We start from the raw sequence: 72,089 nt of genomic DNA, 5'->3' as shown, positions 1-72,089 counted from the left end.
ATAACAACAGGGCAACTGACTTTCAGGTTTGGTGGGTGTGCATCAGTAAATGAGGGGAATTAAGACTAAGAGAGCTGAGTGGGGGGTGCTCGTGTAATCTCACGGTATACAAGCTGTACAAGAGACAATAAAGTATTTCAATTATTCACATTTTATAGAAATTTGAAGAGTTATTGCTTTGCAATAAGGACCAGTGCAATAAAGACCATCTCACATCTTCCTTAGATTTTTATTTTTTGAAGCTGAAAAGCCAAGTGATGGTACCACTGGGCTTCATCACATGATGGGAGGCAACAGGCAGTTGACAGCCATCCTAGATATAGGGTGTGGTGCTTTCCATCTCTACCTCATAGCTCCTGGTGATCTGAATCTACTCCTTATTGGCCCCGGAATGAATTAAACTGTACAAGATGTGTGGTCTGTCTCCCAGTCTGTTTCAAAAATTGAAATGCAGCTGCAGGGGGATGAAAACTCTCACAGAGCCTAATGCACATTGCATTTTATGTATATATGCACACCATTGTTACACCCACACATGGATGTCCAGAGGCAGGATAAATACAGCTGGAGGGCCAAACAAGAAGATACAATGTCATTTCCCTACTTCATATAAGGAATTGAGAGGAAAGATAACCCCAACCAAGACAAAGGAATTAATACCAAAAAAAGCCCTCCTAAAATAATAAGCAATTGTACAGGATGGAAGGGAAGTCCTGCATGCATTGTTACTTGTGTAAGGGAACAAAACCAGAAGTTGTTTTAAGTTAACAAATGTTTTATTTAGTACAAGATACTTCAATCTTTTTACACAGGCTTTCCCCGACCTGAAAGATCAGACCCTGGTTCTGTTTCCTCCAAATTTCTGATTTTATTTGTTCTTATGCTTTCGTGTGCTTCTTGACTGTGTATTTTACTTTTCTATGCCATAGGTATTGCTTTTATGTTGCTTACAGTGCTGCTTTTCTTGAAAAAGAGGTGCCGGAAGTCATCACAAACGCCTCCCTTGCTCTCTTAGAATGGCAACGGTACCCATCTGAGAGGTGCTGGAACTGAGTTCCGGCGAGTTCCGGCTGAAAAAACCCTACTTGCACGCACACACGCACACACACACTCATACCTCTGCTTATGTATCCCTCTGGATACGTAATCTTTGGGATGTGAACATGGCAAACCCAGAAGTACAGTATTTTCCCAGGTTTTGCTGCGTGCGCATGCGCAGAAGTGCTAAACTGCGCTGTGCGCATGCGCAGAAGCGGTCCTCTGGTTGCGAATGCCTCAGGATGCAGCCGGACCTCCGGAATGGATCCTGTTCGCAACACTGTGTGTTTGTCTCTGTGTGTGTGACATTACAATATTAAGCCATTTGTAAATGCTTTAAAATAAATGAATTTCCACAGCTTTGCCATTGTCAGTCAGACTTACTGCTGCTGAAATGAGGTTTAACATGTCCTCTCCATTTTCCCTGTCAACAATGGATCCTAGAGCCAACTTTGGATCCTTCCGTATGGTGTAATCTTTTGACACTTCCTGACTGATAAAGTATATTTTGCCACTCTTCTGCACTCAGATCACGTTACCTGTGCCACTACTGATGGTTTTGATGGAAGTGGGAATATGCTGCCCTTAAAAAGCCACATAAACTTAGTGAACTACATGATGTGGAACTTTAGACATCGTTGATGCTGTATGGCAGGCTAATATAGGGTGGCAGGAACCACATCCAAAAGGTTTGAACTGGGTTGACATGTAAAGTGTTGATTCGCTCATATTTATAGATCACTTTCCCACTCAAGGCCTTCAAAGTGGTTTATAAAGTAAAGAAAGGGTCAGGCCCAAAAACAGCAATAAAATGTCCCAATAAGACTCTGCAAATATAAATAAGCACAAACAGCAGCAGCAGGAGATTATTTCAAAGCAAAGCAACAGCAAATAAAAACAGTCAAGCTCTTTGGGGTAAAAAAATAAATAAATCGCACAAGATTGTAATGCATTTGCACATTTCCAAATCTTATACACACGGCAGTGGCTACAAAAACAATACAGACCGCTGCGACCAAACAGCAGTTTAAATATATTTTAAACTAGTTTACAAAGAGAGCTGTGCTATGAATAAAGTGTCGTGCACACTTTTTTTTTTTTTTAAAAGATAATAAAACCCAGTCTAGTCAGGACGGGAATGTGATTAAGGAGAATAACAACCCTTGGCTTGGATTCAAAGAACCACGCAACTGTGGTTCTGTGTACTCAGTGGGCCTTTGGATTTATATTTCTCAAACAACACACATAGCAAACTTGAAACCAGGAATGGAAGCGAAATTGCATTCGGCTCACATTTAAAGGCAAACTTACCTAATGTGCACTTTTCGAAACAAGATGCGAACTGAAACACAGCGATCTTTTAAGAACCTAAAGTTCATAAGAGAAGCCAACTGTGGAGACAGAAGCATAACCACCATGGTTAATAGTCACTGATAACTTTATCCTCCATCTAAACTGGTGGGTATCATCAGCTCTGAGAGTGAATCCCATAGTTTAATTACATGCTGTGTGCAGAAGTACATTGATAGATGCAAAAGAGAAAGGAGGTTTCTCCCTGCCGGATATGAGATTATATTATGAAGCATCTTGTCTTTGTTAGTTGAAGGAATGGGTGATACTGGAGAATCCACATATCTTAGATTTAGAAGGTCATGATAATGTTGATGGTTGGCATGTCTATTTATGGTATGAAAAGTACACAAAGGATTCACAAATCACATAATTAGAAAAAAAAATGTATAGAGTATGGGATAAATACAAAAAATTATTACAGACAAAAGCACCACTTTGGCTCTCAATGTTGGAAGCCATAGCAGTAAAAAAAAAAAAGAAGAATATGATAGAAGGTTGGACAACTTATAGAAATTTATTAAAACAAGAGGGAGGAGAGTTTAAATTTAAAAAATTAAGGATTTATCATGAAAGTTAACAACATCAATACAATATCATCATTTGAATGAAGTACCGGTATTTAAGAAAGATAGGAAATGAAGGTTTTGGGGAACAAATATCACAACTGGCGAGAGATCTCTTGAAATGTAATGTTAAAGTGCTGTCTAAAATGTATAAGATATTACTGGAATAGGAGACAAAGGATGAGCAAGTAGAATCTTCAGTGATACATTGGGCAATAGATATTGGTTGTAATATAGATATGGAAGTGTGGGAATGACTGTGGAATGTGGATATATAATGTTAAAAATAAATTTAAGGAACCACAGAAAGAGGAGGAAGGAAGTCCAGTTTTGAAATGTTAAAATGACTGCAAAACTATTGAAAAGCATATAACTGAAAAGCATAAAAAATAAATTGTGATGCCGTTCTCCAGCCTAGTAATGTATACTACTGTGAAGTGTGCATATAAATACATATGTTAACTGAAAATAAAAGAGAAAAAAATGCATTATTTGGGGGGGGGGGTTGCTTTGCAAAAATGTATATATTGGGCAAAATTGCACACAAGCATGTCTGTATCCAGAGAAATTCACACTAAAATGCTGATGCATTTGCATGGAGTGTTGTTGGGGTTTTTTTTTTGGGGGGGGGGAGGGAGAATACACAGAAATGTGGAGAATTGAAGCTGAGATTGGAAAAATAAGAAAATTGGAGAAACTGAAATTGACATAGTTGTCCCCCCTTGCTTGAAACATAGGTGAGTTTCAAATTCAGTTTAGTGCAAAGGCATGATGACCTGCCATTCAAAGGGAGGAAAGGCAAAAGCTCATTGGGCATATTTAAGCCAAAGTAGCTCCCACCCCCACCCTTAACCAGCAGTCAAATCAGAGGGCTGGAAACCACCAAAAGCCATCTAGTTCAGCTTCCTGCCAATAGGCAAGACCACACCAGCAATGCAAACTGGACCATCGTGTGCTAAAAACAGGTAGCAGGTACACCACGGAAAGCTACCAGGGGAGAAAACAGTTCCAGATAACTCATGGGCCAAGCCACATGTTGCAAGGCAAAATAAAACAGGGTTGCCAGATGGGGAGAAAGCAGCCTCTTCGCTTCAGATATGTAAAATCGGGCAGGGTGCATTTGAGTTCAAGATTTCACAGAGGAAACGCTTCTGAGAAGTGATTCCAAGCTGTCCCTTGTTAGCTGTGGCATTCCTTGGCAACCAGAGAAGAAGAAGAAGAAGAAGAAGAGTTTGGATTTGATATCCCACTTTATCACTACCCGAAGGAGTCTCAAAGCGGCTAACAATCTTCTTTCCCTTCCTCCCCCACAACAAACACTCTGTGAGGTGAGTGAGGCTGAGAGACTTCAAAGAAGTGTGACTGGCCCAAGGTCACCCAGCAGCTGCATGTGGAGGAAAGGAACGGTTTTCACTGATGGCTCCTTTTATTATTTTTATTATTTATTGCTATTTTGTTAGTCTCTCTCTCTCTCTCTCTCTCTCTCTCTCTCTCTCTCTCTCTCACACACACACACACACACACACACACAGAGAGAGAGAGAGAGAGAGAGAGACTCAAAGTGACTTACTAAAATAAACAGTAAAAGCAGGGATAAGAGCAAGGATAAAAGAACTTTAAACACACATAGATATATACTATAGGGAGTCTAATTCAAGAAAAATTGCCAATACCACCTGCCTGGTTTTGGATCAGGCTGGTCAGTCCGTCCCGCCCCCCTCGCATTCTCTCATGCTAAAGCCCTCTTTACTCTCAATGGACTATTCCATTGAGCCATTGATTTAAAATACTGACATTTGTAATCTCAGCCTGAAAATTTATATAAAGCAAAACGAGATTGTGGTGAAAACGTTTTCTGTGGCGCAAAATGCCAGGTATGTTTTAGCAAAGGAATACTATTTTTAAAAAGGAGCCAAGAAAGGGGTAACATTTACTCACATGGCTGCAGTTAAAGCAAACCTTTTTGACCACTCTGCTTCTCCACCCAACCCTGCATCTTAGTGGAAAGCAAAGGGAACAGTGCATTCAGAAAATATCAGGATTCACCCCACATAAAGGTTTTTAACATTGAAACACAACTAAGCAGTGTAGTTCCTGTTCAGATTAGAAATGCCCGTGCTTTGTTGCAGTTACTTTTACTACAAGAGCAAGATGGATTTGCAGCCTGAAAAGGAAGATTAGCCTTTAGAACGGCAAGATAAAATTCAAATTTGTAACACTTCATTTAACAGAGTATGAGCCCCAGGAGAGAAGACTAGGAAGACCAAAGGGAACAATACACCTTGCCCTGCCGCTTCAGGTAAAAATATATTTGCTGGTTTTGCCTCTGTAAGATACAATTGTGTTAAGAGTGGCTGGGTGGGTTTGTTTAACTCATTTGAAATTAATCGGGGGGCTCTGTGGAATAACATTGATTCAATCAGCCATCTTTTAGAGTGAATTAGAGGAGTGAATTCCATGAATATGTAAATCTGAAGTGATTAAGGGATCGAATTCCGCTTCTAAAAATGGAATAAAAACAGCCTGCAAATCTTTACCTAGGCAAGCCATGGCTGGGAGTTGCAGCGCCCGAGGCCTGTCGGGGCTGTGATAATTTCACTTCATTAAGTTCTAGGTATAAATAGAAGAGTATTTTCTCTGTGCGCCACCTTTGCTAGGCATAGTCAGAAAACACAGGGGTTATTGATTCCCTTGCATGGCTTCTGTGGGGAATACAACAGACGTCAAAGCGAGGCAAGCCCCACACCTTGTACCTGTTTGCTCAGACAGCAGCCAAAGACAATTAATTTCTGTCAAATAAATGCCAGTTTTTCCGCTCTCAGCCCCCCAGTATTTTAAAAGGGGGGAAGGAGCTAGAAGCAAGAATTAAGGCAGTCAGTTAACTAAGGTGCATTGTGTACATACTTTAATTCATCATTTGCCTCAGAATATTTGTCTGAATAAAGGGACGCGGGTGGCGCTGTGGGTTAAACCACAGAGCCTAGCATTTGCCGTTCAGAAGGTTGCCGGTTTGAATCCCCACGATGGGGTGAGCTCCCGTTGCTCAGTCCCTGCTCCTGCCAACCTAGCAGTTCGAAAGCACGTCAAAGTGCAAGTAGATAAATAGGTATCGCTCCAGTGGGAAGGTAAACGGTATTTCCGTGTGCTGCTCTGATTCGCCAGAAGCGGCTTAGTCATGCTGGCCACATGACCCGGAAGCTGTATGCCGGCTCCCTCGGCCAATAAAGCGAGATGAGCACTGTAACCCCAGAGTCAGACACGACTGGACCTAATGGTCATGGGTCCCTTTACCTTTACCTATTTGTCTGAATAAAAATGCTTTCCATCACTTCTGGAAAAGACACAGGCCTAGATGCCCTTAATTCTGGATACAACTAATGAATGTGGTGGGGAAGAGTGAGGACACATTTTGTCTCCCACCTGACTTCCATGCATTGATTGGGTCTTCTTTTTTACATAAAACTCATCATATAACTTAATCATCTCTAGAACCTCCAGCAAATTCTCACCGGCCCCCAAATTGGGGGATACAGTTGTTGTTTTTAAGGCTAATTCGTACATCCATCTCATGACTTCATCATCAAGTGCATGGGTAGGCAAACTAAGGCCCGGGGGCCAGATCCAGCCCAAACTCCTTCTAAATCTGGCCCATGGACGGTCAGGGAATCAGCGTGTTTTTATATGAGTAGAATGTGTCCTTTTATTTAAAATGCATCTCTGGGTTATTTGTGGGGTGTAGGAATGCGTTCATCCCCCCCCCCCCAAAAAAAATATAGTCCGGGCCCCCCACAAGTTCTGAGGGACAGTGGTCTGGCCCCCTGCTGAAAAAGTTTGCTGACCCCTGATCAAGTGTTTATTTGCATGTCTGAAACAGCTGTCACAGACCAGTCACAAGGTTTCATATCACAGACACTTCAGACAGCATGCTTTTCAGTTGCAGCTACTAAGAACACTCATTTAACATTTAGACAAGGAATAAATCAACATTTTTCTTCAGAACTAGTCATTCAGTGGACAGGATCAGACACCAGCCAACAGATATTAACTAAGAAATATCTGAAGAAGTGTGCATGCACACGAAAGCTCATACCAAGAACTAACTTAGTTGGTCTTTAAGGTGCTACTGGAAGGATTTTTTTTGTTTTAAGAAATATGAAACAGAGAAACAAAACTCAATTTATTTATTTTTTGCATTGTTTGGAATCAATATTATCAGCTCTTAAAGATACCCTCAAAATATTTGTCAAGCATAATGCTCAAATATTTATGTATTGGCCAGTAAAGAAAGCTTCCATCACTTATGGGATTCACAAAGCAGCTCACAATCTCTGTTATTATAAAATCTGTAAGATAAACTATCTAACTGTAAGATAAACTATCTAACTATCCGGGGACTCTGGAAGAGGAGAGCAAAGGGTACTAACCCTTCTTATTTATGTATCACCTTTTGCATATGTCTTGAGGTGATTTACACACATACCATACAAACAGTTACAAACAGTTTGAAAAACAGGACAAAAAGCAACTGAAGCAACTAAATAAATAAATAAAATACAAAATAAACCTTTTCATCCAGTTGGAAGAGCTTGACAAAACAAGCATGCCTCCAATTATTTCTGGAAAGTACGGATTTTGGGTGTCTGTTGTACCTTGGCGAGAATGCTGTTCCACAGAAAAGAGGCAGACACACTCAAAGCCCCACTGCATGTTACTGTGACGTAGGGCCATTTCTTCCCATCACTGTAGTACTAGAATGGGAGAGTTCTTTCCTGCTGCATTTCTTCCTGCTGCCATGCTGCTGTTAAAGGTGTAGAAGCCTTCTCTGATAATGACTTGGCAACAGTCATATGATGATGTCACAAATTGTCAGGGACTGGGCCGAGGAGGAATGGTGGAGACTGCCTCCCCAGCCTGACCCTTCCAGAGGAGAAGAAGACAGTTCAGAATTACAACGGGGGTTTGAGGGAGATCACAGCTCAGAGGCAGATGAGGAGGAAAGCTGGGAAATAATGGGAGAGGAGAAAGAAGAAGCACCGGAGGGGGGACAGCTGGTGGACACAGTGTCTTTAGAAAGCATTCCAGACCTCCCCCTTCTCCCAGAACCCGGCAGGCAGTGAAAGTAGGAGAGCAGAGAGCTCAGAGGCAGAGGTCACATCTCAGCACCCATAGTGATGGCGCATAATGGGAGAGAGGGAGGGGGTGGAGACTCACTCGGAGCAACGCCATTGTGACGTTAACATATGAGAGTGCTGGAGGTGAAATAGTTAAACAGGTTACCCATTCAGAACCCAGGGGGTGGAGTCAGAGGGACTATAAAACCAGCTCTGGGAGGGGTGAAGGGAGGAGTTCATTGGGAGTTGGGTGGTTGGTTGGAGTGGGAGTGAATTGGGATAGAGTCTGTGGGTAGGTTGAGTTAGTGTAGCGAAATAAGCTGTCAGGAACAGTTAGGAACTAGGAAGACAAGTAAATATCTGAGAGGTGGTTTAATGAATGAGAGCAGGTAGCGGAAGTTATAGGTCTGGATAGGCAACCCATGATTGTAATGGACCGATACCGTTTATAAAACCATATGCTTGTTAAACTGCAATAAATAAACAGAAGTTTATGTTCCAATTTAACCCTGACTAGACTCAGTATTGTACCAGGTAGGGTCTGGGTGGTGGCAGCGAGAAATAAAGTGGTGGCACAGGGATCAATAGATGGTGAAATGTCCGGGGACCCTGTGTGATCGCCACAGCCATTACTCCAAGGGGCTGCATTTCTAAGCCTCTCTCTGTGAATATTGAATAAAAAGCATTGGTAAGAACTTTCCTTGTCTTATATGTTCCTGGCAACCTACCATGGGGGTTGGATCCTCTGACACCTGCCAGAAATACCAGAGAGGGTATAAATGGCGCTAACTGTGGCCGTAGGGCAACATAACTCCCGTTCTTCCCTATTTTATCTGTTCTTCATTCATTCTGACAACTACCGTCTCACATTGCTTCATGCATCACCTCTTCATCACCCTCCATAAACACCCCTTCAATAAATTATAAAGGCATGACTAACCTGACCAACCCAAATCAACACAGGGCCTACATGTAAGCGAGACTCAGTGTGCTACCATCAGCAATACTACAGGAGAGAGTCTAGAAAACACCACTCACAGAGAGACTATGTCCCTGTGGACAGTGTTATAGCACTCAGTTATATTAGTAAAGAAAAAGTGTTTTAAATGTGTTATAACACTGTGACACCGGATGGCGGTGTGGAGGTCCGTCTTTCGGCAACGTGATTTCCAATTGCGTGTTGAGTTCCGCAGTGCCACCCCCCAAAAATTCACACAGCACACGTTCATTTTTGTTTAAGGTTTTTGGCATAATTTTTGGCCACAACTTTATTAAAATACAGAAAATGTGAGTGGTTGCTTAGGCATTGGTTATGACTATCTGTCCTTGCCCCCGAGGACAGAGCTGAAACTTCCGGGCACCACCGGAAGCCAGCGTGGGAAACAAGTATTGGGGAGAAATGAGGCTGGGTAAATGCAGTCCAACACCTCTCACCCTCATGTTCCGGTGGGGCTTGCACGGCCCAAGCCCGGCACCACGGACAAGGACGAAAGAATGGCAAGCCCCTGGATTCCTTTAACGGAATTCCCATTCGCATCATTTGGAGGGATAGGCACCTTACCCCTCCAAGCACCAATTTAACCAATGCCTAACCGCCAACCTTACAAGTTGTGACGATTTGCTACGCAGTAGGCAAAAACCAAATGGCAACAGCCAATCAGCCAAATGGCAAAATTCCTACCAGGCCCCCGCTCAAAGGCGAACGACCCCATGACAGGCATAGCAAGGTCAAATGAACCCCAGAACCACCCTATAAAAGGGAGGGGGGGCGGGTGATCCGATGCAAAACGGCCAAGAGGACATCCCCTAGTCCTACTCCTCAATTTATAGACTCTGACTCCTCCTCCAAATTAGCAACACCGAAAAATCCCCAGCAACCCAATTTAACCCCCTACTAGCTTGGGATCTCCAATTTTGCCTAATCATGATGGTGGCCTGCTCCCCAACCGCAACACGTGCTCTCTGCTAGTGAGAACACGCTTTGCGTGTTGAGTTCCGCAGTGCCACCCCCCAAAAATTCACACAGCACACGTTCATTTTTGTTTAAGGTTTTTGGCATAATTTTTGGCCACAACTTTATTAAAATACAGAAAATGTGAGTGGTTGCTTAGGCATTGGTTATGACTATCTGTCCTTGCCCCCGAGGACAGAGCTGAAACTTCCGGGCACCACCGGAAGCCAGCGTGGGAAACAAGTATTGGGGAGAAATGAGGCTGGGTAAATGCAGTCCAACACCTCTCACCCTCATGTTCCGGTGGGGCTTGCACGGCCCAAGCCCGGCACCACGGACAAGGACGAAAGAATGGCAAGCCCCTGGATTCCTTTAACGGAATTCCCATTCGCATCATTTGGAGGGATAGGCACCTTACCCCTCCAAGCACCAATTTAACCAATGCCTAACCGCCATGGAGCCCACAGCTCACCGCCAAACCACTCACAGCCCCAGCCAAGACCTCAGCTTGACCACCACCGCACCTAACCAAGCCTCATTACCCGAAGCCGAAAGGTGCACGCCATCATCTCGGAAGAAGGATGGCTTCTGAGCAGAAATCTCAGGATGAAAAATCACATCTCCGCCCAACTCCAAGACCTTTCTCACTACTGCGGAGTTGATGCGGCTCCTGGCTCTCTCAATGGCGGCTGGGCAACGACTGCCCCTCCAAGCGCGCCGTTGTAGCAGCCTTGACCAAAATATTTTAGCTGTTGGCACCATTGCCCGCAGCGCCTCCAAGTCCGACAAAATTGCAGCACGCAGGGAAAAACAGTCCATAGAAACCAGGTCGTTCTCACCCAGCTGCACCACAATGGCCGATGGGGGTCCTTCCCATAGCAACTGCCTCCGAATCTGAGGCAGGAGCTCCGACCAGCGCATTCCCCGTCTGGACAGCCAAGACAACTGAATATGCGGAGGAAGGCCGAGACCTGGAACCATTCCCTACTGCCGTGCTGCGACACCAGCCCAGTGGATGATGCTGTGTAAGATAAAACAAGCAAAAATTGTCAGACACCAATAATGTTAACGAACATAACCTTTGAATGCATTTGATTTACAATGACCTGTATTTTATTTCCACTGCCTTATTAACATGCTTTCCGGCCTTCTCGGTGGTAGTTTGTCCAGGCATTGGTTCCCAACTAGCTGCACCTGACCTCAGCAGGGCAGCCCTGACAACTGGGCCCCACCATATCGTCAGTACCAGCAACCATTGTGGGGGAGCAATGCATCCCAAGGCAATCGCATCCCGCCAGGTGTCGTTCCCCATAGGGGAAAGATGCACCCCATCTGCCCTAAAGAGGGGAACAGCCTTGAATTAAAATAGCAGGGTGCAATATTACAGAACCACGTAAAGCAACGACCTATTTTATTTGTTATTTATTTACTTTATTTATTTTATTCTATTGTCCACCGCCTTATTAACATGCTTTCTGGCCTGCTCGGTGGTAGTTTGTCTAGGCATTGGTTCCCGACTAGCTGCGCCTGACCTCAGCAGGGCAGCACTGACGACTGGGCCCCACCATATCGTCAATACAATTAAACAGCGTGGGGGAGCAATGAACCAGGATCAGACTCAAGCTCACCCCCACATGCTCCAGGGAACTCCTGCGTGGCCGTACCCCTTGAAAGGGGTTGACAAAAGCATGGCAAATCCTTGGATTCCCTTAATGGAATATCTTTGCACATTGGAGGGGACAGGTGCTCCAACCCCCCCCCCCCCAGACCACCTTGAACCAATGCCTTGAATTATTTTGAGTCCAGGGAGAGCTGCCATCAACTCAATCCAAGCCCTCTTGCATGCGGGAATGCAAACTTATGCTGGAGGAAGACAGCAAACATTCTTGCCCAGCTGTACCACCAGCACTGCGGGAGGACCTGCACAGGTCACACTCGACCGCACCAAAGGAAGGATCTCCTCCCAAAGCATTCCCCATCTAGACATCCAGTATAGGTTCACATGGGCAGGAAGACTGAGATGGCGCCCCAGTCCAGACTCGTCAGAGCGCTTGCCAGCCCAGTGTACAATGCTGTGGCCCAAATGTGCACAGCTGCTCCTATGAAAAAAGGAAATAACAGACAAGCATCAGCACAGACATCATTGTGACACTTCCTGATATAACCCTTGTCAGCGTCAGACTTCCAATGACCCGTATTCACAATCCTGTCTACTGACAGGCCCCCAGTGTGCAGCCTTTGCAGCAGCACCTAATCGTAAGGAATGAGGCGTTCAGCGGTAAGCAAGCCGCAGGCCGTAATAACTGGTGCACGACGTAAGCACATTGATGCCTGGCTAACGGGAACCCATTTTCATGCACTAGGAGCGGGCCAACCCCCAGGGAATAAAAGCCAAATATTCTGTTATCCATAACTGGGCAAGGGCCCTCCTCACCTGTGGCGGGAAGCCTGACTGTGGCACTCCTGCCCACTAGGTCTGTTTTAGAGTTCCCAACTCTAATGACAAGCTCCAAAAGATAAGGAAAAGTCCTGAAGCAATAAGCCTCCAGACTCTCAGCCCCGTGCTGGCTCCAACAACCATTTTCCCAACCCTCAGTGCGAAAATGCAATGGACTACTGAAAGGAGTCTCGCCTTGATCTTTAACCAGCAGACAAGTTTTAACTTGTTGCAGATACTGCATAGGTAAAAATTGACCGACTTCCTGCCCACTGTCCTATGAGGTTGGAGCCTATTCCAACCTTCCAAGGCCCTGCGCCCTACAAACTTTATACAAGGGTCTCTAAAAAATAAAGCTTCAGTGTAACAGACATTGCAGCGGACTGAATTCTGATAGTTATAACCGCATGCCCAATCTGCAGCAGGTGGACCAAATACTGCTGGATCTGCTCAGAGGATGGGAGCTAATTCATCTGAATGGCCGAGAACTGCCAGCTTAAGGCTAAGAAATCCATCCAGGCCTTCCCATAAGGGGTAACAGCAGAAGGGGAAATGGAAGCTGCTGCTCTCTGTAATCACTAATTGTTGTCAATCAATCAATCAACCTTTATTGCATTAGCATACAGCCATAGCAAGGATAAGACAAAAAATGCTTGAGACAAGCAACCAATCAAAATTCAAAGCGATATTACCGGCGTTATGACATTTAAATACCCTAAGACAATAATGTAAAGATTTAGTTGCCAGCGCCGAGAATCTAAAATGCGGGTGTGTATAAAGCATATAATGGCCCAAAATAGGCTTGGTACATTAGGTTAAAAGGTAGGAAGAGAATTAAAACAGGTCCAGGTCAAAATGTTGTTGTCAAAATGCCACAGGTGGTCTGGAAAAGTCTGGCAATAGCTGAGTCTGGCGCCCAGGATCTGAAGCGCTTCATCTGAAAATCGGATAGAGTGTCAGCGACAATATTAGAGGATCCCGTAATTTGGAGAGTAGAAAGCACAATATTAAACCTTAAGTGGCGCAGCTCGAAAGCATGAGTGGAGGGGTGGAGACTGTGCTAGAGCGTGAGGACTGTTTTGCCAAGACGCTCACCACTACCTGGTTATCAGACCAAAAGCAGATCCGATGGTCACTGAACTCTTCAGGCCACATGTGAACTGCTACAATGGGGAAAACTCAAGAAAAGTAATGTCACATGATTGCCTCACCACACCAGGCTTGAGGCCATAGCTTTGCACACCAGCAGCCCTTGAAATAAAACCAAAGGGCAAAGGTCCAGCATCACCAGCATGAACCTGAAAATCCCTGTGCGGGTTCAAGGTATCCTGCCATGGCGAACTACTATTGCATACATTCAGGAATTGCTACCATCGCCTAATATCTGCCTTCACCACACTTGGTAGACATACACAAAGGTAAGGGGACCTCAGGCCGCAGGCAGCCTGGCCTAGTGGGAAAATTAATTAAGTGACCCAGCAAGATCGGATCTGAGGAAGCATCACTTGCTACAGAGGAAGTATTACAAAATAACTTCCTTCAAGGCAGACAGCTTCTCCATAGGCAAGTGGTATGTTTTAGCAACAATATCCAACTGGATCCCTAAATAAAATGGGAATATGGGCAAAAGGTATTGAGCTATTGCTTGCCAGCTTCCAGCCCCCGCTTGGGCAGGGGGCATCTTGTGCTGCCATCATGATAAGTAAACTTACAGGGCCGACGCTGGCCAGAACCCCTAAAGAAGACCCGACAAAGCTGCCGCCGAGCCAGCTTCCTTTTCAGACACACACTCAGTGCAATGCAAAAAACCCACTCCGTGCAGTGCACACACACTCCGTGCAATGCAACTACACACTCCGTGCAATGCAAAAAACACGCTCTGTGCAATGCAACTACACACTCCGTGCAATGCAAAACACACTCCCTGGAATGCACACACCCTCCATGCAATGCAACTAAACTCCATGCAATGCAACTACACTCCATGCAATGCAACTACACACGCTGTGCACTGCACACACCCTCCGTTCAATTCAATTACATACTCTGTGCAATGCACACACACTCTGTGCAATGCAAAAACACACTCTGTGCAATGCAACTACACCCTCCATGCAATGCACACACCCTCCGTGCAATGCAACCACACACTCTGTGCAATGCACACACACACACACACACACTCCGTGCAATGGAACAAGCCACTTTGTGCAATGCAACAAGCCACTACGTACAATGCAACAACACACTTTGTGCAATACAACACACTTTGTGCAATGCAACAACACACTCCGTGCACACACACCCTCCAGCAATACACATACCCTCCGTGCAATGCAACTGCAAATCTCTCACGCAATGCAATGCAATTGCAGCCCATGCAGCGCCATGCTCTGCAACGCACAGAGCAAACTGCAATGCGGGCACGCAAAGGTGCTTTCTCCCACTTGCATATTGCAATTTGGTGCCCGTTACATCCCTCGCAGTGAGGTAACCACCAAAAGGACCTAAGTGTCCAGGTAGAGCAATGGGGGAGCATGCAGCTGTCCCATACAGGGACCAATCCTGCAACCTAAACATTACCGGCACTATGCACTGACCCAGTGAAACCAATGCTTCATGGACCACATGGGGACACTATTCAGGCTGGAAACGCTTCCAGGCCATCGAATTCTAGGGCAAAGCCCTATGCTCACCTGCTAGGCCAGGCATAAATGTTTTCAGTGAAATAGCAGAGTTGAGCTAGCCCACAGCTTGTCCAGGTACCCCTGCTTGCCCTTTTAGAGGGAAGCACCCCTTCAAGAAACCCAAAGTTCTTTTATCACAAATGGGCCGAACTACCCAGCAACAGAATAGCCCAAAAGAAGCAGTTTATTTTGTTTTGTTATAACAATGGCTAAGAGGGGGATATGAACCCTGTCTCCCAGGTCCTAGTCCTACACTTTAGCCACTAAGCCACAGTGGCTCATCTCTAAAATGGCAGTCGCCACTATCAGGGCAAAACAAACTTAAAAGAAAATAACTTGTTCGGAAACAGCATAGTTCAAGAGCATATACAGAGTGCTCATAGTCCTTGGAGGCACAGGGAGCCTCTGGGGCCCTCTGTCTGCCTCAGATAAACATTAGCAGCAACTGGGCCTGCAAGCAGATACATTCCTATAGCGAGAATGTCATAGCAATATTAAAAGAACTCAAATTAGTGCTCCCACCCAAGGCTAGCTTAAAATTTGGCCAACAGTGCTGCACACACTCAAAATAAGCCAACCTTTGGGGATACTATAAACGAAAATGATTCCAGCTAAGCTGGGAACAGCCCTGACTAGCACAATTTCAACAAGAGAAGTGGGGAAAACCTTTTTTGCGAAAGAAAGCCCCTAACGGGGGCTCTCTCCCTATTGGGAAAGGCAAGCCACAGATACAGGGAGAATCTTCCCACTGGGCAGGGTAAGGGGTGGGGTGGGAAATCGAACAGGAAAAGGGGGAAATTAAATTATTTAAGGGACTAGAGAGGATTAAAAAGAAAGGGGAAATCAAGAAATAAAGAAATGTAACCAGACAATGAGAAGATTGTCCAAGCGCTCCATGTGATCCGATGCAAAACGGCCAAGAGGACATCCCCTAGTCCTACTCCTCAATTTATAGACTCTGACTCCTCCTCCAAATTAGCAACACCGAAAAATCCCCAGCAACCCAATTTAACCCCCTACTAGCTTGGGATCTCCAATTTTGCCTAATCATGATGGTGGCCTGCTCCCCAACCGCAACACGTGCTCTCTGCTAGTGAGAACACGCTTTATGAGGTTTACAATGCATTTTCCTGCAATATTTTGGGGGGATGCGTCTAGATCCAGTCATATTAAAGCAGTTGTGCATGTTATTTTGCATTGCCCCTTGTACCAGACAATTTGATCCAAGTTCATTAATCAGTGGCTTGTTAGCAGGGAGTGGCAGTCAGACAAATGCAAGGTAGCCTTCCTAATGTTTACCCAGGATGGGGATGAGATGAGGGAAGCGGCCAGGTTTATCCAATGCACAATCAGGATCCATGAATGTTATAGAACAGTATTTTAATTGTTAGATGCGGATTTTGCTGAGTGATTTTATTGTACAGAACCTTTTGGAAGTTTGTCTACATGCCAATAAAGGTTTGAAATTGAGATGAAGGCACGAGATAAAGGCATGATGTCTGCTCTACCTATTAATCAACAAATTCCATGTTCCTCCTATGGTTTATGGGAGATAGATTTTTATAACTTCAGTTTACTGGGTCCACTCTAAACCAGGATGGTGTAATGACTGGGGTGTTGGGAGACAGGGGTTTGAATCCCCATTTACCCTGAAGCTCACTTGGGTCTCTCAGCTTTACCTACCTCACAGGGTTATCGTGAGGATAAAATAAGGAGGGGAGAACCATGCATACCACCTATGAGGGTAGAGCTGTGGTCTAAACCACTGAGCCTCTTGAGCTTGCCGATCAGAAGGTCAGCAGTTCGAGTCCATGCAGCAGGGTGAGACTCCCATTGCTCTGTCCCAGCTCATGCCAACCTAGCAGTTTGAAAGCACGCCAGGGCAAGTAGATAAATAGGTACCACTCCGGCGGGAAGGTAAACAGCATTTCCGTGCACTCCAGCTTCCATCAGTGTATTCCGTTGTGCAATAAGCGGTTTAGTCATGCTGGCCACATGACCCAGAAAGTGTTTGAGGACAAATGCTGGCTTTCTCAGCCTGAAAGTGAGATGAGCGCTGCAACTCCAGAGTCGCCTTTGACTGGACTTAACTGTCCAGGCATCCTTAACCTTTACCTTGGAGAAAAAGATGGGACATAAATGTAATAACAAAACAAAACAAAAAACATAGCCAGCAAAGTAGAGAGAGAGAGATTACAAGCATTGGGTGCTTGCACATTATGACTTTTGAATGAAGAACCTGCATCACACGTCACAAACATAGTGGAAGTGAACCTAGTGGGCACATTGTTAAAGAGTCAGCTAAGACTAAATTCTAGCTCTTGAATCTGCTCTCATCTACAGGAGTTCTCAAGGAGCACAACCAGCACAACATAACCTTCTTGGCACAAAAATGGTAGGAGAATTCTTTCTTTCTGGATGGTTCCTTTCCAAACTGCTTTCTGGATGGTGTAATGGAGAACCAAAACTGCTGTGTATGTTTGGGAACAGATTTGCTTCAGACTATTTAATTCCCCCTCCACCCGCCCCTCCCCACCCTCCTCTGCACAACAATCTGGCTTAGAAATACTATATGTACAACCTTTCTCCTTGATGGCTGATAAATGGTTTCACCATTCTTTAAAGGTTGGGGAAAAGCAGCTACAGAAATAACAACTTAATATATTCCAGATTAGGCAGCATGCTATATTTGTAATAAAGACTCGTGTCCAGCATGGGTTGGCAGATTGCTCTTATGAACAATTATCCAAATAGCTATTAGGATATGATTGCACTCATTTCCAGGCAGTGCAGAATTGCCAGAGCTGAGCTTGGCTGGTGGCTGGATTTTGGTTTGACTTTTGGAGAAAACCACAAGAATTTGTCAGTCATCTTGGCTGTCAGGGAGGCTCCTTGTCTTGAGGCTGTGCTCTTTTTCCTCTTTCAGTTGAAAAGGCAAAGATGTTTCTGATTTGGTTTCAATTTGTGTGCAATTCCAATTACACCGGGAGGGAAGAGAGAAGCCTCCCCTCCCCGCGAGCTGCCTTCTTGATAAGGCTTATCCCCCATAATAAGAAGCAAAATGCATAAGGAAACTAATATAACTAACAGTAGTTGTAAATGAATGCAGACAGACAACAAGAATTGTATAAACATAAGAACTTATTTGTTTATGGATATACTATGGACAAATATGGAAAACGAATAACAATATACAAAATGGAAGAAAATAATGCGATGAAATTACAGTGGTGCCTTGCAAGACGAAATTAATTCGTTCTGCGAGTTTTTTCGTCTTGTGAATTTTTCGTCTTGCGAAGCACGGTTTCGGAAAAGCTTCAAAAATCACCAAAGTCTTCAAAAACCTCAAAAAAGGCTACCACACCGCGTGCTATGAGTTGCTCCTCGAAGTCAAGTCGCAACTGTATTAACCGTTTTAAGAAAAAGGAAACAAACTTGCAAGACGTTTCTGTCTTGCGAAGCAAGCCCATAGGGAAAATCGTCTTGCGAAGCAACTCAAAAAACCAAAAACCCTTTCGTCTTGCGAGTTTTTCGTCTAGCGAGGCATTCGTCTTGCGAGGTACCACTGTATATGTGATATAAAAAAACCAGAAGAAGGAAGGAGGGAAGTCAGCTCTGAAGAGCAAGTGTAAATGTAAAATGTAATACAATATGTCCATGTGGAGTATCTAATTGAAAAACTAATAAAGATTATTTGGGGGGGGGGGGAATAAGGCTTATCCCCACATACACACACACCAAGGCCTGAAAATAAAGGGGGTGGGAATAGATACATGGCTGCAGGCTATTTATCTAACAAATGTCTAATCGTGCCCTCTGACCAACTGGCCAAAAACAAAAAACCTGCTTGGCCTCATAGTGACCAGCTATTCTCGTACAGTCATACCTTGGAAGTCAAACGTTTTGGCTCCCGAATGCCGCAAACCCGGAAGTGAGTGTTCCGGTTTGCGAATGTTCTTTAGAACCCAAACGTCTGACACGAGTTCCGTGGGTTCCGATTGGCTGCAGGAGCTTTTTGCAGCCAATTGGAAGCCGTGACTTGGTTTTTGAATGTGTTGGAAGTTGAGCGGACTTCCGGAATAGATTCCATTGGATTTCTGAGATATGACTGAAAGCGCCAAGTGAGTGAGTTCTGTGAAACTGGCAATGGGGAGAAGCTGAGCTCCACTCCCTGGAAAACCATGGTATGGTCACAACGTGTACCCCCACTTTGGCCTCATCCCAAGGCTGGCTGCAAAGGCACCCCAACAGTAGAAAGACTGGGATTCTCTGAGTTCTTTATATGTTTTCTCCATAATCTCAGTCTGTATCTGCTTATCCCAAGGTTGTGATTCTACCCCAACCGTAAGACCAGCTGGGAGAAACGCTGAGTGCATAAAATTGTTTCCCCCAAAAAAATATTAAAATCGCTTCAAGATGAGAAAAGAAGCATGGAAATTCTCAGGTGTGGGCAACCCTCACGGCCTAAGGATGCCATGCATTGTTCTAGCACAAAGCCACGTCCAGCCCAGGTTGGTAATAAATGCACATTTTGGTTACTAGAATGGCAGATGCGATTCAGGTTCTCTCTTTTGAGCAGACTCGAGCTGGGCTCACCTTCGAGGACTTTTCCAGGGGACTGAATAATGGAGAGTGTTTCTGTGTGGAAATTAGCTTTGTTGGCCCCCTTCCAAAGCAATGACTACACCAAGAATGGCTGAGGCATATCCTACCAGTGGAGCATAAAATTGCTTCAAGGCTAATAGCGGTAACACCTTGCTGAAGAAAACACTGTAATTAGCCATAAAGCAGCGCTTGTGCCCAATAGGCCTCTTGTACACCCCTCTCCCAAAACAGTCTCTCCCTCCCCCGTCAGACACATATTAACATCACCCTTGCATGGGAGCGTATGCCTGGGTGTTGGGAAAGGAGAAGGAGAGAGCAGTTTGCACACACACACAAGGGCAATCCCCATGATAATGATGAATGTGCCATAGTTGGCATAAACTGCAACACACACCAGTGTGAGGTCCCTTGATCATTCCGGTCCCCAACCTCGCTACCTGCCGACAGTCTCCCCAACACCACGTGTATATTTTTAGCGTTTTTATTTTCTTGGAAAATATATATAAACTCCGCCATTAGAAAGTGTGTTTAAACAAATGAAATGGAGCTAGCAGGTGGACGAAAAGTCCTAAAACACTTTCCACAGAATAGAAAAGCTTTATTATTATTATTTTAAAGTAAATGTAAACTGCTCCATTACTGGGGAGGGGAAGAGAAACAGAGGGTGTGGGGAACCCTCCTTGTAGAATATAAATGTCATTTTCCATACCTCACAATCAGACCCATTTCAGGCTCTCCAAATGCATCAAGTGTCAAGGTTCATCAATGCATTCAGGTGGTTTTTTGTGTGTGTTGACAATCTCATTTCTCCTAGTCTCACAAGTTAACTCCCTCAAGATCACCAAGGGGAAACGGCACTCAGACAGACACCGTGATTCCCAGCAACTGTTCTCCTGCCTCCAAAAGTGGAGGTAAAACATAGACATCATGTTTAGTAACTGTTGATGTGGCAGCTCTTCTAGGAATGTAGCTTGAACCTCAAAATGGAAACTTGCAGTCTGGTGACTAACCACCCCCCCACGTTAATTGGTAATGGAAGGCAGTGCATGCAGACCTAGTACTCTGTTACTGAACTATGATCTCTCCACCCTCTTTTCTCTTACAACATTTGAAATTGTTGCTCCCCTTAACTTTATCCCATCTGTCCAAAAAAGCAAGACAAATAAGAATATAAGATGGCTGTCAAATTATAACATTACTCAGTTTCTTCAAGGACAGGCAAGAGTTTCTTAATACAATATATTCTTCATGCTGGTGGCGTAGCAGTGCAAACAAGTAAAAATTTATAAAATCATTACATATTTATAGGAATGCTCTACTCATATATCTCTACTGAGGGTAATTGTCACACAGCAAACCGACTCGAAAATTTTACATTTCTCATTCCCTAACTGCTACGTGCTCATTTCTTGATAATCTGCCTTTGACCATATTAAGCAAATTCTCTTTGGATGAATTCTCCTTTTCTCTGAAATGGATTTTTAAAAAAACAAAACAAAACACCAGTAACAAATCATGTAATGGATAAGCGCTTGTTCTCAACAACGTCGAGCAAAATTGTGGTTTGGTGGGTCTCCACACTCCTCCTAGCAGATGACATAATGAGGACACAGAGATCCAGAAAAAGAGAATCTAAGGATACCACACGCATTTTTTTTTTAATTGAACATTTAGTAATGATTTGTAGGAAAAATATTAAAGTGATATATTAAAGGTTGCTGGCATGCGCAGACAAATTGAAAGCACTTTTAAACAAACAGGGTGAAAATGCTTGGTTTTTTGGCTGGTGTGGTTTCTCCGGGTCTCGTCTTATTTCCAGGAGAATGTGGTTTGGGAGCCCCAGCCTGCTGCTGGCATTCCAGTTCAGCCTTTGCCTGCCACAGCTAGATTGAGTTTGCTGTTTCTGGATCTGAAAGTTGAACAGGATGCCGGTGCCTCAGGTAGGAGATGTTTTAACAGAAAGGAAGTAACCCCCCACCACCGACACGCACACACACACACACACACAGCCCTACTCCAGCCTCTAAACCTTATTTCCTTCCAGAATAAGAATTTCATGGCCAGGACTTGGTGAGTCGGCAACATGAACAGCTTTTGTCAGATGGGCATGAAGTAGACATGTCAGATGTCTTTCTGGAGCTCATAAGCTGACACGGTAGGGAAATGAAATGAGCCCCAATGCAGCCCAAGTCGAAGCATGCTATTTGAGAAGTGTAAATTGAAGTTTCTAGGTAATTTGGAAAAGGCTCTGTATATTTCCTTGCACATCTGGTGAAACAGCAGAAAGACCAAAAGCCATGCAGAGGGTCTTCTTGGTAGTGGCACCCACCCTGTGGAACGCCCTCCCATTAGATGTCAAGGAGATGAGTAACTATATAACCTTTAGAAGACATAGGAAGGCAGCCCTGTATAGGGAAGCTTTTTAAGATGTAATGTTTTGTTATGTTTTTATATATGTTGGAAGCCACCCACAGTGGCCAGGGAACCCAGTCAGGTGGGTGGGATACAAATGATAAAATGATGGTGACGATGATACCTGTGTTTTTCTCTCAGACCGAAGGTGGATTGAGGAGAATGCAGCCGATTTGGTTGCAGTGGGTGTGGAGGCATGTGGGCGCTGCAGGGGGCATCACAACTAGGATGTAGAATGGAAGACAAGAGGCGGGGGAGCCGCGAATGATGGCGTTGCACAGGGTGCCACTGAAATTTGAGACCCCAAGGTCCACAACTGCTTGGACTCTGCTATAAGGTCATCTACAACTTACAAATATCCTTTGTGGATCAGAACTAAGGTCCATCTATTCTTGCACCCTGATCCCAGGAGTGGTCAGCCATATGCGTCCTGAAAGTTCCTGAGAAGGGCAGTAAGTCAACAGCCTTCATTCCACTATTCCTCTGCTTCCTGCTACCACCAACTGGTATTCACGAGCCATTGATAGTTCTATCCTTTATCTATTCCCCATTTACAGCTGCTGAACACTATCTGTGTTTTATGTCAGTGAATTCCATAAGCTAATGGAGAGTTTCAGGATAGATTGATCAGTCTGTTAATTGTAAATAGAAGTCATTATTTGCTTTTTGTGTAAAACAAATATATATTTCATATATAGGAACATTTGTTTCTCAAAACTACAAGAGAACCTGAAATACCTTAGTAATCTCCACAAACAGAGCCTAATCTCATTCAATATCAATATCTCCATAAATCTTCTTTACCCTCCCCAGTCCTGTTCAACTCTCTTTCCATGCATGTAAGCACATAAATCATATTACTTTGGAGATCTGTGGATTGCCAGCCAAACAGTAACACCAAATAAATTAACTTCTATTGGATATCAGCAGCCCGGTGTGATTAATGGCTGCCTATGTGAACAAGGTCTAGGTATCATTTTTATTCCACCGTCTCCAACTAATTTCTACTCAGTGTAGACCCACTAACATTAATGGGCCTAAGTTAGTCATGCCTATTAATTTCAATGGGTCTACTTTTATTATGACTCACACTGGATACAACCCACTGTATTTAGTATTTAGTTTGATTGAATAATGTTCGAAATTAGCACACAGCCTAATTTCTATAAAAAGAATTTTTGTATTAGTGGCACATTGTTCTTTATCAGTCAACTTAAACATATATTTATACAGTGGTGCCTCGCAAGACGAAATTAATTCGTTCCGCGAGTTTTTTCGTCTAGCGAATTTTTCGTCTTGCGAATCACGAATTCCCATAGGAATGCATTGAAAATCAATTAATGCGTTCCTATGGTCAAAAAAAGTCCAAACAAAGCCAAATTTGGTACAACAAGAGTTTATTAAGTGCTCTTTAAAGTCACACATACTGTAAAGAGCATTTCAAAATTCAAACCCAGATTTTTTTTAAAAAAACAGCAGAGTGGCCCAATGGTCACAGGAAATCATTAAAATGCAGAAAAAAACACACAAGCTTCCAGATTCTTGCAAACCCCTCCCCAACACCAAGTCCTTGAATTCCAAACACCCCAACCCAAAATCCAATCCCCCCCAAAAAAAGTTTTAAAAGCTTAACTTACCAAATGGCTGCAAAAGAAGTTTTGGAAAAGCTTCAAAATTCACCAAAGTCTTTAAAAACCTCAAAAAAGGCTACTATGTACACTGCGTTCTATGAGTTGCTGCTCAAAGTCAAGTCGCAACTGTATTAATGGTGTTAAGAAAAAGGAAACAAACTTGCAAGACGTTTTCGTCTTGCGAAGCAAGCCCATAGGGAAATTCGTCTTGCGAAGCAGCTCATAAAACGGAAAACCCTTTCGTCTAGCGAGCTTTCCGTCTTGCAAGGCATTCGTCTTGCGGGGCACCACTGTATATCTTTTTTAAAAAAACTAAAACTGCATTTGAAAAGAACTTCCATCTTTTTTTGAATAGTATGTTGGGAGGACAAATAGGCCTTTTTGCAGAAGGGCCCTCAAACTTAAAATTCCTGTCATCCTGCAGATATTCCAAATGTAGTATTAGAATGACACTTGGGAAACGATGGTTCGGTGGAAAGATTCCCTTTTAGTTCACTGGGTTTATATGAATAGGGTCCAATCACATTGGGACTGAGAGTGATTGGTTATTTTTGGTATATCGTCTCCTTAAAATGCAGAAAGCTATGTTGGAGTCCTCAAGTTGGTCAACGCAAACTTTTTGTTGGCTGGGTACCAAATTAGGGACAACACCATACTTGCTCCTACCACCAGTGTTATGCTTCATTTTCATCGGAGCTGTCCACAGAATATTAGATATTCTGGTGTGGTTATTTAATAAGGCAAGGAAGACAAGGAGCCCTTTAAGGCAAAAGTAAAACAATCTCTATTTTCTCTTCAGGAGATTTTTTGGCAAGCAGAAAAAGATGGGAAGGAGGCAATATTAAAATAGGGTGGGGGGGAGTGGACAAGAAACAAAAGGTAGAGCATTCGGTCTGACCAAATAGGTATAATTAGGTTTTAGTTTTAGCCCTTGAGGAACCCTGAGGAAGTTTGTGGCATCCCGGCCTGCATGCATCTTAAGTAGGAGATCATATAACTTGAAGGCAATAGTGGAAAGAAAATATATCCATTTAAAGGTAAAAGGGTTATGGGGTCGGATTCTGGTCTCATGTACACTGCTGTAAGACTAACATTCATTGAAGAACCTAAGTAATTCCATGTTCTTGTATGCTAAGAGCGGGAGGCAGGAGGTAGTCCACAAAATATGTTTAAAAACATAAGCCGAAAGCTAACAAGGCTACCAGATTCAGTTCAGAATAATGACGTCTGCAGCAAGTATCTCTCCCCACCCCAACAGTACTCAGAATCTGAGAAAAGAGAAAACAGAGCAGGGTGCATCACAACGGGCTGTACATTCAATGCTCGCATTTGCGGAAGAATCTTTGATCTAGGAAGGTCTCTACTAATCGAAGAGGAAGTGGAGGTCTTTTGCCACCTTCTGTGCTGTTCTGAAGGGATCTGTAATCTTCTGGATAGTGAAGCTTCAACAAGAAGGGGGAATCAGCAAAACAAACCCTTCCACTCCTTTTCTGTTATTGGTGGCGTCCACTGCATCAAATATCCTTCTGACAGATGGGCACAGTTGGATTCAGCACAATGTATTTGCTGGGTGATACCATTGCTTATTATTTAATGATCAATGGGGTGATTAAGCATAATATATAGCCTCTCTTACTCAAATGTCAACCCGCACCTACTGTCCGCTCTGGATTTGGTATACCCTGTTTATGCAAATGAGGCTCTGGTGACCGAAGTGTAGTGGGATAACTGTTTCAGTTGGATCTATTGCCCTAAAGGAAGAAGGGTCCATTCCGACCCGCAATCAGGCCAGCATAGAATGATAAGGTCTAACACCCTCAATTATGAGACAACAAGGCCCTCAGTTCCCAGCACTCCTGGAGATCTCAGTTCGACAGCTGTCAGAAAGCTAAAGAGAAAGAGGGTACTAAGAATCACTGGGTCAGCAGAGGTTGCCATAAGACATGGGGCAAGAGAGAACTCAAGCCAATGGAACAAGGCAGTGTTATTGTGGAGACTCTACCTTTGTTAAAAATCCAAGGGGATGGCCACCTATGAAAGGGGTGAACGATCTAAAATTAACAACAGGTCTTAGGTTGATGCAGGAAGCAAACAACAGAATGCAATGAAGAAAACTTGGAGAGGCGTATATACGAAGATGGATGTCCAGACCTCCTGGATGAAACTTGTGGACCACTAGTGGCGTGTGGACCACAGTTTGGAAACCTACGATTTAGCGAATGCCCATCATCAACATTTGCACAGGAGATTTCTGGAGGAGCATTTTGGTGTGCTGATTCATTTCAGCTATACCTTTTCACCAAGGACTTAGAAATACTTGGAGGGCTCAGCTGGTTAGTTGGTGCTGATAACACCAAGGTTACAGGTTTGATCCCCATATGGGACAGCTACACATCCTTGCACTGCAGGAGGGAGTGGACTAGGTGATCCTCAGGGTCTCTTCCAACTCTACAATTCTATTATTCAATTTGAAAAAATCCTGGGCACGTCAGCTTTTGCTAAACAAAAATTCCTCAGTGCCAAAGAGCTATGCCCTTAACATTCACTGCTGTGGAACAGCTGCAAGCAGGTGCAAATTCCCTGACATCCGTCTTTGATATAGTTATTGGCATTGCCCAGAAAAACAATAGATATAAGAGTAAATCTCTTGACAAAGGCAGCCTTGTCCAACCATTGTGTATGGCACATAAACCCCTTTTTGGCTTCCACTAAATAGACTTATTATCTGCCCAATCTTAATACCAACACACTTTAAGCACCCCTTTGCTTAGAATGCAGTGGGTACCCTACACCCACATCCTGCCTTTATGAAAAGACTTAAAACTATCCACTTACACTAAAATATTTTGTTCAGTTCTGCTGTACCCTCAAATGGTCTCTTGCAGAGGGGTCACATTTCCCTTGAATTCAGTACATTTATGACCATTTCCACCCATTTGGGATTTGGGCCTTTCAAAATGTTCTTGGCATCTTGAAACTTTTAACCTAGATTGCTCCCCAAATGTCATTCCTGACTGGCATCTGGGCAGCTTTTGAAGAACAATAAGCCCCTTTGCACCCTGACACAACTTTGTAGAGTTAAACCACAAGAATTGTGGCAGAGTGGGATGAAATACACCATTTCCCTTTTTTCCTTTTCTTTCTTTTTTCTTTATTTCCAAAGCTGAAAAAAGAAAAAAATTACAAACATCAAATTCAACGTCCATATTCATTTTCTAACATAAACCTATTATATAATGAACTAAATTAAAATATACCTAATTACTCTAAACCCTCTTTGCTTTATACAAATACAACACAGTTAGAAATTTTATATTAGAGCTTTTATATTAAAAATAATATTTCAAATTCCCCTATATCCCCCATTCCCCTTCACCCATGTGTGATCTCATTATTTTTTTTACTTCTGTCTTGTTGTGTTATTATAATTTAATCATTGTTCAGCTGGTTCTTTTATTATTTCCTTGCTTACCCCTGCATGTTTTACACGTTATCTATTAATATTCCAGTTCCGGAACCATATTTTTTCATATATTCCTTCACTCCCTCCCACTCCTTAATTATTCTCTGATTTGAATGGCCTCTAAGAGTTGCCGTCCATTTTGCCATTTCCACAAACTCACAAAGTTTAGAAATACACCATTTTTCATTGCCCCTTTGAATTTGTCTGGAAGAGAGACCTACCTCTGTCCCCAACTGCATGCAAAGTGAACAGATCTAAATCTAAAAATCTGGCAGGTGGGTAATGAAGAGTCTCCCTGCTTCATTTTAATTTCAGCATGCTTGGTTGCAATCCTGAATAGAGACTAAAACTTTCCCTGATAGCTGTCGGTGAGTTTAAAACCACAAGGCCCACAAGCATATGGTTTAGATCAGGTTTTGCTCTTTTCCCTCCCTTTTTACCAGGATTTCTGTCTCTCCTTTAGATGCTTATTCCCGCTGTGGGTCCCCCCAGGGTGCTTCCAAATGATCAGTATTTCACAGGAGGGACTCAGGCATAATACTGGAACTAGGAATGGGAAAACCAAAATCAGTTTCGGTTCCTCATTTTTCCAGTCTTGAATTCTGTTCTCCACATTTCTGCAGCAATTCGCAATTAAATGTGCTAATATACATATTTTTGGAAGCAAATTTTCCTAATATAATGCATTTCTATATGTTGCTTTCACCAATATGTGCATTTTCGTGCACACTTTCACCGAATACATGAATTCGTGTGCACGTTAGCTGGAGAACTGCGTAGCAAAATTCACAGAATCGCGAATTTTGAAAGAGGGCTGTGCTTTGATTCGTGTATTGGTTCAATTAATATGAATTAGGTCGTTCCTCATGAAAATACAGACCAAATCATTTGTTCACCCCACACTTTTCAATGAATCACTTTTTAACCTCAAAAGGTCCAATCCTTTGAAAAAAGGGATTGCTGTTCTCGGCCAGGGCAACAGATCTTTTACTCTAACAGCACAAACCTAAAGTTCTGGTATTCCCTCAAATTCCCCCTGCAAAATAGTGACAGTCCGTAGTCTGGCTTGCACAAGCTTGGTGCAAGCAAATCAGGATGCTCGCTGAATAAATGAGTGGACCAGAGGCAGAGACATGGGGTGGGGGGACAAGGGTGGCCCTGGGCACAACATGACAGGCTCTCTGCTGAGCTCCTGCTATCCTCTGGAGCTGTGAGGAGGCAAGCCGCACCCACGCTGGGACTTCTTTGAACATCTTAACAGGGCTTATGTTTCGGTTATTTATGCTGCTGCTGGTGGTGTGTGTGTACATGTTTTGTTTTGTTTGTGTGTGTTTTTTACTATTACTTTTGATAAGATCTAGGCCAGGGGGTTGGCAACATGCGGCCCATGGGCTGGATGCGGCCCACGAAGACCGTTTTACTGGCCCACAAGCCAGCCCCGAACCAAGCCGCCCGCTTGGCGAATCCCCTGCGCGCTGCACTAAACCAGCACAGCGCGGCATGGGGACTCAACTAGCAGCACTGGAAATCGTGTCTGCACATGCGCAGATACTGGAAATCACTTCTGTGCATGTCCAGACGCTGAAAATCGCTTCTGCGCAGGGGCGGTTTTCAGCATCTGGGCATACGCAGAAGCAATTTCTGGCGCCACGGTCATGCACAGAGGCGATTTCCGGCATTGCGCTGCACCAGTCTGGCTCACGGACAATTTCTGTGGGAGTGATCTGGCCCATGGCCAGTAAACCTTGCTGACCCTAGACCCTTGATCTAGGCTATTAAATTGAGTTCTGTATTACTGTTGCTCTAGGATTGTTTTAATTCCCCCCAGCCCCCGAAAAATGTTATAAAGAATAACAACCGTAAAGAACAAGCACTAAGTCACCTGTTGTATCTCAATATTGTACAGAGCACTGAAATATCAAAAGTGTAGAATAAGATGCTTTCTTTGACGGGTTTCAACCTATGACATTTTTTCCAGAATGTTATTCACTTTGAATTTTTATTTTTGTAAAGACAGTTGGGACATGTTTTTAAAAAAGAGTAAATAAATATGTTTAAATACACATTTTTAAATGGGATTGTCAATTCATCCAGGACGAAGAATGATTTCTTATTTACTGCATCTCTCTATCTTCTAGTTAGGAATAAGTGACCATAAAATCTGTTCTATGTGTGATACCACAATATATTCCCCTCTTCTGTCATTAAAAGCCACTTGCAGCATAAATGGGAAGGAGGAAGAGGAGAAAAGGGGGAAAGAAACAGCCATAAGATTATATGCCATCTGTTTCCTTCCCAGCAAAGATTCTTTCTCTCTTTCCTTTTTAAAGGAACTTTATTTTATTTTTATAGGAAAATTGAAGCGGCTTCTAATGTTACTGCCCCTTAAAGTCCTATATAATCGGAACATAATTTATATTAAGAAAAAGAGTCCATAATGTCTGAGACTCACAGTAGTAGTCACAAAGTTAATGAAGTGAGCCTGAGACGTGGAGGAGTGGGACATAGGCTAGGCACAGATTTGGGGGAAATGGCCTTGGCAACCTCTGAGCTGAGTAGAAGCGCAAGTTTTTGTTTTTGCTCTTACATCTCCCCTTTAAGCTCCTTGGCTCGGCATCAAGACTTGAGTTCTGCAGAGCTGTTCGCCAGAGTTACAAACTCAGTTGAGTTACTCTGTGCACTTCCACACAACTGGCCACGTAGGCATCCGTGTTCTATGCTAGGAATTTGTCTGTATCTACTTACTGGCGTTTATTTACCAAAGCCAGACTAAATGTATTTCCCTCGGAAGTTCTAATTGCAGACTGAGAGGCATCGCCTATCAGAATAGGCTTTGTTTATGTTTCCAGGACGTTGATTGAGTGAAGCATATCCTAATGCATTGTGGGAAATATGAGCAAGCAAGGGATCAACTGATCAAACCCCTACTGGAAAATCTGCTGGGAAAATCTGAAGCCTCCCATATTAAGTATCTTTTGGAAGACAGGTCAAATGATATTACACAGGCCATGGCGAAGTTTCTTTTGGAGGTTATAAGAAACAAAGATCATTATGCCCTAGATAAAACAAAATGACTGCCTTGGTTTCTTCCATCTGTCTGTCTGGTCATTTTAACTGTACAGTGGTACCTCGGGTTACAGATGCTTCAGGTTACAGACTCCGCTAACCCATAAATAGTACCTCGGGTTAAGAACTTTGCTTCAAGATGAGAACAGAAATCGCGTGGCAGTGGCGCGGCGGCAGCGGGAGACCCCATTAGCTAAAGTGGTACCTTGGGTTAAGAACATTTTCAGGTTAAGAACAGACCTCCAGAACGAATTAAGTTCTTAACCCAAGGTACCACTGTACCTAGTTTTGAAATTGTTTTGTGGGTCTTTGGACCACAAAGAAGTTTTGATTTGATGCTAGCAGATTTACTATTTGTCTTCTACAGTTTCACTGAAAATGCCCGTGCCTTGCTTTGCAATGGTCAGCAGCCGATGAAATAGTTGTGCGTTAGTTCATTCCAAGCAGAAAACATCCTCAGTGTCAACCACCCATTCAGATGCTGGCTTGACAAGGAACACCAAGAAGCCACATTCTGGGTGCCCCTGCCCCTGCCAAATATTTAAGCAGGCGAGCGCGGTCAGCTTAGCAGGCAAGGTCATGTAAGGTGGGAGAGGAAGTGTGCTTCATTTGAAGAAGAAAAAGAAAGGCCAGTGCTCCAGGAATTTTCATGCTCTGTGCTGAAGTGCAACCCCAGTAATCCACGCTGTGCCGGGAGAACTTTCTGTCATTGCTTAGTGGGGACAAAAATGCAGATACCTGCTACAGGGCATATCTTTCTTTTATATAAATATATATAATTTTAATGAGTTTTTAACATAAAATTTGACATCATTCAATTCACTTTCAATAATAATATAATATAATATAATATAAATATAAATATAACATTTGACTTCCCACCCATACGTCCGTGATGTTCCTGTTGTATTCCTTTATCTGATGCCAAAACTGCCATTGATTTTCTGTTGCATTATAACTTATATTACATTCATTGATAGGGCATATCCTCCAACCTTATATTCTCTGGGGCTGAACCCAGAAACTGAAAACAGATGCTGGAGCTGACATCAGGTGAGCCCTGACACAAAGGAAGCCCAGGAGAAGAAGCATATTGAGTTTGGGAGGAGGTGAAGCTTATTTCAGACTCTCTTCAAGACAACCCAGAACCCCAGCAGATCAAAGTATATATAATACATTATATATATATATATATATATATATATATATATATATATATATATATATATATGGGTAAAGGTACCCCTGCCCGTACGGGCCAGTCTTGACAGACTCTGGGGTTGTGCGCCCATCTCACTCAAGAGGCCGGGGGCCAGCGCTGTCCGGAGACACTTCCGGGTCACGTGGCCAGCGTGACAAAGCTGCATCTGGTGAGCCAGCGCAGCACACGGAATGCCGTTTACCTTCCTGCTGGTAAGCGGTCCCTATTTATCTACTTGCACCTGGGGGTGCTTTCGAACTGCTAGGTTGGCAGGCGCTGGGACCGAGCAGTGGGAGCACACCCCACCACGGGGATTCGAACCGCCGACCTTTCGATGGGCAAGCCCTAGGCGCTGAGGCTTTTACCCACAGCGCCACCTGCGTCCATATATATATATATATATGGACCTCCGGATGCTGCACCCCCCTGCAATCCCTACACAGATCTGGCTGGCACAGGCCACAAAACCACAGCTCGCCCCTATACACGAAGCCAAGCCAGAGCACAACTAAATGTAGTACACCCATCTTCTCAGAAAAACTCTTCACAAAGTTCAAGAGGTCAAGACACAAAGGCTTTAGCAACTAATCCACACCTAATGACCCACCTAAGTGGTACTCAGGATATCACTCAAGAAATCACTCAAGATATCCCTCAAGCAATTAAGGAACAAAAGAAGAAAAGGCACACTAGCCTGGGAACCTCCTCTCTGCCCAGAACATTGGAGGCCACACCTCCTCAACAGTATTTATAGGAACTCAAACACTGAGATCCTGCTCTGTTCCAGTAACAAGAAGCCGAAAGCACCAGCCTGAAGATGACGAGTGAGACCTCGTCGAAACGTCGCCTAGACACCCCAACTTTTACACGGGAAGATACCCGAGGACACCAAAACCTGCATATATATAATAAGTATATATAATATATAAGTATATACAATAATAATAATTTATTATTTATACCGTGCCCATCTGGCTGGGTTTCCCCAGCCACTCTGGGCGGCTTCCAACAAAAGATTAAAATACAATAGTCCCTCAGATATTAAAAGCTTCCCTAAACAGGGCTGCCTTCAGATGTCTTCTAAAAGCATGGTAGTTGTTTTTTCCTTTGACATCTGGTGAGAGGGCATTCCACAGGGCAAGTGCCACTACCAAGAAGGCCCTCTGCCTGGTTCCTTGTAACTTCACTTCTCGCGCTGGACCTCAGTGTCCGGTTTGAATGGTGGGGGTAGAGACGCTTCTTCAGGTATACTGGAACGATGCTGTTTAGGACTTTAAAGGTCAACACCAACACTTTGAATTGTGCTCAGAAATGTACTGGGAGGCAATGTAGGTCTTTCAAGACTGGTGTTATGTGGTCTCGGTGGCCGCTCCCAGGCACCAAGTCTAGCTGCTGCATTCTGGATTAGTTGTAGTTTCCGGGTCACCTTCAAAGGTAGCCCCACGTAGAGCGCATTGCAGTCCTCCAAGCAGGAGATAACCAGAGCATGCACCACTCTGGCGAGACAGTCTGTGGGCAGGTAGGGTCTCAGCCTCTTTACCAGATGGAGCTAGTTTGATAGGCAGGGTGGTGTGATAGGTGCAACTTTTACCTTGCAGTAAGGAGCCAATTGCTTTTTAAAGCTCTGCTCAGCCATGAAACATCACCCTCATGGGGCATTCTGTCACAAACAAGAAGGGAATGCTGCCAGGTAGGTTCTGCTTGAAACAGCAGTGATGCTTCTTCCTATATAAAGATATAGCTAAGACCCAAGAATCAGGCTGCACAGTTGCCTGGCAGCATTCTCTGGTCTAGCGTGGTAATGATGTTTACTAGCAGAGGGGGAGAGGAGACGGTGAGGGCAGGGCAGTGCAAATGCACCAGCAGAGCCAACTCAGCACTCCTGCTTGTGTGTTCGCACTGCACTGGTCTCACAACTGCTTTGCTCCCTTCCTCTCTACTTCCCAGTAAGCAGCAGCAATGCAAGCAACCAGAGGGATCATTTGGGGATGGACCCATGGTTTTAACGTCAGAGCCCACATGTTTTGCATGTTGAATGTCCCAGGTTTAAACCCTGACATCTCCAGGTGGACTTGGAATAATTCCTGCTGGAGACCTGGAGAACCTTTGCCAGTCATTGTAGACAATATAGAGCCAGGAGGACCCAATGCTCTGCACAAGGGAGCTTTGTAAGAATCAGTGTGGGGTTTTGCAGTGGTGTGGAGCAGGAAACTGACATGAGGATTAGGCCTGATACACATCATGGCTGCAGCCTTCAAAACCTCTCAGTGTGAACTGGCTTAAAATTGGCTTCAACGTGAGTGGATTTCAGGACTCCAGCCAGTTTTGATAATCTAGGTGGAAGTAGGCTCAATAGTCCTTTAAAGTTATATTCAGTAGATTGAAGTCTGCAAAGCCTGTAGCAATAAACTTTCTAACACTCTATTCTTACTGTGAATGCTCTCATTTGTTATAAAAGTCATCACATCACAGATATTTCAGTCACACCATGGTTAACCTCCATCTTGTCTTTATTGTGTTGTGGTCAAACTATGCAATCAGCATGAATCATGAGCTTCAGATCATGGCACTTCCTTTCTAAAACATTGGGGAGAAAAGGATACCCAAAGTTGGTCGAAATCTTGAAATGTTCTGTTTCCATTAGCATGTTTCTGCTGGAAATATAGCTTCAGATGTTTGGGATTATCATCTGACTTTTGATGAGTATTTTTCTCTGACAGGCTATTTCTGCTGGGGTTTAACAGCTGTGACAAATTATGCATAGGAAAAGCTTCAGGTATTAGGTTTATACACAACCACACCAAAAAAATTGGCTGATATTAAATGGGGAGAAGAAAGTGATTATATTTTACAAAGGATGGTAATGAAAATGATTCATTATTTCAGTATCTATTCAGGATCAAATAATGACATAATTTGGAAGACAAAAAACCCCTTGAGTTTATGCAGTCAGGATGATACAAATGGTAATAGTCTATAAATGTTCATACGGATGATAAGGATCTCTAGTTTGATCAGAGGAAGGGATCCCTCAGATTTTGTTTGTTTTAAAGAAAGGCATTTTAAACAAGGCAAATCAGACCTGTCTACAGGTCTGATTTGTGAGTTGTAATAGGTCAGAATTTGGCATTTACTCATACATAGATTCCTTGCTTACAGCTCCAGTTCTCAGTAATACCTAACTGAAAATTTATTTTCCTTCACCAATGCATTAGATTTAGTTAAGGATGACTCTGAGGTCCACCCCATCCTTGCACTGCTCCAGAGCTGCATCACTTAGCAACCCACCATTTTCTTGACTTTTGGGATACCTTCAAATCTCATTCTGCAATTGTCTGTTGCCCAACATGCAGGGCTAGAATTTTGTGCCTCTGCTCTTATCCCCATTCATCATGGGCTATTTGGAGTGTAATTCCGACTGGATTGGTTCTACTTTAGATCAAGAAGGTGTTAAATTCAACTGTCTAACAAGTCTGCATTTGGGGAATGTGCAAAAGAAGTTGGGAGTTTTGCAATGAGTTCTTGTCTTCTGCAAAGGGGCAGTATCTCATTTATGGCACCGCACAAACCTCAGGGCACACAAATCAAGGAAAACAGATGACCTTGAACAGCTCAGACAAACATTTGACTCTAGGTTACAGCTGACTGAAATCCTGAGGTCTCGCTGGCATCAGTCCAGTTCAAAAACAGCTCCAGCCACCCCATATTTTACAACATTGTAAAGCCCATATTGTTTGAAACTTATCAAAGTATTTTTTTTTAACACACGAGCTGGCAGCTTTCCAAAACCATCTCAAATGGTCCAAAACTATCAGCAACCACCCACCTTCCTGTCCATTACCATCTGATTAATGGCATTCCACCACCGGGGTCCACCATTAAGAATATCTGTGCTGTGGGGCTTCTACCTAAATAAGAACACTGAGACTTGTAAATTGTCTGTATGGCTTGCAGCTGTGTTTTATATAGAGGTGTCTCCTTTATGCTGCAGTGACTGCAGGAAAGGCAGGGAGGTGTGTCTCTTGTTCTGCAAAGTGAAGACATCCACACACTTGACCAAAAGCTTTAATTAAGCAATATAAAGCAGCGGTTCCCAATTAGGGGTCCAGGGACCACTGGGGGTCTGCAGAACACACTCAGGGGGTCTGATGCCCCATCCCATGTCTCCCTCTTAACAATTTTTGTTGTCATTTTTGCATGGTAATGTCACATTTTTATGGTTTGTTTTATGTATACCTAAAATACTCTGCTTATTAGGGGCTACCCCACATTTTGTTCAAAAAATTGCTTTGCAGAGGTAACTACCATAGAGCCATCAAAAATTTCAAAAGTAGGGGGTCTGTGGCTTGGCTTTTGAAAAATAGGGGGTCCTCAGTAATTAGTTAATTGGAAACCACTGATATAAAGCATCAGAAAGTAGTACTTTGGTCAGACGATGGTTAAGCTATGACACCTATCCATCTAGCATATAATTCAGATCCCTATAATTTATCATTTGGCTTCCAAACATTTTCTGGCAATATGGTTTCTATAGTTGTGTCAGGGATGATAACCTGTTTTCCCTCACTGAATTTTCTAGATTAATTTAATTTTATAATTCAAGTGCCTTCAGAGAAAACACGGCGTATTTTAATTTAAATACATATTGCTAAGGCAATGCTTTTACCAGTCGTGTAAACTGCATCCTTTAATTTTATATGGAATGGCTGTCTATATAGGGTGGGCATCAGTAAGCCAACATTAATGTGTTTGTGCTGTGAATATTACGATCATAATCTTGGGCAACTCCATAAGGAAACCCTATGAAACTAGCCCTCTTGATGGATTTGTGGTTTGTATTGTTGCAGTTGCTGTGCCTTTTTACTCTCCGTTAACAACTAATCTGCACTGATGTTACTGCATATTGCCTCTTTAAATTGCTATAAGCCAACTTGGGCATCTTCTTGAAAGATGGAGGTCGAAACAAACAAACATATTTAGGGGGAGAGGAGAGAATCCTGAAAAGGAGTGTGCCTCCATTGCAGAACAGATGAAAAATTGAACTGAATGGGACTCACTTGGTTCAATTTTCATTTGGTTTTTGAAATCAAAGTAAAGAGAAATGAATGGATACCAGTAGGGTTCATCTTCATTACCCCAGTGGTACCCATTCACCATACATTCATGGTGCAGGAAACTGTAAGCATGGTGAGATTATCTTTCCCTGGGCTTGGAACTGTTTTAGGTGCTCCTACAGGAAATTCCGTCCATTCAACAACAACAACAACAACAACAACAATTTATTATTTATACCCCACCCATCTGGCTGGGTTTCCCCAGCCACTCTGGGCTGCTTCCAACAAAACACTAAAATACAATAACCTTTTAACCATTAAAAGCTTCCCTAAACAGGGCTGCGTTCAGATGTCTTCTAAAAGTTTGGTAGTTGTTTTTCTCTTTGACATCTGGTGGGAGGGCATTCTGGAGAAAGAATAGTGTCTGCCCATGAAGGATGCCATCCCCAAAACTGGGAGATATAAATTGGTCTCTTGGCAAAGAGACAGACACCAAAATCGGTACCACTGGCATCATAAAGGTAAAGGTAAAGGTACCCCTGCCCGTACGGGCCAGTCTTGTCAGACTCTGGGGTTGTGCGCTCATCTCACTCTAGAGGCCAGGAGCCTGCGCCGTCCGCAGACACTTCCGGGTCACGTGGCCAGTGTGACATCGCTGCTCTGGCGAGCCAGCACCAGCGCAGCACATGGAACGCGTTTACCTTCCCGCTATAAAGCGGTACCTAGTTATCTACTTGCACTTTAAGGGTGCTTTCGAACTGCTAGGTGGGCAGGAGCTGGGACCGAAAGACGGGAGCTCACCCCGCCGCGGGGATTCGAACCGCCGCCCATACGATCGGCAAGTTTTAGGCACTGTGGTTTTAGCCACAGCGCCACCCGCGTCCCCTTCACTGGCATCATAAGTGGTGGCAAATAGAATAGAAGAAAGAGAAGTGGAGACAAGCAATGGACATTATTAATACAGTTCAAGGACATACTTTTGCCAGGCAAAAGCACTTCAGTTGGGTGCTGAGCAGGGCTAGTGAAGGATTTGACCTGAGAAAAACCCACAAGGACCAGACACTGAGGCTTGGATGCTGAATTTGGTCCTTTGACTTGAGGTTTCCCACCTCAAGGTTTCCCACATGTGCTACTGTAGGGAGGTCAACTGAATTGGCTATATTATTCATCATAATTTGGTCTTGGAGGGAAATATAGAAATGTAGATTGTACATCTCTACAGATAATTGGATTTCAAATTTTCTGTACTATGGGTAATTTTTTTTACTTCTGTGGGATGGTACAGAACGAGTTTTATATAGTAGTGACTCATCTTTTTAGCAGATTTTCCCCCCTGCTTAATTTGTTTTAAGGGCTTAATCCAAGAAACTCTGACTAAGTCGGCCCTGCCACGTCCCAAATGTAGCAGGGATTCCTCACAGCTTTTGATGCAAACGGAGACTAGTAATTCACCTCAGAAATAGCAAGAAATTGCTATTCGTGGGTTGACACACTACGCAACGATGACCTTGGCTGGGGCTACCCAAACAAAATGGTCCCCAGCTCATGAAGTTGATGCCATTGTGGTAAACAGAGCCAGTGCCAACAGGGCAATGTTTCAGTATCCCCTGGCACAGGAAAGACAGCTAGGCAGCGGCACTTTGCTCACAAGCTATATTTCGTAATGGCAGTCTGGCAACCTTTGCGTTTGACAGCCCTGTTCTGTGTGTCAAGGTGGTTTTCCACATACACTACTTCTCTCCCCCTCAGCAGTATATGTGGTCATTCAAAATGAGTTGTAATAAACCATAATTAGATAATAGGGATAGGTTTGAAACAGAGAAGCTAGATACTTTGTAGTTCTGGCTAATGTGAGGAACTTCAGATTCTATAGACTGGTGTTGGTTTATTAAATTGGTGAAGAGTCTGTCTCTGCTGGGAAGGAAGAATTAAGATAATGGCAGAGTAGAGAGACAATGTACTGCTAGGATCTTGACAATACCATGGTCCCACCACACTTTTGTCACAGTGATAACATTTGTGTATCAATTCATATCATAAAAACAGCTCGACTATTTTTAGAAACAGTGCAAAAGGCAACAGAAAACAGGTTTTAAAATAGCAAAAATAGAGCACCTAAGGCAGAAACCTTTTCACCCAGCTTGAAAAAGGTTGTTGAAAGACAAATGCATTCGACTGTTTGTGGAAAGTACAGATTGTAGGCACCTGCTGCACAAAACAGAGGTACCACACTGAAAGCTGTGGTACTCCTCAGCACCTGTATGAAGCCACCGGGTGTGATTATTAGGAATTTGGGGGCATAATGTCATCAGTATGCTGATGACACACAGCTGTAGCCAAGTGAGGACATGCATGGTCTGGGCACAGTTGTGGACCACATGAGGGCCAATGAATTGAGCTGGAACCCTGGGAAGATGGAGGCACTTGGGTGGGTGCTTCACAGAGCACCCAGAGACACAGTGCTTCCTCAGCTATCCACTGGTCACGTGGGATCTTCTAGTATATTTGCCATCCAGTTAACAGGAGGATGCATCACACTGGAAGCCAAGCCTGTTCACTGGACGGAATTATTTTAATGATTTTGTCAGGGTCGATCCTAAGATCCTTGAAAATGTGTCCCAGGGTAAGGAAAAAGAAGGGACTTTTTACCACATGTGGTGGGATTGTAGTAAAATTAAAAAATTCTGGGAAATGATATACAATGAGTTGAAGAAAATGTTCCAATTAACATTTGTAAAAAAAACCCTGAAGCATTCTTGTTAGGGATTGTAGGAAAAGACCTGCCAAGGAAACTGAAGAATATTTTCACGTATGCGACAACGGCGGCAAGAGTCTTAATAGCACAAGGATGGAATAATGAAGAAATCCCGACCAAAGAACTGTGGCAAGAGAAATTGATGGACTATGTGGAACTGGCGAAACTGGCACACAAATTGCGTGATAAGGACAACTGTGACTTGAAAGAAGAATGGGAACCTTTTACAAAGTACCTAAAGAAACAACAAAATGAACTGGACTCCTTGGCAGGTTTTCAATAAACATACACAAATTTATTATTGGTAACATATAGATAGATAAATTAAGGATCTTTACAATTTCATAATATGAAGAGAACAACATGTGCTGAGAAAACAGAGAGAGGAGCTGAGGGAAGTCGGGGGGGGGGTCTTTTACTTTTTTCCTTTTTGGGGAGGGGGAGGGGAAAATAGGGGGGAAATGAAGATGACTTGTTTTTGATAAATTTGAAATAAATAAATAAATAAATAAATGTTGAAATTTCTAATATGGCCCTCCATATTAAGATTTTGGGTTTTGTGTACATAGCAGGGTGCAAAGAAGAAAATCCCCCCAGAACTGAAGGAACTACAGCAAATTGTGCATCCACGGTAAAGTTAAAGGTAAAGGACCCCTGGTAAAGGATCTCACTTTCAGGCCGAGGGAGCTGGTGTTTGTCCACAGACAGCTTTCCGGGTCATGTGTCCAGCATGACTAGACTATGGAACAACAGAAGAGACATAATGCTTCAGGCCAACATCAGAAATAAGACCAGGAGATCTGGAGGTCCAAAAACTTGGGCGAAATCTAGAAGAGGATGATTTCAGAAGGCTCCTAGCCATGGAAAACAGAGGTGGGGTATTTATATCTGAAGAGTTCCAGCAGAGGTCAAACTAAGGGAGTCTGGAGACTGGGAGAAGCTCCAGCCCTTCTTACTATCTTATTTTGAAGAAGTTCATAAACAAGGAATTTGAGATGGCTATCTTTCATTTATCAGAAAATTGCTATTTTCTTTGTGGACAACTCCCTCTCCCGCATTCACATTGTGGGTATTACTTGCTGGAGCATGTTACGGTCTCTTCCAACCATTTCATAACTACCAAATAAATATACTTTTAGCAATACCCTTCCATCCAGCTTCTCTCCAATATTCAGAATTCTCTTCTCTCCTGGCATCAGTAATGGAGATATTACATCCCCGGGGGCTACATCTAAGTGGCCTTTAAGACAGATGATGAATAAAACAACTGTGTTTGAAGCGGCAGTAAATTAATTGTTCCATTTTATATGGCCAAGAGGACTAGCTAGAGAATTGCGAATGAAATGCAAGTGTGAAAGACAGTTTGGGAAGCATGTTTGAAAAAGACAGGGAGTAATGAAGAAACATAGACATTGATAACAAACAGAATATCTGGGTGGGGGGCAAGGGAGTACAGGTGAAGATTTAATGAGCGCTATGCTTAATAATAGGCAGTAGCATCCATATGTTCTGGGATTTTTATCTAAAACTTTTGACAATGGTTGCTCTGAGGGTGTTCTACTGTCCAGAGATAGATAGGATCTTTTCAGCTATGTGCCTTTTGTGATTTAAAATGGCTGATTGGGTGAACGTTTTAATTGACAGTACTTATGCTGAGTCACTGGTCATATTGGACTACAGTGGTACCTTGGTTCTCAAACTTAATCTGTTTCAGAAGTCCGTTCCAAAACCAAAGTGTTCCAAAACTAAGGCACACTTTCCCATAGAAAGTAATGCAAAACGGATTAATCTGTTCCAGACTTTTAAAAACAATCCCTAAAACAGCAATTTAACATGGATTTTACTATCTGAGACGACTGATCCATAAAATGAAAGCAATAAACAATCAATCAATCAGTAGCTGAACTGGGTTCCACACAGTTATAAATACAAAACAAAAAGAGCCGCATAAACAAAAAATGCAAAATAAATAGCAAAAGCAGACAGACCTCAGCATAACACTCAAAACGGAAGTGTAACACTCAAAACGGAGCACGTTCAGCTTCCGAAAATAGTTCGCAAACTGGAACACTTACTTCTAGGTTTGCAATGTTTGGGCTCCAAGTTGTTTGAGTACCAAGGTGTTTGAGAACCAAGGTACCATTGTACAATGATCACTAACTAGGTTAATCTGTTTTGGTCCCACGCGTTATTATACTAGACGTGAGGATTGGAATGCTTGTCTCCATTCAAAAACCGATGTCTGGCTCCACAACAGTAACAGGAGTTAGGATGACTGGAACTGGGATGTGACAACCTGTGGAATATAAGGAAAGGGGAGTTTGCTGTATGCTGGCCCTGGAACTACACACTACTTGCAACAAGATAACATTTGTGTCCTAATCATAGAGATTCACTAAGCAATTCAGCAGGGGGAAATATGGGCACGAGCACTATTCTATCATTTTGTTCTTCATATGATTGATATTAAGCACTCTGTCCAGGTACATCTGTCCACATTTTGAATGGAAGTGTGTCAGGCAGAGGCAGTCTTGTAAATCTGCCAAATCTGTCATATGTTTGTTTCATTGCCCATCTGCAATATACCTATACATGTGGGAACATGCTTGCGCATAGATAGACACAGTGCAGATGTGCTGACTGGACACACATGGTATGTGGTAGGGGGTGGATCCTGTTTTCTCCCTCTACCCATCATACACGCATTCAGGAGGAGAAAACCAAACAGCTGAAAAGTGCTTCAGCATATGTCACTCTGATATAATTATTATTATTATTATTATTATTATTATTATTTATTTATTTATTTATTTATTTATTTATTTATTTATACCCTGCCCTCCCCAGCCAAGACCGGGCTCAGGGCAATCATCCTTGATAAGTTGGAAATGCAGCCCAGAAATATTCATTCAGCCAACCAATCAACAATCCTTTTCATCTTTTTCGTGTGGAGTGCAGAAGTCTCCTTCTCTCTCTATATTTTTTACAACCTAAGGAGATGAAATGACATACAGCTCCATTAAAAAGAACAATCTTGGGTGGAGTTAAAAGTTGCTACAGGAGTTTCAGCCCATCCAACTAACTGCATACAATATACTGTTGCTATAAAAACCAGAAGCTGATTTATTTTCCGGCACTGAGCAGTTGCTTAGATAGCACGTAAGATTCATTTTGTCAGCACATTGGAATATTCCTTCTGCTGTTCTCCCTGTTCCACCCCCATTGGGGGCAATGGTACATTCCAGGAGTGCCCGTGTAGAGGAAGTAACATTTTAAAGTCCAGAGGGTTGGACAATGCAGAGTTTGTTTGCTGAAGGAACAAGTCTGACTTGTCTGAGACAATTATGTCTGCAAAGAGAAATATGCAAGGAGAACCGCAGCTTGACCGTGAATCCTGCCCCTAGTTTGCCGTGCCACGTACAATGATTTTGAAACGGTTTCTGCCCCTTGTTGTGTTGTTTTAATTCTAATCAAGGTGGGGTGCATGCTCATTAAGGCACGTGACCTGACAAGTTCTCATTAACGTTTGCTTTCATTGGGAAGAAAAGAAAAAGGGTCTCTATTGTAGCTTTGAAAAGCATGTCTGTCTCCTTCTGCTGCTGTTGTCCCTGTTTCCAAGTTGCTTCAAGAGAGGTAAGAGATCAACATTGGGGGAAACAAACAAGGGGGAAAACATTGGGGAAAACAAAAGAGCTGCAAATCCTGAGCTGCTCTTAGCGAATTTTGTTAGCAACAGGAAACAGGACAGCTCAGTTTGTACAGAGAAGTCAAACAGGCAGGTGCATGATGCTTAAGATGCACATTTAATTGCCAGAAATCAAGAGGTTAGTGGGTTGAACTGGGGCCATGTTTATTGTGATTAAATCCGCAGAGGCAACATGATAGCACAGGAAAATAAAGTTTGCAGGATCACGTGTATAGGGGGGCTTTGCCCAGAGGGGAAGGCAGTGGTTCTAACAGCCGCTATCCCTAAACCACACCTGTTAATGTTTGTGGGAAGGGCCAACAATTCCAGCTGGGTGAGACATGTTTACTTCAGAGGCACACTGTACCTTGCTCACGGGCCCCAGATCCCTGAGGAGAAAGTCTTGCGAAATGCCATTCACACTCAAAGATGTCGTAAGGTGCTCAGTGAACCTCCTCTCTGTTCAGTTTCCCACACCTTCCTGCCAAAAACATGATCTGGCATTTTATCCTCATAGATCCCCTTTTGTACGCGTTGTTGTTGTTGTTGTTTAGTCATTTAGTCGTGTCCGACTCTTTGTGACCCCATGGACCAGAGCACGCCAGGCACTGCTGTCTTCCACTGCCTCCCGCAGTTTGGTCAGGCTCATGTTTGTACGCGTTACTTGGCTGCAAAATTCAGCCAAATTACAAATTAAAAAATTCAGAGAAGTGTGAATTTTGAAAGATGGTTGTTTTTTGGTTTCAAAAAGTGCAAATTTAGCAGGGCCACCTACTACTGCGAAATGAAATAAATTTCTGCCCCATCCCTAGTCAAGGCAGGGTCTTTGGGACCTACAAAAGGTAACCCATTGGTTGATTTTGAAAGTAAGACACCCTGAAGTCCATGTCAGTGACAGTAGATGAAGTAACTGAGCCCACCCCACATCTAAAAACCCAAGTTGCTTAACTTTGAGACCAGCAAAGTTAGTAAATAAATGCTTGAAAGAGGATGAAAACCCAGTACAGTGGTACCTCAGGCTAAGTACTTAATTTGTTCCGGAGGTCCGTTCTTAACCTGAAACTGTTCTTAACCTGAAGCACCACTTAAGCTAATGGGGCCTCCTGCTGCCGCCGCGCTACTGGAGCACGATTTCTGTTCTCATCCTGAAGCAAAGTTCTTAACCTGAAGCACTATTTCTGGGTTAGCGAAGTCTGTAACCTGAACCGTATGTAACCTGAAGCGTATGTAACCTGAGGTACCACTGTATAACAAGCTAGACATGTATCAGAAACTGTTAGGGGAGCTGAATCATGATGCCGTAATTCTGACAGCCAGGCATAAATGTAGGTTCAAAAGTTTACTTATGCTTTGTGGGACAGCTTCACGCTGTGCTTATTTCAGTGCATCTTTTTCGTCTTTACCTCATTGTGATCTCCACACCCATGATAGTGGTGGTGCTAACAGTAGCAGCAGCTGCTGCATATTTTGGACAAGCAGGCCAAAGCAGACTGTACGTTTTTAAAAGAGAACACAAGAATAATGGTAACAAGGGATCACCAATGAATGTAACTGCAGCACAATCCTACAGTACAATGGGGAATTCCGAGCAGTTGTGTTTATGATTGCAGCACTTATCTGTATTGCTGATGTAATGGTTCTAGGGGTTGCTCGTGCGTAAGCCTGTGCCAACACCTGGCTGGGTTGCCTGAGTGAACCTTTCCTGTCCGGACATCCACTCACCCGTGGCTGTCTCAATCGCTGGCAGAATCCGTCAGTGGGCGTTTCTTAAACTTCTTCCAGCAAAGAAGTTCTTTGACGCCCAGTCTCCTCCTACTCTCCCTGCGTGGAAGCCTTCTGCGCAAGGAGGGCATAGGCAGCGGAGGACCCTTCCTCTCCCCGCTGGTCCCCGGCAAGGAGTCATGTGACCGCCTCTCTGATTCCCCCATCTGCCCCGCTTCTCCACTGGAGCTAAGCTGATTCCCTTCCCCAGAAGATGGGCTGCCTCTCCCAATCCCGGAACGCTCTCTGGGATCCCTCTGGAGCTTGCTCTCTCCCTCCGGCACTGATGACAGTTCCCTGACAGCTGATAATAAGGGACTTTGTGGTAATGGACACAATGAGGCTTTTAGAAGTCATCAGCTTCTAAAGTGTCGTCCTGGTTTGGTTGTGTGTGTGTGCAAAAGAAAGGGAGGGAGGGAGAGGGAAATAAGTTTTGTCTGGCATTTACTAAGCTCCTTGGATTTTAAAGAGAGGAAGCATAGACAGAGGAAGGAAAGGAATAGAAGATTGAGGTGATGCGGATGAAAGGGAACAGGATTTTAAAGGAGTAAATGAAGTGTAGGAGTTGGGCAGGTACTGTCTAGAGCATTCTTCCCATACCCATCCTTCCAGAGGCTTTGCACCCTTTTCCTTGTCAGAATGTCCAATGATCATGAATGATGGGAGTTATATTCTAGCATCATCTGAATACCAGGTTGAGGAAGGCTTGAGAAGAAGGAAAGGAAAGGGTGAGAGGGTGGATTTTGAGTGGTAGTGATGGGGAAGAATCATATATTTGATTCCAAGCAATCAGCCATAGATTTGGCTGCAGGGCCCTTAGATGATAATTAAAAACCAAAGCAATCTGTACATTTTTTAAAAAGCTCAATAATATGTTAAAAATTCCATCACCTAGTGATGAGATGAATCTTGCAAGATAACCATCTGTCTATTTGGCTCTGCAAAAACAACTCCTCACATTCAACAGACATTTGTTGGCTAATTCTTAATATATCGGCAGAAACGAAGTCCTTCTCCCCAAAGATTTAACTTTACTGGAGGTGAATCTAAAACTTTGCTCCTGCCATGATTCTGTCTCTGAATGATGGCATGGCATGCTACACTTGCGTAGACAGAGGTCATTGCTTTGTTCCACCCAAAATCAGATTTTTTTGGCAGGATCCTTTTTCCAACAAAGTTTCCAAAATTATAATGATTACTATTATTATTATTTCTCTATGGAAAACCAGAAGAAAGTGGAGCAAAACATGGAATGCAGCAAACCTGCCGGTAATTTTCCAAAGGGAATGGGAAAGGTCTGTCAACTCACAAAGCACACGCTTCCAGACTTGCAATGGCAGTTAAGATGACAGGCTCTAAAGGTTGTGAAACACTTTGTTACAGGTGATCAGAAGTTTTGCTCCTTTCATAAGAGCTTTATTCACAGATCTTGACTTAAAAGGCTTGCAACTCTAGTAAATATATTCAGCGTTTCCACGTTCACAGTTCTGCTTAACATAACATCCAGAGCCCTTGCAACTTCATCCTATTTGTCTAGAACAGTGATGGCCAAACTTGGCCCTCCAGCTCTTTTGGGACTACAACTCCCACCATCCCTAGCTAACAGGACCAGTGGTCAGGGATGATGGGAATTGTAGTCCCAAAACAGCTGGGGGACAAAGTTTGGCCATCACTGGTCTTGAAGGACTGATATCCAAACTCTTAAGAGTGTACCAGAGCTGCATGTGAGCAGGGATTTCCTATTTGTGAGTCAGTGAATGGATGCGCACAACAAGGATTACCCAATGCCTTGCTATCTCCCAACTCATAGAATAGAATCTGTACTCCCTGTTTACACAATATTCAATGAGTAAAGCAGACAACCCATTTCAGCCAATAACTTAGGGAGCACGTGAATGCTTATAAAGCCCAAGAGAAAGATGAAAAGATCAACAACTCAATCTTGCGCATCTCCTCATGTGAACATTTGTCTAAGCAGAGGTTTGACAACCATATGTCAGGAGTGCTCTGATGGTGTTTCCTGCTTGGCAGGGGGTTGGACTCGATGGCCCTTGTGGTCTATTCCAACTCTATGATTCTATGATTCTAACATGAACTAGTACAGTAATAGTTCTATTTGCAGTAATAGGATTGTGCATGTTTGTAATATTCACCATCAAGTAGATCACTGAAATCATTGGAAGGGGGAAGGGAGCACTGTTGGTGTTTCCCTGTGCCCATGGCAGCCATTTTATGCTGGCACTCACAACACTTTTATCATTATATGAGTATATGCAGAGCTTTTTTTCTGGGGGTATGCGAAGGTACCCATACCCCTAAACATTTTGAGAATCTAAGTTTGGCCTCATTCAGGGGCAATATTTCAATATGAGTAGGAAAATGAGAGTACCCCTAAACATTTTTTTTTAGGGGAAAAAGTACTGAGTATATCTATGTATACATTTGAGATTTTAAATTCCCAAGGTTTCTACATTTTGGAGGTTTAACTTATGTTTTAAGTTCTGCATACAGTGGTACCTCTAGTTGTGGACACGATCTATTCTGGGATGCCATTCGCACCCTAAAAAGTCTACAACTAGAGTGGCGCTTCTGTGTAAGCGTGGAGCGCAATAGAGCGCTTCTGCGCATATCCGAAGTGTGCAGAACACTTCTGCGCACACATGCGCAGCGAAACCCGGAAGTATACACTTCTAGGTTTGCCACGTTCACAAGCCGAAAAGACGCAACATGAGCCTAATGCAACACAAGGTATGACTGTACTATATATTTTATTGTTGAAAACTGCTTTGAGTCCAAATAGTGGAAAACAGGATTTTTATTATTTTTTAGTAATAAAAATAATATAGTGTGCACTGCACTCTACAAAGCACAAGAGGGCAGGTTGAAGGGCTTGCAACACATAATACAACAGAGGGGAGACAAGTGTGGAAGGGGAGGGTAGTAGAATGAGTTGTGGATTCAAAAAGAATATGCATTTATTTCGAAATATCTTCCTGTATTCACAGAGGGAGCCTCTCAATGCACAGCACTCCAGACAATCTCATCATGGCACTAAAAGTGGTAAAATTCTGAGTCATTTTACTTGCTTTTGTTTTCCTATATTTCATAATACTTTTATGTATGTCAATTGTAATTAGAGCTTCAACTAATATACTTTCTCTTTTTGTAAAATAAGTCACTCTGCATGGGTAGATATTCTTTAAAGAAGGAAAACACCCACCACCAGCAATAGTTATGATAAGTCAACTTTGTACCAAACTTCTTTGATGCCATATCCCAGTCCTATCTGTTGCTTCTTTCATCATTCTGGGTTATTTGTGCTGGGATCCTGTAGCAAACAGGATAGAATTTGTATATTATGGTATTGGTATATTATGTAACAAGTCATATGATGATGTCACAGAGGACATGTTGTTATGTAACAAGTCATATGATGTTGCATGGCGAGTTCCCGCCTCCCACCAGTAGGAATAACGACACGTGACACAAGTATTTAGGTTAATGGGCTAAAATAGGCCACAACTTTATTGGTTACAGGTAAAGAGCTTCAGCCTGTTTGCTTGAAGGGGGAGCCCTGCTGATGCACATCTACATAACAATACCCCTACCAATGCTTAACCGGAAAGCTGAGCGGCCAAAGAGGGAGATCCCTGGCCGTGCTTGCCTTAAATGAGGCAAGCCACACCCCCTGAGCCAGCCGATTGGCTGGCCAGGGGATGACGCAGCCCGAGGATTCCCCTGATTGTGTGGGGGCTGATTGCATGGGGGCGTGAGCCCGCAACACCACCTCCTCCTGAAGTCGGAAGTGGCTATGTCACAGAGGACATGTCAGAGGACATGTCATGCAAGTCATGTGATGATGTCACAGAGGAAAGATGGGAATAGCTGAGAGTGAGATCAAAGCAAGGAGTCGTGAAGAATCTACATGAAGGGAATTCTAATCAGTGCTCCCAAAGTTACCCTACATTTTAGATTAGGCCCAGCACCAATCTGTACTTCAAATGCACTCTACATCTTTCAGCAGGTCAAACTCAGGGGTGCTAACTTGGGTGAAATATTGAGGGGACCCAAGTCAGTCCCATCCTGCATAACCAATCACATGGCACAGTGCATGCACACCATTTGAATGGCAATGAGGGGGTCATTAACTTCTTTTTTTTAAAAAAACAACCCTGAATGTATGGCAACCCTACTCAAATATTTTATTGAGGGAGCTGAAGGGACATTGGCCCCTGGAAGTTCGCTCCTCTCCCAGACATGCATCCATATCCCACATATTTCTCTCAGCTTCATCAAGCTGTAGAGGTTCTAAATATTTTTGTGGACTCTATCTAGGCTCACTTTTGGGGAAACTGAACATTTAAGAGAATCAGAAAAGGTATCTTCTGTTCCACCCTATGCAACAATAAACAATATTCCATACCAAACATTTGTCATAATTCATCTCACATAATCAAATATACAATTCAGCTCACGTGATTAAATAAAATGCTCCAAAATAAAATACGTTTAGTAAAACGAAATTCAGGAAAATACAGTGCACTACACCCTACAGAAGCAGGTGAAACATACAGAGAGAGTGAAAAAAATGAACCACTTCAATATATCTTACACATTTAATTACTCTAATCATTTCCTTAAAATATGTTTTACTTTCTCTCTCTCTCTCTTTATGTGATACTTTTAATTTTGAAGAATAAACCACCTATAGTCAAAAATTTGGTTCCATTGTACACTGATGCTTAATTCAAATGAGATCATTTACATTGATACTATCATTTCAGAAAGCTGGATTGGATTATTCATGTTCTCCCAAAATAATGTGGAATTAAGTGCTCCCCGCAAACACATTCAAAGAAAAAAGGATGTTTTATTTTATTTTGTTATTTCAGAAATGAGATACTTTTCAAATGTTCTCAGAATGAATTATTTGGCAGTAGAGATGCATACTGTGACCATTCTTTGTAGACAAAAAAATTGACCAGAATTTCTTTCTCTCTCTCTCTCTCTCTCTCTCCTTTTTTCTTTTTAAAAGTCTCTGTGACATCTGCTGGAAATACTACCAGCAAATGGATCATGTATTCCATTGCTTGGAAAGATGCAATTAGGTTCTGCAGGTTTGAAAAATAAACTCTAGTCTAAACTGTGTTGTCATGGAACCACTGGTCTGATTTTCAATTGGATAATTCAAGGTTTAATTATGGCTCCCGTGCTTATTCTGTTGAAACTGCCTTCCGGATATGATGGCTGTGATTTTTCAAAGCCGACTCCGAGGGATTTGGAGTGCCAGTTTCCATTAAAATTAATGGCAGCTGGGCACTGAACTTTCCTTAGGATGTACTTGAAAACCTCAACCTACATAGTCATCATTGCACAAGAAGAACAGTCGCACTTTGCCAGACTAATGGTTCATTCAACCCAACATCTCTGACATGGGCTAGAGAACCAGACTTCCTTGGATATAGAAAAGAAGTATATGGCACTATCAGATTGCACCTTTCTCAATTGGCCATTTCTGCTGGCCATTTAACACATTTCACAAAACAAGAATGCCCATAAACATTATTCTTGAAGCACACCACATGAAGGCTAAGCCTCACAGAAATAATTTTGGGATAATGCCACTGGCACACTGCTAAGCAAGTGGGAAGCTTTGGCAAGTAAAATGTAATAATTTGAAGGATTCCCCTCCCCTCAAGAAAAATAGGTGTGCAATTGTAAATATGTAAGAGGGAAATTCCATTGGAAAAAAAATGTGTACTTCAGTGCACAAGGATTGGGAACAAGATAATCTTTGTAAATTTGTTTGTACTGATCCATCTTATGTACTTAATTTTTGTTAGTTTCAGGAATCATATTCAAATATTGTTGTGCTTTCCATATTTCTTTTACCCCCTTATGTAACACACTAACCAGAAGTTTCTATGGGCTTCCATATTTCTAGTTCTTTTCAACAAAGATAAACCCTTCGCCGTGAAACGGGTCAATGTGCCTGAGATTGACACACTATTTACTGACATCGCTGAGGCTTTCAACAAGCAGCAATGCCACTGCATGGCTATCCGGAAAACCATCCGGGACCTCAAAGACACCTATTGCTGTTCGCCGGCAAGCAGTCTTTCTGTATGCATAGAGAAGATACAGCAAGAGCATAGTAAGTTGGTGGGAGAAATGATGCTGAAGAATATAGAGTGTGAAAATGGAGAAGGCCAAGCCCTCCATTTTAGCATTGTGGGTTTATGCGTGAACCTGAGGTGATTTGTTCAGTCTTTGTTCCTAGAGTTGCCCAGCAGCATTTCATCTGGTTGGTAAGAGACGTCGGGACCTGATCCTATGTAAGCCTCAGTAGGAACATTACCATATGTTTTAATGATGGTACAAGATTAAGAACTGGGTCCCCAAATGCATGTCTGAGTTACAAATGTCTCTGTCAGTGTAAGGTAAGGTAAAGGTAAAGGTAAAGGAACACTGGATGGTTAAGTCCAGACAAAGGTGACTATGGGGTTGTGGCGCTCATCTTGCTTTCAGGCCGAGGGAGCTGGCGTTTGTCCACAGACAGCTTTCCGGGTCATGTGGCCAGCATGACTAATCTGCTTCTAGTGCAATGGGACACCGTGACGGAAACCAGAGTACACGGAAATGCCATTTACCTTCCCGCCGCAGCTGTACCTATTTATCTACTTGCACTGGTGTGCTTTCAAACTGCTAGGTTGGCAGGAGCTGGGACAATGCAACGGAAGCTCACCCCTTCTGATCGGCAAGCTCAAGATGCTCAGTGGTTTAGACCACAGTGCCACCTGCGTCCCTGATATCATATCTGCAGAGCCCAGATATCATAGCAATAGGCTGTTTTATGATACACTGAAGCCCTTTTCACATGTTACTCATGTGTAGAGGGCAAGCAGCCCAAGTTTTATGGGAAATGCCCATAAAAACCCATGTTTTAAAAAAATACTGCTGCCTTCCCCCGCGCTTCTAATATTGGATAGCTTTAGCAAACACAGGAATCAAAAGTTTTGTGTCTCTTTTGTAGGAAATGTATACCTTTTTATGAATTCAGCAATTTCCGTTTTAAACCATCTTTGGCATGTTCAGAATAATGTTTGCAGCTGGTATCCTTCTCTATGTATGCAGACTCCGCACATGATTTACAACCAGAATTGGTCAAGGTTCAAAATCCTGTGGGGAGATGCATGCATAGAGTGGGCTCTCTGTTGAAGATCTTAACCTGGAGGGTGGCAAAGTTTGGGGCAGGAGGAGGAACATGACTTTCCAATCAGGGCTGAAGTAGCAAGGAACATGTAAAGAGGCTAGCATGTCACCCTATTCTAGCACCCTGTCAAAGGATAGAATGGGAGGATTGGGGATAGAGTTATGCAAGGGGCAAAGCTATGCAATAAACTCATGAGGAGGTGGAACATAACTGCACAGATGCATATATATTCATGCACCTGTCCATCATAAAGAAGGGCATTTATATATGTTGTGGCATCAAAATATCACATCATGAAATAATTCTCTTATTTCTGACACCATGTTGAATTTGGCACATTGGCCAAGATAAATTCTGCACCAGCCTCTCCATCAGGTTCAAATAAAGAGAAGTTGTTGTCCTTTGAGTGGTCTGTTTGTTAGCATCACATTCCCAATGAGATGCGGGTGCCGCTGTGGCGATCGTGAGGTTGGCAGTTTGAATCCATGTGGTGGGGTGAGCTCCTGTTGCTCTGTCCCAGCTCCTGTCAACCTAGAAGTTCGAAAGCATACTAGCGCCAGTAGATAAATAAGTACTGCTGCGGAGGGAAGGTAAACAGTGTTTCCATGCCCTCTGTCTTCCATCGCGGTGTCCCGTTCTGCCAGAAGCTGTTTAGTCATGCTGGCCACATGAAACAGAAAGCTGTTTATGGACAAATACCAGCTCCCTTGGCCTGATAGCGAAGATGAGCACTGCACCCCATAGTCAAATTCAATTTAACCGTCCAGGGGTCCTTTACCTTTACCTTTACCTACATTCCAAATGCCATCCAAAATTAGTTTGACCATTTCTTATGCTGGAAGCCGCCCAGAGTGGCTGGGGCAACCCAGTCAGATGTGCATGGTACAAATAATAAAATGATGATGATGATTTGTGCTACTCTTAGGTAGCAATGTAAGGTGGAAGCAAAGATAGCAGACATGATCTCTCAGCGGCAATCCAATCTTTAGGTAACAGTCAGCCCAATCCTAAAATTAGCATCCATGCTGTGCATGGGATTCAGCTTATTTATCTTAAAAACCATTGTAAACAGTTAAAATCATTAGCAGGATTAGAATAACACTTGTAGTTTAATGGTGAATTTTGGACACAACGAAGAGGTAAAAGATCTGACATTGTGCTAATGTTGTTGAATGTTCTGTCAGCTACCAGGCAGATATGCTGATCCTGCTGTTTAGAACTGGGGGGGGGGGGGGGTCATATGGGCAGAAATTTAGCTTTAAGCCTCTTTTCAGGAGAAACTTGGCTGGATTAATTAATTCAGCTTCCTGCTTCTCTGCCTCTGTAAGTTATCAAGATGCTAAGGATAGTAGGCTTTATTTTTTCCTGTTGAATAACCTATTGACTGGGTTGCACATTACATGGCGATGCTGTATCCAGGAGGGCCTTATATTATTTCCCCACTCTTTAGATTTTGACTTCCTGTATATTACCTCTTCGCATGCCTTTAAATCCAATCCTTCCTATGTAATGCCAGCCTTCTAAACTCATGCCAAAAGCTCAACAATGCCCTCTTCAGAAAGAAGAGCCAAGCGTTTGTGAAACTATCAATGAGAGAGACAAGAGGGCAACGTGAAAAGAGATTAGATCAGAATTCGTTAGAGAGACTTACCCAATACCTGATAGTTTTGTGTTGAATGAATAGCAGGGAAAAGCCATGGGATTATGGGTCAAATTCACCAGAGTGGCTTCAATGAAGAGCATGCCAATGGGGTTATGCCAGGGATTTGTTTCTTACAAGAAAGTGGCACGGATAATCTTGGCTTAATATTGCCAAATGCCTGTATTACAGCTCACATGCACACAGACATATATGTAGGTATACAACCGGGTCTCTGATAAGTAAAGTGGAAATAATCAGATTTCATGACATGGCAATATCTTTGACAGCTGGCCACTGTTAGAAGCTTTGCTGCTTGAAGGGTTTAGCTTTCTTGGGACTAACACAATTAGCCTTCTTTCTTGGACTTACGTCAAGTTGGAGCTTAACCACTGCTTTGTCTTTCAGGTGCTTGCAATGTGCAGGTGCATATGGAGGGATACAGGTTCTGGCTGGATGCGAAGGAGAAAAAGCTCCCTGAGAAACTGGAGTGGGCTCAGCAGCAGGTGGGGGAGCTGAACCGTGCCACCAAAGGAGTCATCAGCATGGAAACAAAGCTTCAGGAAATGATCTCCTCGGTGCTTCAGAACCAGGAGCCATTGGTGGAGAGAGTGAAAGTTGCCAACTCCGAATACCTAGACCGGATACGGCTAGAAGGAAACCTGAGAGAAAATATTGAGAAAACAAGCCGGGCCAAACAGTTTTCCAAGGAGTTCAGAGAAGAAGCCAATAGTGTGCTTAGGGAAATGTCCAAATCAGCAGGGCTGACCTTGTAAAATGAAACGAGAAGGAACCTGTTCTATTCTGCCTTTTTCACCACAAAGATGAATTCAGGCGATTGTGACAGATACTTAAGATGAAAAAAAAAATGCACAGAAGTTAAAAGTGACCACAAGGTTTCTATGAGAGGGAGCTGATGTAACCATGTGCCAGAAAATAACCAGAGATGTGCCATAGAGTTTTTCTCCAGAACCTCCCAATAAATTAGTGGCAAGAATGAAGAAGCACATCACTTCTGGTTAGGTGTCTCTTTCCACATATTTGTATCATAATTGATATGGAAATATTTAGCTCATAGCACAGTAATCCATGCAGTCTTTAAAGTCAGCCCTGAAAATTGAGATCAGTGGATAGCTAGAGTAAGGAAACTGGAATGACTTTTTCTTTTTCTTTTAAACGGTATATTTTGTCAATGTCTTCTTATTTACTCTGACTTGCAAATAAATGCTTTTTCTTGGTTTATCTGCTCTAGAATTGTGTTAGGTATTCAAACTCAAAGTTATACCAAATGCTTTGATGTTCTGTGTGTCAGTGATCTAAGAAAGGGATAGGCAACCATTACTACCTGGAGAAGGCAAAATTTCCTGCGGTGTCATCTTTTGGGGTCTGCATGCTGGGGGTGCATGGGGTCAGAGTCAAAAAAGTGGGCAAAGCCAGCCACCCCGTTCTCTTTCTCCCAGTGCCGGTTTTACATATAAGCTAAACAAGCTATAGCTTAGGGCCCCACTCTTTTTCTTTAGAGAGAAAAAAACTGGATGTACATTTCAAAAATATAAGATAAAAAAACCAAATAAAATGGCTTTAGATACCTATTAGGTCCATAAATTACCATATAGCATATATTCAACACAAAAAACAGCGACAAATTGTTGTTGACAAAGGACAGCTGGACATGTAAAGGGCCCCATTACCCTCAGTAGCTTAGGGCCTCATCAAACCTAAATCCGACCCTGTTCTCTCTCCTACTTGTTGTGAAGTGGACTGTCAGGAGATGGTTGATCACTCTTCCAAGAGGTCTGAACTAGGTGCTAGCAGAGGTCTTTCAACATTAAGGCAAGGACTTCATGAGATTTCACTGAGGGCTGTGTGCAACCCTCAGAACAAAGGCTGTGTCATCCTTGATCTAAGAGGACTTTGTATAGTCCTGCAGAAAAAGGCACCACAACAAAAAGATAATGTGATCCCAGATCTGCGTCTATAGCGTGCCTTACCAAGTAATACAAGACCCTGATGTTGGGAAAGATTGAGGGCACAAGGAGAAGGGGACGACAGAGGACAAGATGGTTGGGCAGTGTTCTTGAAGCTATCAGCATGAGTTTGACCAAACTGCGGGAGGCAGTGGAAGACAGGAGTGTCTGGCGTGCTCTGGTCCATGGGGTCACGAAGAGTCCTCTGTTGTTCCCTTCTCCTTGTGCCCTCAAATCTTTCCCAACATCAGGGTCTTTTCCAGGGAGTCTTCTCTTACCAACGTTCATGGTTCTTACACTCCAGGTTCCTATGCAATAATTTTCTTTACGGCATTGGACTTTCCTTTCGCTTCCAGGCATATCCGCAACTGAGTGACCTTTCAGCTTTGGCCCAGCCACTTCATCAGTTCTGAATCTACTTGTACTTGTCCTCCGCTCTTCCCCAGTAGCATGTTGGACACCTTCCGACTTGAGGGGCTCATCTTCCAGCGTCTTAACTTTTATATGCCTGTTGTCTTTGTCCATGGAGTTTTCTTGACAGGGATACTGGAGTGGCTTGCCGGTTCCTGCTCCAGGTGGATCATGTTTGGTCAAAACTCTCCACTATGACCTGTCCGTCTTGGGTGGCCCTGCACGGCATAGCTCATAGCTTCTCTGAGTTATTCAAGCCCCTTTGCCATGGCAAGGCAGCGATCCATGAAGGAGCGCAATAATTATAAAGAACAAAATTAATTAACATTAGTGTTGGGGCAAAACCCCTTCCTCACTGCATCACCACCTCTGCATTTGTTTTATTTTGAAATCTTTAAGATAATATTTTTCTGTTTTGTTTTCTGTTTTCTGTTATGTTGCTTTGACTGTATACTCTATATTTGATTTTCTTCGGATTGTTTTATTTATGTTTTATTGATTTAATATGCTGTAAACTGCTTTGAGATTTTTCTTAAAAATATAAAGAGGTATAGAAATTAAATAAATAAATTTGAGAGCTGCAAAATTAGAAGGCAATTTGGCAACTCGTGGGGAAACAATGAGGCCCTTTTCCCTTTACATCGTACACAATTTTACTACACAGTAAAATTCCTAATGGAACAGCAGAATCCTGTGCGAGTCTACTGACAGTGCAGTGGGATTTACACCCAAGTAAGTCTGAGGCTGTAGTCATAACTGTGCCCTGATATTTTTGCTTTTGAGTGGTGGTGGTTAGGGTGGTATGGAGAGGAAAACTGATGAGGGGAACTCTACCATGTCCATGATGGGTTGGCCTGGATGGGAGTTGGAGTTCAACAACACACAGAGGGCACCAGGTTGGATAACCCTGGCATAGAGAATTTTCTTTTATGCCAAAGGGAGCTATCTCCCTCTGCCCCCTACCACATGGAAGCTGAATAGCTGGGCAGGGGATGTTCTGCAGTGTTTGCACACAAGTACAATACATTTAATGGGATGTCTTGTGAGCCATTAGTCTTCAATGTCTGAGAGTTTTACACAGCCAAAGAAGTCTATAATTACACACCACAAACCTCACCCTTATTATGTGTTTGACTCAGTCCAGTTTGCCCAGGCATTTCTAAATGTACATGTATATACCTCATGGAATACATTAACTTTCTCATTCTGGCTTTCTTTAAGGAACAAAATACTCTCAAACCTAAATGTGGAACTTGATTATCTAGTTAAAGTAAGTCTATTGAGGACTGCTTCTAAAGTGAGTTTCACCATACATGTTATTTTTCAAAAATACGTATCAAAACATGGGTGTAACATGGCCAAGTATATGTTTTTGTTAAGTGTGGATAGTCCAAGCTTTTAAAACAACCCAGAGCCAAGGCATTGTGCTTGTCTTGGGGTGCCTGTACTTTGACAGTCAGTACTTTGCGAAAGACAATCAAGCACATACAGTGGTACCTCGGGCTACAGACGCTTCAGGTTACAGACTCCACTAACCCAGAAATAGTACCTCGGGTTAAGAACTTTGCTTCAAGATGAGAACAGAAATCGCACAGCAGCGGCATGGCAGCAGCGGGAGGCCCCATTAGCTAAAGTGGTGCTTCAGGTTAAGAATAGTTTCAGGTTAAGAACAGACCTCCAGAACATATTGAATACCACTGTATTGCACTCTGCCACCAAAGTACAACAAACACCGAAATTTATCTCTGAAATTCATCTTTATTGGCAGGTGACATGGAAACGAATTTAAAAGTATTTGATGCATGAATGATTAATAGGAATAAGTGATCAGCAGCCTGCAAGCATATCAGGATGAATTCTCATTGTCATGTGAGCACCTCACAAGTATATCAGAACAAATGTTCAATAAAGATCGGACATAGTCTAACACAAGCCTCATGAAAGCAAATCAGAATGAATGCTAAATAGTTTGTCTGGAGGACAAAGGATAGTGCAGTATGCATACCGATGCCTGCCCAGATAACTCCAGGAACTCCAAAATTCAGGAAGAAATTTGGATGTAAAAGCTTCCAAGCCTTCCATGACAACAAATTCATGTGCAATAGCACTTCCTCCCCCAAATACGGCCCTATAACCCCCGCCCCCCAAAAAAAATCTCTGCTAAATATATCATTTCTGTTGCAGGAGAACAGATCACTATCCCACACTGGTCAAACATTGAATGATTTGCTCTTTGTAGCTCTTCCTTTAACATCGTAACACAACATACAATGATGTCATCCTCAGAACATTCATGAAGGAAGTATGCTGTTTTTATTTTTAGCCATGTCAATCTGCTCTGGGCATGCATCACTCTTCTTCTTTATATTTTCTGTGTACGTTAGTGTTCCTGTGACCAATGAGTCTGACTCAGAAGTCCTTAAGGCCTTGGTGCTTCCCAGTCCTTCAAGGAAAAGAAGATTGCATGAAAATATCTGGATCCCATCTTGACGTCATTCAGGACGACGTGTCCTTCAGACCCCGCTTGGCCTAATTAGTTATCCTTCAGGCAGTTCCTACTTAAAAAGTCAGGAAGAACCTTCTCCGTACCCTCTTAACCCTCCCTTTTAAGCATGAGCTTTCCAGGCCTCACCCCTCTGCTTTCACACCATGATGAACAGACATGATCTTGCATAGCAGCTGTCCACCCAGAAGCTCCCAGGCCAGCAGCTTATTACTTGGCAGGGCCAGAGAGCCAAAGCCCATAAACCAGAGGAGGCTGGAACAGTTTCCCATATATACCGCCAAGAAGCAAGCAGCATGTGACACAGCCCGCCCCTTCATTGTGACTGTGGTGTTAAGTCTTCCAGAAAAGGAAATGTTTATGAGACGGGGAGAAACAAAGGAGGAAACTTGCAAGACTGTGTTCCATGTAGGTCAGCTTTTCTTAGAAAACTTAGAAGGATTTAGCCCCAGTACCCAAAGCAGTGCCCCCAAACCCTGGTGCCATTTTACTGCCTGGTATTTGATAGTTACTTTGTGCGGCAAAACGGAACCCAGCATATTTGTTCTACACCTTTAAACTGGTTTAACAGTCATTCAGTTTCCCAAGGGAATGCTGGGAACAGCCGCTCGCTGAGGGGCTGCCTAGGGATCTGTAATAAAATTCTCAAACTGCCTTTCCCAGGATTCTTTGGAAAGAGCCATGGCACTTACAGAGCCAGCCTGCGCGTGCCTACTCTGAAGTAAGTCACACTGAGCTTTATAGTAAGTCCCACATAAGTGGGTTTAGGGCTGCAGTCTTGCAGCACAATCCTATGCATTGCCTACACAGAAATAAGCCCCACTAAGGGTTTGGTAACAAGTATAATGCTCCATGATCACTGCAGATGGTGACAGCAGTCATGAAATTAAAAGACGCCTGCTTCTTGGGAGGAAAGCAGTGACAAACCTAGACAGCATCTTAAAAAGCAGAGACATCACCTTGCCAACAAAGGTCCGTATAGTTAAAGCTATGGTTTTCCCAGTAGTGATGTATGGAAGTGAGAGCTGGACCATAAAGAAGGCTGATCGCTGAAGAATTGATGCTTTTGAATTATGGTGCTGGAGGAGACTCTTGAGAGTCCCATGGACTGCAAGAAGATCAAATCTATCCATTCTTAAGGAAATCAGCCTTGAGTGCTCACTGGAAGACAGATCGTGAAGCTGAGGCTCCAATACTTTAGCCACCTTATGAGAAGAGAAGACTCCCTGGAAAAGACCCTGATGTTAGGAAAGATGGAGGGCCCAAGGAGAAGGGGGCGACAGAGGACGAGATGGTTGGACAGCATGAGTTTGACCAGACTGCGGGAGGCAGTGGAAAACAGGAGTGCCTGGTGTTCTCTGGTCCATGGGGTCACAAAGAGTCGGACACGACTAAATGACTAAACAACAGCAACAACAACAACATAATGCAGCAACCAAGGATAAGAACAAAAACATCAGTGAGGGAAGGGCGGGAAGTAAAAAAGAAAAATATATGCAAATGGTATACTGTCTGTGAAGCAAATCTGTTAAATATTTTGAAACTTAATAAAAAATCAATTATTAAAAAGCCCCACTGAGTTCACTGGGGCTTGCAGTCAAGGGTGTATATCAGAGACGAGGTAACTGACGCCGAGGGCCCAAATGCAGCTCTCAGAAGTCTTAACCCTTTCCTCAGGCTGCACACCTTTTGAGCTGCACCCCTCAGCAGCCCTGATTTGTACCTTCCTTGGCTGTTCTTGCCTGACTGGAATTTGTCCTTGAGCATTGATAAATTTGCGTCTTGCTTGCTTAGATGGTGGGTGGAATGAATGTGTGAAGGAACTAGCCTACTGCACAAAGGTAAAATTTGTGTTTATTGCCCCACCCAACTTGGATTCCTTTCAGCAGCAATAAGAAATTATTAATTATTATTATTTGCATATTAATATATCTACTATGTAAGTCCCATGCCACTAGAACAGTGATATTTCAAGGGCTGTTTACAAGGAAGAACGTTAAAGATAAGGTATCAGCATATAAAATAATACATGAAAATATGACATTACAATATGATTGTCCCATCAGAATACTCCTCCCCCAAAATAATAATCCAATTACCCAGAGAAAATATAGAGCATCCTATTGCCTAGGCTTCTTGAGATATTTTGTAATAGGAAAGGGAGAAAACTAAAAGTGCAGCTGGACTCTCTGTCATGGATGAGATCCATCAGGGGTAGCCAACAAGGTGCCTTCCAGAGGTTTCAGACTACAACTGTTTATCAGCCATACTCAGCAAGGCCAGTGGTCAGGGATGCTGGGAACTGGAGCCCAAAACATCTGAAGGGCACCACACTGGCTACCCATGAGGTAAACATTTCAACTGAGTTAGCTGGATTCTTAGGTTGTTGTCCTTATGTTCCTTCATTTAGCCCTGACATTGATTCCTTAATATTGTAGAAAATTGTTTAATGGGGAAGCATTAACAACAGCCATTTGCCATAACTGCCTTTAAAGCTTTCATAGCCTTGCCTAGCCATTATTATTATTATTATTATTATTATTATTATGCTTCTTGGGAGAACAGCAATGACAAACCTAGACAGCATCTTAAAAAGCAGAGACATCACCTTGCCAACAAAAGTCCATATAGTTAAAGCTATGGTTTTCCCAGTAGTGATGTATGGAAGTGAGAGCTGGATCATAAAGAAGGCTGATCACCAAAGAATTGATGCTTTAGAATTATGGTGCTGGAGGAGACTCTTGAGAGTCCCATGGACTGCAAGAAGATCAAACCTATCCGTTCTGAAGGAAATCAGCCCTGAGTGCTCACTGGAAGGACAGATCCTGAAGCCGAGGCTCCAATACTTTGGCCACCTCATGAGAAGAGAAGACTCCCTGGAAAAGACCCTGATGTTGGGAAAGATGGAGGGCACAATGAGAAGGGGACGACAGAGGATGAGATGGTTGGACAGTGTTCTCGAAGCTACCAGCATGAATTTGACAAAACTGCGGGAGGCAGTGGAAGACAGGAGTGCCTGGCATGCTCTGATCCATGGGGTCACGAAGAGTCAGACACGACTAAACGACTAAACAACAACATTTTATTACTTGTACCCTGCTCATCTGGCTGAGTTGCCCTAACCGTTCTACATAGCTTCCAACACATATAAAAACATAATATAACATCAGAAATAAAAAAAAAACCTTCCCTAAACAGGGCTGCCTTCAGATGTCTTCTAAAAGTCAGATAGTTGTTTATTTCCTTGACATCTGATAGGAGGGCATTCCACAGGGCAGGCGCCACTACCAAAAAGGGCCTCTGCCTGTTTCCCTGTAACTTCACTTCTCTCAGTGAAGGAACCACCAGAAGTTCCTCGGAGGTGGACCTCAGTGTCCTGTCCAAACAATGGGTGTTGAGATGCTCCTTCAGGATCACTTAGGGTCACTTAAGTCGCCATTCCACTTGTTTACCTTTACCATGAGTGAAGAAAGTGTCTTATTTAGAGGAGTCAGTCACTCACAGATGTCCTCTTTCTGAATGAAGTTCATGATCTTTACATGATGACAATTTCCTTCTAACCAACATTCCTTCAACTCTGATGCTTCTAATGGCAAAAGCCTGATAGGCCAATGATGAAGCTAAATTCTTACTATTTGCCTAAGTCAGAACAATAAAGCCAGGGGTCTCTTCAGACAATAAGATTATGATTTATTTAAAAAAAAAAATTGGCTGAGCTTCCTCCCTCCCATATGATTAAGAAACAAAAATACAAAGCTTTTTCAAGAGCTCCAAAAGCAGAGAAGGGGCTATGGTTAAGTGATATATTTCAGGCCTGCGACTGAGTACGGTGTAAGTTACTTTTGCCACTGCTGACTGTTTATTATGTTTGTCTGGTTGCCTGGGGAACCAGCTCACGCCGTTTCACTCATTTTATAATGTTCCTGTAAATGTTAGGTAGGGCCGGGATTTATTATGCACTGTCAACACCTCAAATGGAACGCGCCGCTGAGCTCCACTGACTTGGCAATGTGCCGGTGCTTAGTCCCCATTTATTTCTTTTAAAAAACCAACCCAAAAACTTTTTGCATCCAGATTTTTACGCAAGTAACCCAGTGTTTGTGTATGTTTCTGTTTGCTTGTGTACATCTCTCCAACAATAAATATAACCTGTAAGCTTCTCAGTGAAGCTGGCTGCCAGAGAAGAACTGGTGTCGAAGTGGTTGGGCATTTGTGTCAAGGGAACAAGTGAGTTAGCAAGCAACCAACTCAGCCAATTGCTGTTGGGTGGAATCAGTGACTTGTTATTTGTGAGAGGTAAATTTTTAGGGGAGGGAGGCATGGGGATCTATTTACTGAGAGTGTTTCTCATCCCTAAGCAGTATGACCCCATCGTCACCAACCCAACAGCCCTCTGTTGCCTTGGGAGATGAGTAATGAAAATTATCAAGGCTGGAGCGTGCTGGTTTTCGTTTCCTTCGTCTGTCCCGAGCATGACAGAGCATATTTGACTGCAAATTAGCTGGCATAAGGCACAATAGATGTCTTTGGGAAAACAGGACAATTGAGCTGGGATAAATAAAGGGAAACAGGGTGAGATCGTTGCCATCTTAAATTCAGTTGGTGTCTTGCCATGGAACAGAACCACAATATTCAATTTCTGCATTGTTTGCAGAAGTTCAGCTTGGCACCAAATGTTGTCTGATAGCACTCTGCTGAATTTTTATCTCTCTATATGCTGATGTACCACTTTGCTTTAGAAAAAGAATTCAAAACCATAGATCAGTTTACATGGGGGTACTTTTTTGTTTGTTTTTGTGAGCAGGTAGCATGTCAGTTCTGTCCCTTAAGTGGCATGTGACTTACTCTTATACTCCCATAAGTAAATGTGGTTGGTTTGGATATCACTTATAGTCCTGAGTTGTAGAAATTAAGGCTAGAATAACAGTAGCAACTCCTATACTGAGGTTTGTGCAATATATCCCTTTCATATAAACCTATGCCACACAGCAGAAAACAATTATTTAGACATCAGCTCCATTTACAGATGAAGACATATGGATTTGTGGGGGACCCTCCTAAACCCTAGAAATCAATAAATGGTAGGATTATTATTAATTGGGGTAGGGATGAAAGTACAAACTGCAGAACTGTGCCAGGCAAGGAATGCCTGGGCTGGCTTATGCAAACCAGCCTGGCCAGCCTAGCAAAGAGCAAATCTGTTAACATGACAAAAAGGGGTTGATGGGCTTTCTGAAAAGAATCCTTTGGGCTGGGGAAACAGGCATTGCCAAGGTGATGGAGTATATGTTTGACATGGCAGGAAAAGAGAGTTTTTCAGCAAGGTGTTCTGGGAAGAAAAAGGGGAGAGAAAAGACAGGGATCCATCTTGGGAAGGCTGGCTGAAGGCTGGCTGGCTGAGATACCTTGGATCCCAAGGCTGCAGTGCTGTGGGAGATGAGCCCCTCTGGAAATGACCATGCTGTGAAATCTGAACTCTGACCGTGTAAATAGTTGAATAAACCATATTTCTATAAGCTATGACAGTCTCCGCTATGTCTCAATTCTCCCAAGGAGCACAGACTCTGGCTGAGTGCCTGGAATCTTGCAAAGAGTGGGGGTGGCACCCAGTTTTTGTAGCAATACAAACACACACACACACACACACAGAGAGAGAGAGAGAGAGAGAGAGAGAGAGAGAGAGAAACAGCACATATATGAAGACACATATACACACATAGCTGATGGCAACATAGAATGACTTTACAGCCCAGCAGCCTTTCTAATCAATCTGTCTTTCAGCATAGGAGGCAACCACAGCAGCAAGACTATGTCAGCAAAATCACAGCTGCTCCTTTTAATTGCCTCCTAATTTGACTCTCTGGAGCTGGCTAATTTGAACAGTTCACCTCTAGGATCCTGTGAGGTCTCCGATGCTAATTGATTTTGTCTTGCTTAATCAGAGCCGCAAAAAGCAGACCTCATTTATGCTGACTGTTTTCTAAGCTGAGTTCTGGCAGTGGGTGATAGAATGGAAAGAAAACACACACACACAAACCCGAATGGGGAGGGGGAGGCCATCAAAGCACTTGTTGGCCAAAATCTGATTAAAATTGCAAGAAGCCAAGGCTCGGTGCTGAAAGGTGAGATTCCACTATATATTATATAAATATATAGCTTTATAGCCCTCGAAATGCGTTATGAGGAGACCTCAAATGACTTTGCGAAGCCTTGGTATATTATATGCATGAAACATTAAAAAAGCAAACTTTCAGACTTGTAGCACTGTTTTAAAATGTGGTTTTTCAAACATTTCCCTTTCTTTCTTGTGCTCAGTGTCAAGATAAGATTTAATGGAAAAACAATAAAACATTCTTCATATACATAAGAAAAAAGGGAGAAGTATAAATCAAGGAATGGGGTATTTCAATTTCTTTTCTTTTCTTTTTTCTTTTAAGAAAACAATTTAGTTTACATAGTTATAATTTAGGGCACATTCTGTTATTCTAGATCCATAAGCTGTATGTATTCATATCTCTGGAAGTGGTAGGAAACAAAACAGAGTGTGTACATTTGACTCTGTAATACCCTCAGTAATATTCACAGTCCTATAGGTTTTTTTTTAATTTATGTGTAGCGCCACAAACACTGACATGGCTGTTTAACCACTCTCTATTGGCAGGCAACCCCTCCCTAAGTTGCCCATCCCATGTCCGATAAAGGGTGTTGCATAGGAGCCATCTTCGGATGTTATCTGACATATTCTACATCAGGCATAGGCAATCTCGGCCCTCCAGATGTTTTAGGACTACAATTCCCATCATCCCTGACCACTGGTCCTGTTAGCTAGGGGTCATGGGAGTTGTAGTCCCAAAACATTTGGAGGGCCGAGTTTGCCTATGCCTGTTCTAGATCTCCCAGAATCATGGGTTCCCACTTGTTTAGGAACCCTCCATGGATACACAAGGTCATCTGCTGCTGAAGGACACTTAATACACGCAAAGGGGTAAGAGGATTCACAAGGTTCTGGGAGGTGGGGATAAATGTACATCTCCACATGTGCTCTCTTCAGGTGTGCAGACAGCTAATGTCATACCTCTTATATCTTGCATACAACTGACACAGGCAACTTGGATAACCAAGATATCCAAATACATTCTCTGCCATTGACAAATTGCTCATACAGTGGACTCTGGGTGCGAACGAGATCCATGCGGGATGCACATTCGCAACCCACAGCGTTCGCAACCCACATCTGCGGGTTGCAATTCGGCGCTTCTGCGCATGCACAAAGCACGATTTAGTGCTTCTGAGCATGCGCGACCACTGAAACCCGGAAGTAACCTGTTCCTGTACTTCCAGGTTTCGGCGGTCCACAACCCGAAAAAACGCAACCTGAAGCGGCTATAACCCGAGGTATGACTGTATCCCATTCCAAGAGCAATCTCGGAGCTGATAGCTTGTAGCCTGATGATACAACATAGTTTGTAGCATTAGGATACACAACAGTTTGCAGCATGATGATACAAAAAGAGTTATCAACACTAGGACTGCGTGTAAATATTAGGAGTGTATCAGATTCAGATGAATCCCAAATCCTGGCCCAAAGTGGGCTGATTTGGACAGATTTGGGGCTTGCCCAAATGAAAATAGGGGCCTCCAAATTAATTTCAACATGGGGGTGGTGTAGGGGAATTCTGGACAGTAAGTATCCCAAAAGAGAGACCTTTCTTCCAAGCTTGACCTATAAGGAAAACATTATGGTAGGGAAGGAGGAGCTCTTTTGTGACTGACAGGTCTAACTTCCAACCAGAGGGAGCAAAGTGCTTGGGGATGGAATGTTGAAGTAATGTGTCATCTTGTTTTTGTCCATTCTGTGCTCTTTGCTAGATTTGCTAGTCACATGCCCAAACACCCACTTCTGTCAAATTAGTTTCTGTGACTTTAAGTTGCAGCTGAGCAGAACACAAATATTGTTATGTACTGAAGTTCTCACCCTGAGCCAGAGGGGGGATACTGTAGATAGTTATGCAAATAAGGGATCAAAAGTGACGTTCAGTGATTGGATAGCTTTAGAAAATTGTTACTGTTGCGTTCTAGTGGAGCTCTATATAAGCAGGCTGACTGAACCCTTCAGTTCAGTTCTGTTCTGGCCTCTGAATAAACAAGAGCTGTTTGAAGAATCGCTGTGTCGTCTGATATGTTCACCCGCAACTTAACAAGTGTGAAACAGTTTTCTTTCTTTTTAAAAATGCAATAACACACTAGCTCCTACACATTTTCTTCTTTTCTCCTGCGGGGTATTTCCCCAGGGCCACTTCTATGATGTATACCATTTTCACAATAAAATGAGCACAAAAACAGGGGAGGAAGCAAATTCATCTTACTTTTCCACAGGGAGTCAGACCCTTATATTCCTGGAGGGGCTTCAACTACCCACATCCCCCCCTCCACTTAATCACCACCCACTGACCACTTCCTTGACCTCAAAAAATGCCCATTTCCAGGGAGGATCAATGAACTGAAATCCCCCTCTCAGATTTCTATTCACTGGAATTTGGTGCAGTTTAGGAGCTGAGCCACACCTCTTTTGTTTTCCAAGCAAGGGCCCCTTCTTATTATTGAGTGCTGCAGCAAGACTATAAATTTAGGGCAATCAATCAAAGAAGGAGCCCCGGCTGATAAAGTGCTCAGCCCCAGTGACAAAGTATCAAGGTTACAAGTGGGTTTGGCAGTGAGGTGAGGAGACTAGGCAAACAACTACTGCTACTACTACTACAGTGGTACCTCTAGTTATGTACTTTATTCATTCTAGAGGTCCGTTCTTAACCTGAAACTGTTCTTAACCTGAAGCACCACTTTAGTTAATGGGGCATCCCGATGCCACCGCGCCTCCGGAGCACGATTTCTGTTCTTATCCTGAAGCAAAGTTCTTAACCCGAGGTATTATTTCTGGGTTAGCAGAGTCTGTAACCTGAAGCGTATGTAACCTGAAGCGTATGTAACCCGAGGTACCACTGTACTACTACTAATAATTTATTATTTATACCCCACCCATCTGGCTGCCACTCCCAGCCACTCTGGGCGGCTTCCAACTGAATATTAAAAACAATACAGCATCGGACATTAAAAACTTCCCTAAACAGGGCCGCCTTCAGTTGTCTTTTAAAAGTAAAATAGTTGTTTATTGCCTTGACATCTGCTGGGAGGGCGTTCCACAGGGCAGGCATCACTACTGAGAAGGCCCTCTGCCTGGTTCCCTGTAACCTCACTTCTCACAGCGAGGGAACTGCCAGAAGGCCCTCGACGCTGGACATCAGTGTCCGGGCTGGATGATGGGGGTGGAGACGCTCCTTCAGGTATACTGGACCGAGGCCGTTTCTAATTTCTAATAATAATTTATTTATACCTCACCCATCTGACTGGGTTTCCCCAGCCACTCTGGGCAGCTTCCAACAAAAGATTAAAAATACATTAAAACATCAGTCATTAAAAACTTCCCTAAACAAGGCTGCTTTCAGATGTCTTCTAAATGTCAGATAGTTATTTCTTTGACATCTGATGGGAGGGCGTTCCACAGGGCAGGTGCCACTACCGAGAAGGCCCTCTGCCTTGCTGGCAAGGAACTTGGCAAAGAACAATAACAGTTATGTTGTTATGCAGACAACCCTGATAGCTATCAAAGATATGGTGCAGAATGTCTCATGGATGGCTATTTGCTTGCTAGACAGAAGTCTTGAGGTGTGCTTGATACAATTTGCTCCTGGCCAGCAGGAGATGAGTTTCTTCCTTTAAGACAGTGCTTCTCAAAGGGTGTGGTGTATGACACTGGCATGGCAGGAGAGGATGGCGAGTGCAGCAGGAAGATTCAAGGACAAATCAACATTTAAACATTTCATTGTAGTGTAGTATAGCATAATAACATAAAAATATCTTTTTTTATTTGCAAAACATCTTTTCAAAATAAGCATTGCTAGCAGTTGTTGGTTCCCCCTCTCCCAATGTATTTCAAATCAATGAAATATTTAAAGTAGATGAATAAATGAAGAAATTAAGTTAATTTGGATATGCAGAAGATATTAAAAAGAAATTTAAGGAACCACAGAAAGAGGGGGAAGGAAGTCAAGTTTTGAAATGTTAAATTGACTGTGAAATTATTGAAATGTATAAACCTGAAAATCATAAAAAAATTTTTTATAAAAATGGTGTGGCATGAGCAAATTTTTATTCTGAAAAAAGTTTGAGAACCACTGCTTTAAGGCCAAGGTAGCTGAACTGGGGAAGCTGTGAGAGGCAGAGAAGTTTATTGAATAAGATTTCAGGGACACGATAGGAGCATCCACCTAAACATTAGGAAGAACTTCCTGACAGTAAGAGCTGTTTGACAGTGGAATTTGCTGCCAAGGAGTGTGGTGGAGTCTCCGTCTTTGGAGGTCTTTAAGCAGAGGCTTGACAACCATATGTCAGGAGTGCTCTGATGGTGTTTCCTGCTTGGCAGGGGGTTGGACTCGATGGCCCTTGTGGTCTCTTCCAACTCTATGATTCTATGATTCTATGATCCCATTCTCAGAGTGACAGCTCTTCTTTTGCTCTGGATAATGAGGGCCTGGGGGAAAGGGGGAGGGTTTAAGGAAGAAAGAAATGATCCCTTAGAAGGGGCCCATTCCTTGGGAGAAAGACAAATGAATTTCTTGCAGTGAGGCTGCTCCTCTTGGTAGTTGACATTCCAGTCATTAGGGATATGGGCAGGTGGGTTTGTGAAGGGTGTACAGATCACATAGGGAATATGGTTAACTGCATGCAAGTTTATGATACTTTCATCCCAAATGTTTCATACCCAGTTGTTTGCAGGATGAGGGCTTATAGCAAATTTTGCTGGGCCTTTTGACAGCTGCAAAATTCTACTGTCAACGATCGACTTGCTGAAATTGTGGGGTCTTTTTTAAAGTTAGAAACAGGCCATAAGCCGGAAAAGATTTATAGGTTCATTTAAAAATATTTATCATTTTAAATGCAGCTGTGATGCCATTGACCGCAGATAGACTGGTAAACTACTTAGAAAGAGAGACACATTACATAAAACAATATATCTAGATAGGTTTAAAGAGCTTTTGTCATGCATGGTCTACCTTTGAAACATATTTTACCAAATCCCCATTTATTTTCTTTCTAGTGCTTCTCTTTACTTCCTTTCCCATCATTTCTACTCACCAAGGCACTTGTGTAAATAGAGGTATTCCCTCTTACAAATAATGATCTCCTGGTAACGCTGTCAGTCACTGCTTTGTCCCATTAGGCTGGATTATCTTGACACTGCTGTAGAGATAAGTCACTCACTTGCATAAATATGAAGCATTTGAAATCCACTTGCCAAGTATAAAAGTCTGTTGGGGATATAGACAAAAGGTAGAACTGGAAATCTGCTGGGCAGATCTCTGGGTGATGTGAAATACTTAGAAGAGAAGAAGAGTTTGGATTTGATATCCTGCCTTTCACTCCCTTTAAGGAGTCTCAAAGCCGCTAACATTCTCCTTTCCCTTCCTCCCCCACAACAAACACTCTGTGAGGTGAGTGGGGCTGAGAGACTTCAGAGAAGTGTGACTGGCCCAAGGTCACCCAGCAGCTGCATGTGGAGGAGCGGGGAAGTGAAACCAGTTCACCAGATTACGAGACTACCGCTCTTAACCACTACACCACACTGGCTCTAGAGCTACAATACCCCTCACAGAGCTATGTGAGGGGTAAACTATAGTTCCCATGGGCTTTAAAGGCATGGTGTGTACCCAGCCTTAAGGTCTACTCCACAGGCATACTCAGAAGTCCTATAGAAATTAATGGGACTTAATCCCAGGTATATGTACTTACATCAAACATGGCCCATGGAACTCAATGGGACTTACTCCAAGTGGGCCTGAATATAATTCTACTGGAAGTTGCCATCCGATTTCCCCTAAAATAAACAGAAAAGTGAAAATTCTCTCAGGTGTCTTATCCCTTCATGTTTCACTATCCTGACATCTACTGGCTACAATTTTGAGATACGTCCTCCCAGTGCTATTTTTCTAAAAAAAGAGGTGCCTTAATTCACCATGAACACCACTCTTGTTTTCTTAGAATGGCAATAGCACCCACCTGAGAGGTGCCAGAATGAGTTCCGGTGAGTTCCAGCTGAAGGTAAAATCACAATCCTTCTCTGAACTTAAAAAATGGATGGATAGACAGGATATATGGGTGCAGTTGGCATGGTCCCATCCTTCTGCACTTGAAAGAAATGTCAGAAGCAAGGAAGTGATGGAAGGGAAAGCAAATTCCAGACTGCAATTAGAAGGCTGGAATTTAGAAGCTTCTTTAGGCCTACATAGAAGAAGCACATGATTAACTTGTGACCCTTTTAAATGGATACCGTGGATAAAGGATAGATCTGGCTATTGCACTGCAGGTATGCCACCTTGTTTCTAGGTTTAGCTGACAGAGCACTTCCTTTGGATGTTTGAGATGAAAGCCAGGCAGCCTCTTATTCAGGATAGCTGAGCCCTAACAGCTTTATCCACTGCAGACAATGCAAAAGCTCACAAAACCACATATAATATACTTCCAGCACAGTATGGTAGCCCCAAATAGTCGTGTTTTATTAAGCTTGCCCAGTGAAATAGAAAATGACTTAACATTAGTCCTCAAGGTGGGGAATGGCAGAGTCAAACAGTGGCTTAGAGGTTACATGTCAATCTTCTAGGAAGTTTCTTGGGTTTTGCTCCCCTCCTGTTGGTCATTTTCATATTCTTTTCATTATTTCCCTTTCCCAAATCCTTAGAATATATTAAGCTTTTGCTCAGGAAAGCTGGAAGTTTTTGAAGCAAGGCATTATAAGGGATGTGTTGGCAGACAAGCTGTTTCGTTCATCATTCAAACTTCCATTTTCTCTTCCATTTTTGTTTTTGTTTGCATTTATTTCACAATGTTCTACTACATCCCATATTTTATTTAACATGCACACACCTACCTGCCAAATGAGAGTATGTACAGATGTTGTTGTTGTTTAGTCATTTAGTCATGTCCGACTCCTCGTGACCCCATGGACCAGAGCATGCCAGGCACTCCTGTCTTCCACTGCCTCCCACAGTTTGGTCAAACTCATGCTGGTAGCTTCGAGAACACTGTCCAACCATCTTGTCCTCTGTTGTCTCCTTCTCCTTGTGCCCTCCATCTTTCCCAACATCAGAGTCTTTTCCAGGGAGTCTTCTCTACTCATGAGGTGGCCAAAGTATTGGAGTCTCAGCTCCAATGTACAGATACTGTATATGCAAATATCTAAGTCTGAATGAAGATGGGTATGAAACGAAATCAGGATAAAATGTGAAGTGTGAGGGGATTACCAACCTTCCACTCCTGGAAATCCTTGATCCTGCATCGTTTTCTGAATTCTTGTCTCCCGACTCCAGAATAAAGACATATGGCTTAAATTAAGAGCCACAACTAAATTAAACCACAAAGGAAGGATGTCACAGAGTTTGCACAGTAGTACTTTGGGTTATAAACACCTTGGGTTGCAGACACTTCAGGTTACAAACTCCACTAACCCAGAAGTAGTACCTTGGGTTGAGAAC

The 72,089-nt window shown here is 43.0% G+C and overlaps 1 protein-coding gene across 2 annotated transcripts; it reads left to right on the top strand.

Annotated features, from left to right (window-relative positions):
- The first annotated feature begins 42,599 nt into the window (after positions 1-42,599).
- LOC144326907 (uncharacterized) lies at positions 42,600-54,865 on the top strand. 2 transcript variants are annotated; one of them, XM_077924054.1, is made up of 5 exons: positions 42,600-42,960; positions 47,779-47,833; positions 49,809-49,890; positions 50,718-50,927; positions 54,034-54,865. In XM_077924054.1, exons 3-5 carry the CDS (start codon positions 49,872-49,874, stop codon positions 54,399-54,401), a joined length of 597 nt encoding a protein of 198 aa, XP_077780180.1. In that variant the 5' UTR covers positions 42,600-42,960; positions 47,779-47,833; positions 49,809-49,871; the 3' UTR covers positions 54,402-54,865. The 2 variants fall into 2 exon arrangements, with proteins under 2 accessions (XP_077780180.1, XP_077780179.1); XM_077924053.1 differs by lacking the exon at positions 49,809-49,890 and having other exon boundaries at positions 42,601-42,960.
- Positions 54,866-72,089: the final 17,224 nt, after the last annotated feature.

Source organism: Podarcis muralis, chromosome 2, assembly GCF_964188315.1.
Source record: "Podarcis muralis chromosome 2, rPodMur119.hap1.1, whole genome shotgun sequence".
Taxonomy (NCBI): domain Eukaryota; kingdom Metazoa; phylum Chordata; class Lepidosauria; order Squamata; family Lacertidae; genus Podarcis; species Podarcis muralis.
Note: the sequence above shows the minus strand (reverse complement) of the source record. Positions and strands in the feature narration are given on the sequence as shown.

What these genes read in the sequence shown, in the direction of transcription:
- LOC144326907 (XM_077924053.1), top strand. Translation starts at nt 42,907, where the DNA reads ATGTCTGTCTCCTTCTGCTGCTGTTGTCCCTGTTTCCAAGTTGCTTCA. An exon ending in TCCAAGTTGCTTCAAGAGAG is followed by an intron (nt 42,961 to 47,778) that starts GTAAGAGATCAA and finishes CTGTATTCACAG; the next exon opens with AGGGAGCCTCTCAATGCACA. An exon ending in TCATCATGGCACTAAAAGTG is followed by an intron (nt 47,834 to 50,717) that starts GTAAAATTCTGA and finishes CCATATTTCTAG; the next exon opens with TTCTTTTCAACAAAGATAAA.